Below are 72,089 nucleotides of genomic sequence, written 5' to 3'. Positions count from 1 at the left end.
CATCACAACATGCCCTGCAAAAACAAGTTAGACGTCCTCTACTTTGTTGTTGCAGGTTTTACGTGGCTGCTACAGGCATAAGCAACAACCAATCTTACCTACGCATCAAAACCACAACGATAGTTTGTCAAGTTGGTGTTGTTTTAACCTTCGCAAGGACCGGGCATAGCCACACTCGGTTCAACTAAAGTTGGAGAAACTGTCACCCGCAAGCCACCTATGTGCAAAGCACGTCGGGAGAACCGGTCTCGCGTAAGCGTACGCGTAATGTCGGTCCGTACCGCTTCGTCCAACAATACCGCCGAACCAAAGTATGACATGCTGGTAAGCAGTATGACTTATATCGCCCACAACTCACTTGTGTTCTACTCGTGCATATAACATCAACATATAAAACCTAGGCTCGGATGGCACTGTTGGGGAACGTAGTAATTTCAAAATTTTCCTACGCACACGCAAGATCATGGTGATGCATACCAACGAGAGGGGAGAGTGTGATCTACGTACCCTTGTAGATCAACAACGTAAGCGTTTGGTTGATGTAGTCGTACGTCTCCACGGCCCGACCGATCAAGCACCGAAACTACGGCACCTCCGAGTTCTAGCACACGTTCAGCTCGATGACGATCCCCGGACTCCGATCCAGCAAAGTGTCGGGGAAGAGTTCCGTCAGCACAATAGCGTGGTGACGATCTTGATGCACTACCATCGCAGGGCTTCGCCTAAGCACCGCTACAATATTATCGAGGACTATGGTGGAAGGGGGCACCGCACACGGTTAAGAATATGATCACGTGGATCAACTTGTGTTCATGGGGTGCCCCTTGCCTCAGTATATAAAGGATGGAGGAGGAGGAGGCCGGCCAAGGCAATTGGTGTGGCCAGGATGTGGAGTCCTACTAGGACTCCAAGTCCTAGTAGGAGTCCACCAAGAGGGGAGGAAGGGAGAAGGAAGTAGAGGAGAAGGAAAGGTGGTCGGCCCCCTTTTCCCTAGTCCAATTAGGACCAGAGGGGAGGGGGGCGCAGCAGCCCCTTGGCCCTTTCTTCTCTTCCCACTAAAGCGCGTCAGGGCCCATTGCTTCTCCCGTAACTACCCGGTACTCCGAAAAATACCCGCATCACTTGGAACCTTTCCTATGTCCGAATATAGTCGTCCAATATATCGATCTTTACGTCTCGACCATTTCGAGACTCCTCATCATGTCCCCGATCTCATCCGGGACTCCGAACTCCTTCGGTACATCAAAACTCATAAACTCATAATATAACTGTCATCGAAACCTTAAGCGTGCGGACCCTACGGGTTCGAGAATAATGTAGACATGACCGAGACACATCTCCGATCAATAACCAATAGCGGAACCTGGATGCTCATATTGGCTCCTACATATTCTACGAAGATCTTTATCGGTCAGACCGCATAACAACATACGTTGTTCCCTTTGTCATCGTTATGTTACTTGCCCGAGATTCGATCGACGGTATCCCATACCTAGTTCAATCTCGTTACCGGCAAGTCTCTTTACTCGTTCCGTAATACATCATCTCACAACTAACTCATTAGTTGCAATGCTTGCAAGGCTAATGTGACGTGCATTACCGAGAGGGCCCAGAGATACCTCTCCGACAATCGGAGTGACAAATCCTAATCTCGAAATACGCCAACCCAACATGTACCTCTGGAGACACCTGTAGAGCTCCTTTATAATCACCCAGTTACGTTGTGACGTTTGGTAGCACACAAAATGTTCCTCCGGCAAACGGGAGTTGCATAATCTCATAGTCATAGGAACATGTATAAGTCATGAAGAAAGCAATAGCAACATACAAAAGATTTTCATTGGACCCGATGCACTAGGTATGACACCTAGATCGGATATGAACTCCTTCATCCAGACTCCTTCGTTTGCTGCTTCCGAAGCAGCTATGTACTCCGCTTCACATGTAGATCCCGCCACGACGCTTTGTTTAGAACTGCACCAACTGACAGCTCCACCGTTTAATGTAAACACGTATCCAGTTTGCGATTTAGAATCGTCCGGATCAGTGTCAAAGCTTGCATCAACGTAACCGTTTACGATGAGCCCTTTGTCACCTCCATATACGAGAAACATATCCTTAGTCCTTTTAAGGTACTTCAGGATGTTCTTGACCGCTGTCCAGTGATCCACTCATGGATTACTTTGGTACCTCCCTGCTAGACTTATAGCAAGGCACACATCTGGTCTGGTACACAGCATTGCATACATGATAGAGCCTATGGCTGAAGCATAGGGAACATCTTTCATTTTCTCTCTATCTTCTGTAGTGGTCGGGCATTGAGTCTTACTCAATTTCACACCTTGTAACATAGGCAAGAACCCTTTCTTTGCTTGATCCATTTTGAACTTCTTCAAAACTTTGTCAAGGTATGTGCTTTGTGAAAGTCCAATTAAGCGTCTTGATCTATCTCTATAGATCTTAATGCCTAATATGTAAGCAGTTTCACCGAGGTCTTTCATTGAAAAACTCTTATTCAAGTATCCCTTTATGCTATCCGGAAATTCTATATCATTTCCAATTAGTAATATGTCATCCACATATAATATCAGAAATGCTACAAAGCTCCCACTCACTTTCATGTAAATACAGGCTTCTCTAAAAGTCTGTATAAAACCAAATGCTTTGAGCACACTATCAAAGCGTTTATTCCAACTCCGAGAGGCTTGCGCCAGTCCATAAATGGATCACTGGAGCTTGCACACTTTGTTAGCTCCCTTTGGATCGACAAAACCCTCTGGTTGCATCATATACAATTCTTCTTCCAGAAATCCATTCAGGAATGCAGTTTTGACATCCATCTGCCAAATTTCATAATCATAAAATGCGGCAATTGCTAACATGATTCGGACAGACTTAAGCATCGCTACGGGTGAGTGGGTCTCATCGTAGTCAATCCTTGAACTTGCCGAAACCCTTTTGCGACAAGTCGAGCTTTGTAGAAGGTAATATTACCGTCGGCGTCAGTCTTCTTCTTCAAGATCCAGTTATTCTCAATTGCTTGCCAATCATTGGGCAAGTCAACCAAAGTCCACACTTTGTTCTCATACATGGATCCCATCTCAGATTTCATGGCTTCAAGCCATTTTGCGGAATCTGGGCTCACCATCGCTTCTTCATAGTTCGTAGGTTCATCATGATCTAGTAGCATGACTTCCAGAACAGGATTACCGTACCACTCTCGCGCGGATCTCACTCTGGTTGATCTACGAGGTTCAGTAGTATCTTGTCCTGAAGTTTCATGATCATCATCATTAGCTTCCTCACTAATTGGTGTAGGTGTCACAGAAACAGTTTTCTGTGATTCACTACTTTCCAATAAGGGAGCAGGTACAGTTACCTCGTCAAGTTCTACTTTCCTCCCACTCACTTCTTTCAAGAGAAACTCCTCCAGAAAGTTTCCGAACTTAGCAACAAAAGTCTTGCCTTCGGATCTGTGATAGAAGGTGTATCCAATAGTCTCCTTTGGATATCCTATGAAGACACATTTCTCCGATTTGGGTTCGAGCTTATCAGGTTGAAGCTTTTTCACATAAGCATCGCAGCCCCAAACTTTCAGAAACGACAACTTTGGTTTCTTGCCAAACCATAGTTCATAAGGCTGTTGGGTTTCGTAGTAATTTCAAAAAAATTCCTACGCACACGCAAGATCATGGTGATGCATAGCAACGAGAGGGGAGAGTGTGATCTACGTACCCTTGTAGATCGACAACGGAAGCGTTTGGTTGATGTAGTCGTACGTCTCCACGGCCCGACCGATCAAGCACCGAAACTACGGCACTTCCGAGTTCTAGCACACGTTCAGCTCGATGACGATCCCCGGACTCCGATCCAGCAAAGTGTCGGGGAAGAGTTCCGTCAGCACGACGGCGTGGTGACGATCTTGATGCACTACCGTCGCAGGGCTTCGCCTAAGCACTGCTACAATATTACCGAGGACTATGGTGGAAGGGGGCACCGCACACGGCTAAGAATATGATCACGTGGATCAACTTGTGTGTCTAGGGGTGCCCCCTGCCCCCGTATATAAAGGAGCAAGGGGAGGAGGCCGGCCGGCCCTATAGGCGCGCCAAGTAGGAGTCCTCCTCCTAGTAGGAGTAGGACTCCTACTAGGAGGGGGAAGCAAGTGGGGAGGGGAGGGAAAGGGGGGGCACCGCCCCCCCTCTCCTAGTCCAATTCGGACCAGGGGGAGGAGGCGCGCGGCCCACCTTTGGCTGCCCCTCTCTCTTTCCACTAAGGCCCATATGGCCCATTACTTCTCCCGGGGGGGTTCCGGTAACCCTCCGGCTCTCCGGTTTTCTCTGAAATCACCCGGAACACTTCCGGTGTCCGAATATAGCCGTCCAATATATCAATCTTTATGTCTCGACCATTTCGAGACTCCTCGTCATGTCCGTGATCACATCTGGGACTCCGAACTAACTTCGGTACATCAAAACTCATAAACTCATAATATAACTGTCATCGAAACCTTAAGCGTGCGGACCCTACGGGTTCGAGAACAATGTAGACATGACCGAGACACGTCACCGGTCAATAACCAATAGTGGAACCTGGATGCTCATATTGGTTCCTACATATTCTATGAAGATCTTTATCGGTCAGACCGCATAACAACATACGTTGTTCCCTTTGTCATCGGTATGTTACTTGCCCGAGATTCGATCGTCGGTATCTCAATACCTAGTTCAATCCCGTTACCGGCAAGTCTCTTTACTCGTTCCGTAATACATCATCTCGCAACTAACTCATTAGTTGCAATGCTTGCAAGGCTTATGTGATGTGCATTACCGAGAGGGCCCAGAGATACCTCTCCGACAATCGGAGTGACAAATCCTAATCTCGAAATACGCCAACCCAACATGTAACTTTTGGAGACACCTGTAGAGCACCTTTATAATCACCCATTTACGTTGTGACGTTTGGTAGCACACAAAGTGTTCCTCCGGCAAACGGGAGTTGCATAATCTCATAGTCATAGGAACATGTATAAGTCATGAAGAAAGCAATAGCAACATACTAAACGATCGGGTGCTAAGCTAATGGAATGGGTCATGTCAATCAGATCATTCACCTAATGATGTGATCCCGTTAATCAAATAAAAACTCTTTGTTCATGGTTAGGAAACATAACCATCTTTGATTAACGAGCTAGTCAAGTAGAGGCATACTAGTGACACTATGTTTGTCTATGTATTCACACATGTATTATGTTTCCGGTTAATACAATTCTAGCATGAATAATAAACATTTATCATGATATATGGAAATAAATAATAACTTTATTATTGCCTCTAGGGCATATTTCCTTCAGTCTCCCACTTGCACTAGAGTCAATAATCTAGATTACACAGTAATGATTCTAACACCCATGGAGCTTTGGTGTTGATCATGTTTTGCTCATGGAAGAGGCTTAGTCAACGGGTCTGCAACATTCAGATCCGTATGTATCTTGCAAATCTCTATGTCTCCCACCTGGACTAGATCCCGGATGGAATTGAAGCGTCTCTTGATGTGCTTGGTTCTCTTGAGAAATCTGGATTCCTTTGCCAAGGCAATTGCACCAGTATTGTCACAAAAGATTTTCATTGGACCCGATGCACTAGGTATGACACCTAGATCAGATATGAACTCCTTCATCCAGACTCCTTCATTTGCTGCTTCTGAAGCAGCTATGTACTCCGCTTCACATGTAGATCCCGCTACAACGCTTTGTTTAGAACTGCACCAACTGACAGCTCCACCATTTAATGTAAACACGTATCCGGTTTGCGATTTAGAATCGTCCGGATCAGTGTCAAAGCTTGCATCAACGTAACCTTTTACGATGAGCTCTTTGTCACCTCCATATATGAGAAACATATCCTTAGTCCTTTTCAGGTATTTTAGGATGTTCTTGACCGCTGTCCAGTGATCCACTCCTGGATCACTTTGGTACCTTCCTGCTAGACTTATAGCAAGGCACACATCAGGTCTGGTACACAGCATTGCATACATGATAGAGCCTATGGCTGAAGCATAGGGAACATCTTTCATTTTCTCTCTATCTTCTGCAGTGGTCGGGCATTGAGTCTTACTCAACTTCACACCTTGTAACACAGGCAAGAACCCTTTCTTTGCTTGATCCATTTTGAACTTCTTCAAAACTTTGTCAAGGTATGTGCTTTGTGAAAGTCCAATTAAGCGTTTTGATCTATCTCTATAGATCTTAATGCCTAATATGTAAGCAGCTTCACCGAGGTCTTTCATAGAAAAACTCTTATTCAAGTATCCCTTTATGCTATCCAGAAATTCTATGTCATTTCCAATCAGCAATATGTCATCCACATATAATATCAGAAATGCTACAGAGCTCCCACTCACTTTCTTGTAAATACAGGCTTCTCCAAAAGTCTGTATAAAACCAAATGTTTTGATCACACTATCAAAGGGTTTATTCCAACTCCGACAGGCTTGCACCAGTCCATAAATGGATCGCTGGAGCTTGCACACTTTGTTAGCTCCCTTTGGATCGATAAAACCTTCTGGTTGCATCATATACAACTCTTCTTCCAGAAATCCATTCAGGAATGCAGTTTTGACATCCATCTGCCAAATTTCATAATCATAAAATGCAGCAATTGCTAACATGATTCGGACAGACTTAAGCATCGCTACGGATGATTAGGTCTCATCGTAGTCAATCCCTTGAACTTGCCGAAAACCTTTTGCGACAAGTCGAGCTTTATAGACAGTAATATTACCGTCAGCGTCAGTCTTCTTCTTGAAGATCCATTTATTCTCAATTGCTTACCGATCATCGGGAAAGTCAACCAAAGTCCATACTTTGTTCTCATACATGGATCCCATCTCAGATTTCATGGCTTCAAGCCATTTTACGGAATCTGGGCTCACCATCGCTTCTTCATAGTTCGTAGGTTCATCATGATCTAGTAGCATGACTTCCAGAACAGGATTACCGTACCACTCTGGTGCGGATCTCACTCTGGTTGATCTACGAGGTTCAGTAGTATCTTGTTCTGAAGTTTCATGATCATCATCATTAGCTTCCTCACTAACTGGTGTAGGTGTCACTGAAACAGTTTTCTGTGATGCACTACTTTCCAATAAGGGAGCAGGTACAGTTACCTCGTCAAGTTCTACTTTCCTCCCACTCACTTCTTTCGAGAGAAACTCCTTCTCCAGAAACTTTCCGAATTTAGCAACAAAAGTCTTGCCTTCGGATCTGTGATAGAAGGTGTATCCAATAGTTTCCTTTGGATATCCTATGAAGACACATTTCTCCGATTTGGGTTCAAGCTTATCAGGTTGAAGTTTTTTCACATAAGCATCGCAGCCCCAAACTTTCAGAAACGACAACTTTGGTTTGTTGCCAAACCACAGTTCATAAGGCGTCGTCTCAACGGATTTTGATGGTGCCCTATTTAACGTGAATGCAGCCGTCTCTAGAGCGTATCCCCAAAACGATAGCGGTAAATCAGTAAGAGACATCATAGATCGCACCATATCTAGTAAAGTACGATTACGACGTTCGGACACACCATTACGCTGTGGTGTTCCGGATGGCGTGAGTTGCGAAACTATTCCACAATTTTTCAAATGTACACCAAACTCGTAACTCAAATATTCTCCTCCATGATCAGATCGTAGAAACTTTATTTTCTTGTTACGATGATTTTCAACTTCACTCTGAAATTCTTTGAACTTTTCAAACGTTTCAGACTTATGTTTCATTAAGTAGATATACCCATATCTGCTTAAGTCATTTGTGAAGGTGAGAAAATAACGATATCCGCCACGAGCCTCAATATTCATCGGACCACATACATCTGTATGTATGATTTCTAACAAATCTGTTGCTCTCTCCATAGTACCGGAGAACGGTGTTTTAGTCATCTTGCCCATGAGGCACGGTTCGCAAGTACCAAGTGATTCATAATCAAGTGGTTCCAAAAGTCCATCAGTATGGAGTTTCTTCATGCACTTTACACCGATATGACCTAAACGGCAGTGCCACAAATAAGTTGCACTATCATTATCAACTCTGCATCTTTTGGCTTCAACACTATGAATATGTGTGTCACTACTATCGAGATTCAACAAAAATAGACCACTCTTTAAGGGTGCATGACCATAAAAGATATTACTCATATAAATAGAACATCCATTATTCTCAGATTTAAATGAATAACCGTCTCGCATCAAACAAGATCCGGATATAATGTTCATGCTTAACGCTGGCACCAAATAACAATTATTTAGGTCTAATATTAATCCCGAAGGTAGATGTAGAGGTAGCGCGCAGACCGCGATCACATCGACTTTGGAACCGTTTCCCACGCGCATCGTCACCTCGTCCTTAGCCAATCTTCGCTTAATCCGTAGTCCCTGTTTCGAGTTGCAAATATTAGCAACAGAACCAGTATCAAATACCCTGGTGCTACTGCGAGCATTAGTAAGGTACACATCAATAACATGTATATCACATATACCTTTGTTCACCTTGCCATCCTTCTTATCCGCCAAATACTTGGGGCAGTTCCGCTTCCAGTGACCAGTCTGCTTGTAGTAGAAGCACTCAGTTTCAGGCTTAGGTCCAGACTTGGGTTTCTTCTCTTGAGCAGCAACTTGCTTGCTGTTCTTCTTGAAGTTCCCCTTCTTCTTCCCTTTGCCCTTTTTCTTGAAACTAGTGGTCTTGTTGACCATCAACACTTGATGCTCCTTCTTGATTTCTACCTCCGCAGCTTTCAGCATTGCAAAGAGCTCGGGAATAGTCTTATTCATCCCTTGCATATTATAGTTCATCACGAAGCTCTTGTAGCTTGGTGGAAGTGATTGGAGAATTCTGTCAATGACGCTATCATCCGGAAGATTAACTCCCAGTTGAATCAAGTGATTACAATACCCAGACATCTTGAGTATATGCTCATTGACAGAACTGTTCTCCTCCATCTTGCAGCTATAGAACTTATTGGAGACTTCATATCTCTCAATCCGGGCATTTGCTTGAAATATTAAGTTCAACTCCTGGAACATCTCATATGCCCCGTGACGTTCAAAACGTCGTTGAAGTCCCGGTTCTAAGCCGTAAAGAATGGCACATTGAACTATCAAGTAGTCATCAGCTTTGCTCTGCCAGACGTTCATAACATCTGGTGTTGCTCCAGCAGCAGGCCTGGCACCCAGCGGTGCTTCCAGGACGTAATTCTTCTGTGCAGCAATGAGGATAATCCTCAAGTCCGTGTAATTGCTACCATCATCTTTCAACTTTGCTTTCTCAAGGAACGCATTAAAATTCAACGGAACAACAACACGGGCCATCTATCTACAATCAAACATACATAAGCAAGATACTATCAGGTACTAAGTTCATCATAAATTTAGGTTGAATTAATCATATTACTTAAAGAACTCCCACTTAGATAGACATCCCTCTAATCCTCTAAGTGATTACGTGATCCAAATCAACTAAACCATGTCCGATCATCACGTGAGATGGAGTAGTTTCATTGGTGAACATCACTATGTTGATCATATCTACTATATGATTCACGCTCGACCTTTCGATCTCCGTGTTCCGAGGCCATATCTGTATATGCTTGGCTCGTCAAGTATAACCTGAGTATTCCGCGTGTGCAACTGTTTTGCACCCGTTGTATTTGAACATAGAGCCTATCACACCCGATCATCACGTGGTATCTCAGCACGAAGAACTTTCGCAACGGTGCATAGTCAGGGAGAACACTTCTTGATAATTAGTGAGAGATCATCTTATAATGCTATCGTCAATCAAAGCAAGATAATATGCATAAAAGATAAACATCACATGCAATCAATATAAGTGATATGATATGGCCATCATCATCTTGTGCTTGTGATCTCCATCTCTGAAGCACCGTCATGATCACCATCGTCACCGGTGCGACACCTTGATCTCCATCGTAGCATCGTTGTCGTCTCGCCAATCTTATGCTTCCACGACTATCGCTACCGCTTAGTGATAAAGTAAAGCATTACAGTGCGATTGCATTGCATACAATAAAGCGACAACCATATGGCTCCTGCCAGTTGCCGATAACTCGGTTACAAAACATGATCATCTCATACAATAAAATTTAGCATCATGTCTTGACCATATCACATCACAACATGCCCTGCAAAAACAAGTTAGACGTCCTCTACTTTGTTGTTGCAAGTTTTACGTGGCTGCTACGAGCTTAAGCAAGAACCAATCTTACCTATGCATCAAAACCACAACGATAGTTTGTCAAGTTGGTGTTGTTTTAACCTTCGCAAGGATCGGGCGTAGCCACACTCGGTTCAACTAAAGTTGGAGAAACTGTCACCCGCTAGCCACCTTTGTGCAAAGCACGTCGGGAGAACCGGTCTCGCGTAAGCGTACGCGTAATGTCGGTCCGGGCCGCTTCGTCCAACAATACCGCCGAACCAAAGTATGACATGCTGGTAAGCAGTATGACTCATATCACCCACAACTCACTTGTGTTCTACTCGTGCATATAACATCAACACATAAAACCTAGGCTCTGATACCACTGTTGGGTTTCGTAGTAATTTCAAAAAAATTCCTACGCGCACGCAAGATCATGGTGATGCATAGCAACGAGAGGAGGAGAGTGTGATCTACGTACCCTTGTAGATCGACAATGGAAGCGTTAACTTTGGTTGATGTAGTCGTATGTCTCCACGGCCCGACCGATCAAGCACCAAAACTACGGCACCTCCGAGTTCTAGGACACGTTCAGCTCGATGACGATCCTCGGACTCCGATCCAGCAAAGTGTCGGGGAAGAGTTCCGTCAGCACGACGGCGTGGTGACAATCTTGATGTTCTACTGTCACAGGGCTTCGCCTAAGCATCGCTACAATATTATCGAGGACTACGGTGGAAGGGGGCACCGCACACGGCTAAGAATATGATCACGTGGATCAACTTGTGTCTCTAGGGGTGCCCCGTACCTCCGTATATAAAGGCTCAAAGGGGGGGGGGGCTGGCCGGCCAAGAGGTGGTGCGCCAAGAGGAGTCCTACTCCTTCCGGGAGTAGGACTCCCCCCCTTTCCTAGTTGGAATAGGATTCGCGGAGGGGGGAAAAGAGGAGAGAGAGGAGGAAGGGGGGCCGGCCCCCTCTCCTTGTCCTATTCGGGCCAAGGGGGGAGGGGCGCGCGGCCCATCTCTGGCCACCTCTCCTCTCTTCCACTAAGGCCCACTAAGGCCCATATACCTCCCGGGGGGTTCCGGTAACCTCCCCGTACTCCGGTAAAATCCCGATTTCACCCGGAACACTTCCGATATCCAAACATAGGCTTCCAATATATCAATCTTTATGTCTCGACCATTTCGAGACTCCTCGTCATGTCCGTGATCACATCCGGGACTCCGAACAACCTTCGGTACATCAAAATGCATAAACTCATAATATAACTGTCATCGTAACCTTAAGCGTGCGGACCCTACGGGTTTGAGAATAATGCAGACATGACCGAGACACGTCTCCGGTTAATAACCAATAGCGGAACCTGGATGCTCATATTGGCTCCTACGTATTCTACGAAGATCTTTTATCGGTCAGACCGCATAACAACATACGTTGTTCCCTTTGTCATCGGTATGTTACTTGCCCAAGATTCGATCGTCGGTATCCCATACCTAGTTCAATCTCGTTATCGGCAAGTCTCTTTACTCGTTCCGTAATACATCATCCCACAACTAACTCATTAGTTGCAATGCTTGCAAGGCTTCAGTGATGTGCATTACCGAGAGGGCCCAGAGATACCTCTCCGACAATCGGAGTGACAAATCCTAATCTCGAAATACGCCAACCCAACATGTACCTTTGGAGACACCTGTAGAGCTCCTTTATAATCACCCAGTTACGTTGTGACGTTTGGTAGCACACAAAGTGTTCCTCTGGAAAACGGGTTGCATAATCTCATAGTCATAGGAACATGTATAATCATGAAGAAAGCAATAGCAACATACTAAACGATCGGGTGCTAAGCTAATGGAATGGGTCATGTCAATCAGATCATTCAACTAATGATGTGATCCCGTTAATCAAATGACAACTCTTTGTTCATGGTTAGGAAACATAACCATCTTTGATTAACGAGCTGGTCAAGTAGAGGCATACTAGTGACACTCTGTTTGTTTATGTATTCACACATGTATTATGTTTCCGGTTAATACAATTCTAGCATGAATAATAAACTTTTATCATGATATAAGGAAATAAATAATAACTTTATTATTGCATCTAGGGCATATTTCCTTCAAACTCAACGGGCTCCTCGTTCACGAACTCGTCTTCCAGCTCTACCCAAACAAGAACAACAAGCAAGCGGAACACAATCAACCACATGCAATACTCAAACAACATGATGCAAACATGATATGATATGCGGGATGCGGTATGTGATGCATATGCAAGATTTGATAAGGAATGATTGAACCTGGCCTCAAATTGGAAATCCAAGAGTGCCACTGGAAAGGTGAGGTGATTTCGGTTGAAATCGATATAAAGATCACCGGAATCGGATGCACGGTTTGGAAATGGCAAGCAAAACAAATATGGCACCGGTCTGCGATAATCAGCAAGTGACCAACTAAATGCATCAAGATAAATATGCTACAGCACTCAAACATAACAACAAAATACATGGCAGGAATCCACTCATGATGCTTGACAAAAGATGAACACTGAGCTACGGCTAATTCAGCCATTAAGAGGTTCAAACAAGCATGGCAAAAATGCAATTGATAACAGGTTTCAGACTTAGTGAAATTAACACAAGGCTGGAATTTATCATCAGGAAGCACACTTTAGAGCATGAAAACTACAAGCTACAAGAACTTAACATGGCAAATCAAGGCATGGCATGAAGCTACTCAAAGCACTTAACAAAAATCCCTTAGTGACCTTGAGCCAAAAGGGATCAGAAAATACAATTGCAAGCATGTGAACATGGCAAAAACATAAACAGATTCAGACTTCGTGAAAAACTGGAGCATGCAAATCAGTTAACGAGTAGGCATGTTTACGAGCTCGATGCACTCACTACAGAGCATGGCATGACAAACTAAGCATGCACCCATCAAGAATACATGGCATGGGAGCTAGACATGGCAAGAACAATAACATAGCATGCACGGATCAATAACAACATCCTCGGCAAAATCGCTAATCACGTCAACAATCTGCCAGGATTCACGAAATAGCAAAAGTAGAACTCGATTGACTCAAGCTAGGTTGCTCCATAAATGCAAACACAGACATGGATGGATAGAGCACCACAATGTTAACAAAACATCCTTACTGATCATCCTCAAAAGAGGCAAATAGCAATTGGCATATCACGTTGTGGTTTTTGCGTAGGTAAGAAACGTTCTTGCTAGAAACCCATAGCTGCCACGTAAAACATGCAAACAACAATTAGAGGACGTCTAACTTGTTTTTGCAGGGTATGCTATGTGATGTGATATGGCCAAAGGATGTGATGAATGATATATGTGATGTATGAGATTGATCATGTTCTTGTCAAGGGAATCACGACTTGCATGTCGATGACGAGACAACTTCAAGAAGACACGATGATGGAGATCATGATGATGGAGATCATGGTGTCATGCCGGTGACAAGATGATCATGGAGCCCCAAGATGGAGATCAAAGGAGCTATATGATATTGGCCATATCATGTCACTATTATTTGATTGCATGTGATGTTTATCATGTTTATGCATCTTATTGCTTAGAACGACGGTAGTAAATAAGATGATCCCTCATTACAATTTCAAGAATGTGTTCTCCCCTAACTGTGCACCGTTGCGACAGTTCGTGTTTCGAAGCACCACGTGATGATCGGGTGTTAGATTCTAACGTTCACATACAACGGGTGTAAGACAGATTTACACACGCGAAACACTTAGGGTTAACTTGACGAGCCTAGCATGTACATACATGGCCTCGGAACACAGAAGACCGAAAGGTCGAGCATGAGTTGTATAGAAGATACGATCAACATGAAGATGTTCACCGATGTTGACTAGTCCGTCTCACGTGATGATCGGACACGGCCTAGTTGACTCGGATCATGTAATCACTTAGATGACTAGAGGGATGTCTATCTGAGTGGGAGTTCATAAGATGAACTTAATTATCCTGAACATAGTCAAAAGGTCTTTGCAAATTATGTCGTAGCTCGCGCTTCAGTTCTACTGTTTAGTTATGTTCCTAGAGAAAATTTATTTGAAAGTTGATAGTAGCAATTATGCGGACTAGGTTCGTAAACTGAGGATTGTCCTCATTGCTTCATAGAAGGCTTATGTCCTTAATGCACCGCTCAGTGTGCTGAACCTCGAACATTGTCTATGGATGTTGCGAACATCTGACATACACATTTTGATAATTACATGATAGTTCAGTTAAACGGTTTAGAGTTGAGGCACCAAAGACATTTTTGAAACGTCGCGAAACATATGAGATGTTTTGAGGGCTGAAATTGGGATTTCAGGCTCGTGCCCACGTCAAGAGGTATAAGACCTCCGACGATTTTCTTAGCCTACAAACTAAGGGAGAAAAGCTCAATTGTTGAGCTTGTGCTCAGATTGTCTGAGTACAACAATCATTTGAATCAAGTGGGAGTTGAACTTCCAGATAAGATAGTGATGTTTCTCCGAAGTCATTACCACCAAGCTGCTAGAGCTTCGTGATGAACTATAATGTATCAGGGACATATATGATGATCCTTGAGATATTCGCGATGTTTGACACCGCGAAAGTAGAAATCAAGAAGGAGCATCAATTGTTGATGGTTAGTGAAACCACTAGTTTCAAGAAGGGCAAGGGCAAGAAGGGATACTTCATGACACGGCAATTCAGCTGCTGCTCTAGTGAAGAAACCCAAGGTTGAACCCAAGCCCGAGACTAAGTGCTTCTGTAATAAGGGGAACAACCACTGGAGCAGAATTACCCTAGATACTTGGTAGATTAGAAGGCTGGCAAGGTCGATAGAAGTATATTGGATATACATTGTGTTGATGTGTACTTTACTAGTACTCCTAGTAGCACCAGGGTATTAGATACCGGTTCGGTTGCTAAGTGTTAGTAACTCGAAATAAAAGCTACGGAATAAACGGAGACTAGCTAAAGGTGAGCTAACGATATGTGTTGGAAGTGTTTCCAATGTTGATATGATCAAATATCGTACGCTCCCTCTACCATCGAGATTGGTGTTTGCGTTGAGCATAGACATGATTGGATTATGTCTATCGCAATACGGTTATTCATTTAAGGAGAATAATGGTTACTCTGTTTATTTGAATAATACCTTCAATGGTCTTGCACCTAAAATGAATGGTTTATTGAATCTTGATCGTAGTGATACACATGTTCATGCCAAAAGATAGTAATGATAGTACCACCTACTTGTGGCACTGCCACTTAAGTCATATCGGTATAAAACGCATGAATAAGCTCCATGTAGATGGATCTTTGGACTCACTCATTTTTGAAAAGTTTGAGACATGCGAACCATGTCTATTGGTGTGTATGCATGAAGAAACTCCATGCAAATGGACCATTTGGACTCACTTGATTTTGAATCACTTGAGGCATGCAAATCATACCACATGGGCAAGATGACTGAAAGCCTCGGATTCAGTAAAATGGAACTAGAAAGCAAATTGTTGGAAGTAATACATTTTGATGTGTGCAGTCCAATGAGTGCTGAGGCATGTAGTGGATATCGTTATGTTCTTACTTCACAGATGATTTGAGTAGATGTTGAGTATATTTGCTTGATGAATCACGAGTCTGAATTATTGAAAGGTTCAAGTAATTTCAGGGTGAAGTTGAAAGATCGTCGTGACAAGAGGATAAGATATCTATGATATGATCATAGAGATGAATATCTGAATTACGAGTTTGGCACAGAATTAAGACATTGTGGAAATCGTTTCACAACTAATACAGCCTGGAACACCATAGTGTGATGGTGTGTCCGAACATCATAACTGCACCCTATTGGATATGATGCACACCATGATGTCTCTTATCGAATTACCATGATAGTTTATGGGTTAGGCATTAGAGACAACCACATTCACTTTAAATAGGGCACCACGTAATTCCGATGAGATGACACCGTATGAACTATGGTTTAGAGAAACCTAAGCTGTCATTTCTTAAAAGTTTGGGGCTGCAACGCTTATGTGAAAAAGTTTCAGGCTGATAAGCTCGAACCCAAAGCGGATAAATGCATCTTCATAGGACACCCAAAACAGTTGGGTATACCTCCTATCTCAGATCCCAAAGCAATGAGGGATTGTTTCTAGAATCGGGTCCTTTCTCGAGGAAACGTTTCTCTCGAAAGAATTGAGTGGGAGGATGGTGGAGACTTGATGAGGTTATTGAACCGTCACTTCAACTAGTGTATAGCAGGACACAAAGAGTTGTTCCTGTGGCACCTACACCAATCGAAGTGGAAGCTTATGATATTGATCATGAGACTTCGGATCAAGTCACTCCCAAACCTCGTGGGATGACTAGGATGCGTACTACTTCAGAGTGGTACGTAATCCTGTCTTCGAAGTCATGTTGCTAGACAACAATGAACCTACGAGCTATGGAGAAGCGATGGTGGGCCTGGATTCCGATAAATGGCTTGAGGCCATATAATCCGAGAGAGAATCCATGTATGAAAACAAAGTGTAGACTTTGGAAGAACTACTTGATGGTCATAAGGCTGTTGAGTGTAGATGGATTTTAAAAGGAAGACGGACAATGATGGTAAATGTCACCATTAAGAAAGCTCGACTTGTCGTTAAGATGTTTTCTGACAAGTTCAAGGAGTTGACTACGGTGAGATTTTCTCACTCGTAGCAATGCTAAGAGTCTGTTGGAATTATATTAGCAGTCACTGCATTATTTATGAAATCTTGCAGATAGGATGTCAAAACATTGTTTCCTCGACGATTTTCTTGAGGAAAGGTTGTATGTGATACAACCGAAAGGTTTTGTCAATCCTGAAAAGATGCTAATAAGGATGCAAAGCTCCAGCAATCCTTCTGAGGACTGGAGTGAGCATCTCGGAGTTGGAATGTACACTTTGATGAGATGATCAAAGATTTTGGCTTTATACAAAGTTTATGAGAAACTTGTATTTCCAAAGAAGTGAGCGGAACCTGGATGCTCATATTGGCTCCTACGTATTCTACGAAGATCTTTTATCGGTCAGACCGCATAACAACATACGTTGTTCCCTTTGTCATCGGTATGTTACTTGCCCAAGATTCGATCGTTGGTATCCCATACCTAGTTCAATCTCGTTACCGGCAAGTCTCTTTACTCGTTCCGTAATACATCATCCCACAACTAACTCATTAGTTGCAATGCTTGCAAGGCTTCAGTGATGTGCATTACCGAGAGGGCCCAGAGATACCTCTCCGACAATCGGAGTGACAAATCCTAATCTCGAAATACGCCAACCCAACATGTACCTTTGGATACACCTGTAGAGCTCCTTTATAATCACCCAGTTACGTTGTGACGTTTGGTAGCACACAAAGTGTTCCTCTGGAAAACGGGAGTTGCATAATCTCATAGTCATAGGAACATGTATAATCATGAAGAAAGCAATAGCAACATACTAAACGATCGGGTGCTAAGCTAATGGAATGGGTCATGTCAATCAGATCATTCAACTAATGATGTGATCCCGTTAATCAAATGACAACTCTTTGTTCATGGTTAGGAAACATAACCATCTTTGATTAACGAGCTGGTCAAGTAGAGGCATACTAGTGACACTCTGTTTGTTTATGTATTCACACATGTATTATGTTTCCGGTTAATACAATTCTAGCATGAATAATAAACTTTTATCATGATATAAGGAAATAAATAATAACTTTATTATTGCATCTAGGGCATATTTCCTTCAAACTCAACGGGCTCCTCGTTCATGAACTCGTCTTCCGGCTCTACCCAAACAAGAACAACAAGCAAGCGGAACACAATCAACCACGTGCAATACTCAAACAACATGATGCAAACATGATATGATATGCGGGATGCGGTATGTGACGCATATGCAAGATTTGATAAGGAATGATTGAACCTGGCCTCAACTTGGAAATCCAAGAGTGCCACTGGAAAGGTGAGGTGATTTCGGTTGAAATCGATATAAAGATCACCGGAATCGGATGCACGGTTTGGAAATGGCAAGCAAAACAAATATGGCACCGGTCTGCGATAATCAGCAAGTGACCAACTAAATGCATCAAGATAAATATGCTACAGCACTCAAACATAACAACAAAATACATGGCAGGAATCCACTCATGATGCTTGACAAAAGATGAACACTGAGCTACGGCTAATTCATCCATTAAGAGGTTCAAACAAGCATGGCAAAAATGCAATTGATAACAGGTTTCAGACTTAGTGAAATTAACACAAGGCTGGAATTTATCATCAGGAAGCACACTTTAGAGCATGAAAACTACAAGCTACAGGAACTTAACATGGCAAATCAAGGCATGGCATGAAGCTACTCAAAGCACTTAACAAAAATCCCTTAGTGACCTTGAGACAAAAGGGATCAGAAAATACAATTGCAAGCATGTGAACATGGCAAAAACATAAACAGATTCAGACTTCGTGAAAAACTGGAGCATGCAAATCAGTTAACGAGTAGGCATGTTTACGAGCTCGATGCACTCACTACAGAGCATGGCATGACAAACTAAGCATACACCCATCAAGAATACATGGCATAGGAGCTAGACATGGCAAGAACAATAACATAGCATGCACGGATCAATAGCAACAACCTCGGCAAAATCGCTAATCACGTCAACAATCTGCCAGGATTCACGAAATAGCAGAAGTAGAGCTCAATTGACTCAAGCTAGGGTGCTCCATAAATGCAAACAAAGACATGGATGGATAGAGCACCACAATGTTAACAAAATATCCTTACTGATCATCCTCAAAAGAGGCACGGATCACTAGTAAACAACATGAACATATGGCAAAACGACAAAATCAGGACAAGGACTTAGTGAAATTCTAAGTCCCTGAAATCAGCATTACCGATTATGCTACTTTGCAAGCTTGTGCTAGTCACCACAAATATCACAAAAATACATGGCAAGCACCTCTGTAAAGATGGCATGGCATATAACAAAACACATGTAGAGCACAGGATCATAGCATGCACACATTAATCATGGCAAAAATGACAAAAAACTATTTGATGAAACAGATCTGACAAATTCACCACATAGCCCTCTTCCAACAGCATTTTGGGCATCAAGATGAGATCAAATGAAAATGATGCATTGAGATGAAATGATGTACTCGTCGAGACGAACATTTTGATATGCTACACACATAAATTGGAGCTACGGATGCAGAGTTATAGTATGCTAAAGTTTGCAAAAAAATCTAGGGTTTGTAGGGAAAAAGTCAACCGTGGAGATTTGGATCTGGATCTACTGTAGCGGGTACTGTAGCAGTTCGCCGGCTCAAGATCGTCGGAGACCTGTTCGCCGGAAGGAGGGAGTTCGCCGGAGGGAGATGTGGCCGGGGTGCTCGCCGGCGACGAGGAGGACGTCGGAGGTGGGCGGCGTGGCGGAGCGGTCCGGCGGGGCGGCGCTGGAGACCGGACGGTGGGGAGCGGCCGAGGCGGAGGGGGTCGGCGACGAGGTGCGCCGCGGCGGAGGCGGTCGGCTGCTTCGGCGGCGGACGCGACGAGCGGCGTCGGGGGCGACCCGAGGCGGGCGGCGCGCCCCGATGGACCTGGAGGGCCCGGTGCGGGCTCGCCCGGGCCGGACTAGAGAGACGGCGGCGGAGGGACAGGTGGCGGCCTCCTATTGGCGGCGGCGGTGCGTCCGGGCGGCGACGGACATGTCCGGCCGCGCAGAGAGGGATTTGATCTAGGTTTAGGGTAGGGAACACCCGAAAATTTCGGGGGAGGCCTAGTTTTATAGGTAGGAGGAGTTAGGAGGCTCCAAATGAGGTGCGGTTTGCGGCTACGCGATCGTGATCGAACGCTCTAGACGATAGAAGGGTTTTTGGTGGGTTTTGGGCCAAATTAGAAGGGTGTTGGGCTGCAACACAAACGAGGCCTTTTCGGTCCCTCGGTTAACCGTTGGAGTATCAAACGGAGTCCAAATGGCACGAAACTTGACAGGCGGTCTACCGGTACTAAACCAAGGCCGCTTGGCAAGTCTCGGTTCAATCCGGAAATGTTTAACCCCCACACACGAAAAGAGGTAGAAAGGGGCACCGGAGGAGATAGGAGCGCCGGAATGCAAAACGGACAACGGGGAAAATGCTCGGATGCATGAGACAAACACGTATGAAAATGCAATGCACATGATGACATGATATGAGATGCATGATAAAGACAACAATACACGGAGACAAAAACCCGTCACCGAGGAAAATAAAATAACTTAGGCCGGAAATGGCAAGAGTTGGGATACAGATAAGGTAAATTACATCTGGGGTGTTACAATGTTAGTGCTAGGCGTTGATGTGGAGAAAATCGAGGGGCCTCAAGTGGATGAAAAGTGGTCAATTCCATTATAAGTTCAACCGTTAAACATGCAATCCTATACAAAATTAATAATTAGTGCACACATGGTCTTCATACATGTATTGGAGAGGACTCAAAATAATAATAGTGTAGCTTACACTGTTGAGAGGAGACATCGACCAGCTAACCTAGTCTATACGACAATACATGTTTGATCTATATGCGAGTGTTATGTTATGAGTTCCGAAGATTGTCACAATTCTATTTTCTAATACAACATATAATTAGCTTTACAATGCAATGATTTATAACATAACCCAGTGTTAACTTACTTGCTCTTGTCTAGATTTTTCATTTTGCAAATATGTTATCAGAGCATGTGTGAACAAAAGAAAGAAAAAGACACTCATTTATGCTATTACAGAATATGTATGAGAAATACAATTATTTTTTTTGGCATTTCCTCATATTAAGAACATTCAAATTGTGTTTATATATTTATATTTTGATGTTATTTTCAATGATTTTATCCTGTCATTTTGACATAACATTTTTGCCACTAAACATATTATTTATACTAAATATCTTTACTTTTTTACAACTTGTTTTGTTGCTAAATCTTAATATTTTTCATTTATTCATCATTTATCATAATATTAAATTGTTATTATTAATAAGATGAACGACAATGCAATCCTATAGTACAGCTATGTTCTAGAATTGTATAGTATACTTAAACATTTAGACTATTTGATGAGCTAAACCACATTTAAATGGTGGAAAAAACATTAAGGTTGATAATAATCATCTTCACATAACAATGTGTGCCACTTATGTGTACCATAATTGTTTATGTATGTTTATGACTATGTGGTACTTTAAATATACTTATGTAAACAAGGTTCTACAATATAGTACTACTCTAACAATATCCTAGCAAAGATTTGATGAGTACAATTGGATGTTGACAAGTGGTTTCTTCTTAAACCAATTTATCGTCTAAGTTTACTTTTCTTACTTGGTTCAGTTTACATATAATCAACTTGCTTAGACTGCACAACAACGTTGAAAACCAAAATGACATTGCAAACCAACCCAACTTATCAAAATAGATGCATTTCAATAGAAGATTTCAAAATGAACTATTGTTTGAGAAACCATCAATGTAATGTACCATCATGCTACATTTCCTGGCATGTTGGGGCTTACCCTAAAGGCAATGGGCTAAGGTCATGCGATTATTGCCCCAGCATGTTATCATCCATGTCCATAAATAGATATTTTATAGATCAAGTAATATACTGCTAGTCGACATTTTCTAGGAAAAGTAATTATTGTTTTGAATCATAAGATAAAATAAAAGAAGCAATAGTACTTTTATATTCAACAAAATAATAACGTTACTCTTCAATTGATTTTTTTTCTCATTTTAAACAGAGATTCGACATCTTTGATTGTTATTCTTCGTCTTCAACTAGAATCTGACATCTCCATAGCACTTATCTAACCTCGACAACCACCAAATACTTGCTAGAGGGATGATGGTATCCATAAGGGGCTCCCTTGAGCCATGATGATGTTACATGCACAAGTGGCCTCACTTTTATAAGCAACAACATAACTGAGGCCCGATGAGAAGTACAAAACATTCGAGGAAGTATATGTGGTGGTGACGATCAAATGACAACGTGGTAGTCAAGCATATATCTAGTGATACTCCACAGAGCGACTAAGTAGCCGCCAACCTATTCTTCATGCAACCTTTTTTTATCGCAGGTGGTTATAATGTCAAGAGCGGTCTTCTTTTCCGATCATGAAAGGTGTGTCCTAACATTTGCAGGTCCTTCCACAATGGTTTTTCCCATTACTAGTTGGCGGTGGGGGTTGGGGGGAGTTCTGTAGTAGCAGCAACAAATGCCAGGTCGTACCGATGGGCTACTAAAGTTTTAAGTTGAGCAATTCATATGAAAAGGGAAAACTACTTGGCAAAACAGAAGGTTTATGATTTTGGACCAAAAAATTCCCAATGAAAAATGCAAACAAGCAGGCAAATCCCTCCTTGTACGAATCAGAACTCATGACTAGCCATAGAGGAGGCAAATGCGTAAAAAATTGTTGAATATTTTCTGTAGTGAGAGATAGTGATATTTGGATGGATGATTTAAAATTCTAAAATTAATCCAATTAAAATTCACTCAAAAGCATTTTGGTACCCACTAAAATTATGGATATTTGAATATTTTACGTACACATTGTTTTCATACCCACTAAAATTATGGAAACCTTCAAAAAAATTTAGAAATGATGGAATTATTTTATCAGATTTTTGTTGTTCAATTTTTTCTCATTTTCTAAATCTTTGTTCTTAAAATTTGAACAACGTCCTGTAGTTATATGAAATGAGAGAAGTGCATATTTCAACCCCGAACTCTTGCCCTAGTCTAATTTACAACCCAAACTCCAATGCCGTCTAAATTACAACCCCCAACTCTCAAAACCGGCTAGGATTCAACCCTTTCCTCTCTGTTGACCGGTTTTGACCAGTCAACAGGTCCAGTCAGCATGCCATGTCAGCAAAAAAAATTAAATATGTAAAATCGAAAAAAAATCCAGGAAAAGAAATTAGAAAAAAATCAAATTTCCAGGAAAAAATCAGGGGAAAATAAAAAAACGAATTTCTGAAAAACAAAATTATCAATATTTCCATGAAAAACCAAAAAATACTTAAAATAAAAAAACTCCAGGGAAAAATTTCAAATTCCCAAGAAAAATATTTTAAAATGTAAAATAAAAAAGTTAAAATTTCTAGAAAAAGTAATTTCCAAAAAAATTATTATTTTTATTTTTTTCCCGAAAATTACAAGAAAAAGTTCTCGAAATTTTTTCGCAAATTTTTTTCCCGGGAAATTTTATTTTGGATTTTTTCTCGATCTTACAGATTTTTAATTGTATTTTCTTGAAATTTTAAATTTTTTTCTGATGTGGCATGCTGATTGGATCCGTTGACTGGTCAAAACTGGTCGTCCCTGGTCAAAACCAGTCAACAAGGAGGGGAGGGTTGAATCCTGAACGGTTTTGAGAGTTGAGGGTTGTAATTTAGACGGTATTGAAGTTTGGGGTTGTAAATTAGACTAGGGCAAGAGTTTGGGGTTGAAAAATGCACTTCTCTCATATGAAATCAATAAAACACCAGTGGGTGGATTTTAGAGGTGATTTTTGTTGACTTGGTTGGAACATGAAGTGAAGTAGGGGATAATCTTTTACTGGTTCCAAATGAGGGCAGAAAGTGTGTGTGTGGAGGGGTGGGGGGGGGACTGATTCAAGTACATAGAGGAATATATAAAACTCCAACCACTATAGTCAATATAGGGCGATGACATGACCTCCAACTTGACGTGGCCAACCTCCTAGACATGCTTCTCCACCTTGGCCTGGACCATGCCCGGTAAAAATTTGTGTTTTGACCCTTTTCTGAAACTTATTCGAGATCTGACCCTAGTTTAAAAAAAAATCGAGATCTGACCCTTTTGCTACCGCCAAGGTCCATGGCGGTAGGGTGTAACAGCCTACCGCCAGGGACCTTGGCGGTAGGAAACATCCCTACCGCCAAACATACTGGCGGTAGCCTGTACAACCCTACCACCAAGGTGCTTGGCGGTGGGCACGAGCACGCACTGTGTTCAACACTTGGAGAATTTTGCGGTAGGGCATGCAAGCCTACCACCAGGGACCTTGGCGGTAGGCTGTTAGACCCTACCGTCATGGACCTTGGCGGTAGCAAAAGCGTCAGATCTCGAAATTTTATCAGACTAGGATTAAATCTTGAATAGATATAAAACAGGGTCAAAACACGAAATTTAGTTATCATGCGTCAACCTTCGTGGCGTTGGGCTGGCACTGTACTTCCATGCCTATCAGAAGAGGATGTGCTCTAGTAATGGGAGGTGGTGTGTGGCTCCATTCCAGCTGGCAGCAAACCGGTCAATGGCTAGAGCGGGAGTGGAATGTTCAGTCCGCCAAGGGATAAGGCGTGGAGGTGCTCACCCTTTATTTTGGTTGGCTTGTTTAGAAGTGTGTGGCTATGTCTAGTCGACTTGCTGCTATAAAGTGTAAAAAAAAAACTGAAAAGAAAAATTACATGGATCTCATTGTAAGAGCTCATGAATATAGCATCGATCGAGACATAATAAAGTCTCAGTCGACTAAGATTTATTAGGACTGTCTTTAGAATATATGATGAGTTCCTAAAAAGTATACTCTTACGGAGCAGAAAGTTGGGTTTTTGTAGACAATTTCTTAAAACCGAGAAGTAGGTTCCTAGAGATGCTCTAATGAGCATCCTATTTTTTTTATCATGTCAAGGATTTTCCATGTTTACTAGTAGCAAGATAAATATCATAACCTCTGTAAGTGTAGGGTAACTAGATAGTTCCATGCCATCATCAAGTTCTGAAACAAAATTAAGCTTAAATTCTACATAAGCGGTCTCATAAATCACCTTAAGTTGCTAGACAATGCCATCATTTTTGCTACAGTTGTATTGATATGAATAACCTCGATTCTATCGAAGTGAGATCCTCTATATTTTGATAGAAGTGATTTGTGCTCTCGGTTGAGTTCAAAAAACTTTTTCCTCGCGCCATATTGGTTGCATTTGTCTAGCGAGTAAACATCAGATCCATTGGTTGCATGTCAGAATAACAAAGCAAGTTACTGGAACACTTCCTAACAGGAAGGAAAATACAAGAGATAGCCAACAAAAACCACGCCGTGACACTCAATACCTTTGTTAGCTTCATGTAACACGGCATGGACCAGCACCGGCCTGGTCCAACTTTCTGTCTGAACACAAACTATTTTAGCAGCCACATATCAAATACTAGTAGTTTTCTGAAGTAGTGCACGACAACTGCTGGAATTCAGAGAAAGAAATCATTTCGTTGCAAGAGTAGGAAGTAGCTCAACAACAAACCCAACTAAATCCACCTTCCCCAACAATAACCACTCCTATAAGAACACACCAATTCGAATGCGAAAAGCACAAACAGCATCTAGCTCCAAAGCCTCCAGCCCAAGAAAAAGCATCTGTCTTCCACTAGCAATCCAAGGAGAGGATTCATCCAATGGCGGGGAGAACCATGTCAAGCAGCAGCAGTATCCTCCTGGCAGCGGCTGTGGCGGCCCTGCTGGTGGCGTCGGCGTCGGCGCAGTCCGGGTGCACGGCCGCGCTCGTCGGCCTCTACCCGTGCTTGAACTACATCAGCGGCAACGACACGGCGCCCACCAAGTCCTGCTGCTCGCAGCTGAGCTCCGTGGTGCAGTCCCAGCCGCAGTGCCTCTGCAGCGCGCTCGGCGGCGACTCCTCGTCGCTCGGCGGCATGACCATCAACAAGACGCGCGCGCTCGAGCTCCCCAAGGCGTGCAACGTGCAGACCCCGCCGGCGAGCAAGTGCAACGGCGGTGGCAGTGCTCCTGGCGCCGCCACGCCAACCACGCCCGAGGTGCAGGCACCGGCAGGGTCTGGATCCAAGACGACCCCGTCGGCGTACCTGCAGGAGAACGGCGGCTCGTCAGTCCAGGGCCCGGCTGGGCTGGTGTTCGCCCTCGCGGCTGCTGCGGTCTACGCCGTGTCATCTCTGTGAGCGTCTGGGGCGCTAGTTGGATGGTCGTTGAGAAATGTATTTCTTTCTCGGTATTATTTGGTTTAGCATTGGGCATTGGTGATTGGTGAGGACCGAGAGGATTATATTGTAGGGTGTTCTGTTCCACATATGTAATATTATTATTGGTTGTTTTCTTTGAGTCTCAGTATATGACCAACAACGGTAAACATTGATTTTTTTTTCTTTCAAGAAAAATTAAGAGTGATGACAAAACCTATAGGATTATATATGTGGTAGAATGCCTCTAATGATATTGTGATTGCAGCGTTTTCCTATATTTTAGCATACACACTAAATTAAACAAGACGGGGAACATTGTCCCCTTGTTTAATTCTAACACAGAAGTTGTCTGAAATATTCAGAAATAAGTTTTAGATCAATGGGAAGCGACATTTCCATATTATGTCAGTCACTTCAACTTCGGCCCATCGCAAACCACTTTCTTTTTGTCTTCTCTCAAGGAATAAAGCATGCCCGAAGACACTGACGCGCTGGAATCAAAAGGTACCTAAGCTGTATCGATGAATTGTGCCGCTGCCACTGAGCCCGAAAAGACAGACTAGCGTTTTCAACCGAAGCTCTGGTATGGGGAGGGGACCCACAACAACACCCCTCATGAGTCACCGGCGCTGGAGCACAAGTTTTCGTTCGGGTCCTCATCGGTGCCACACGAAGTACCAAGGTCGCCGACCCAACCCGATGCAAGGACCGTCGCCACCAGCTCGAGGCCTCCAGATCTAGACCATGGAGTCGTCATCGTTGAAGCCACGACAACATGAGGATCACTGCTGCCCTCACCAAAAAGCCAACCATCCCAGCACCGAAGTCACCCCCACGCAGCGGCGGCGCCAGGTCTCAGGCAGGCAAGGCCTTGGCCTTGGGAATGCTGAAGTTTTTCTTCGTTGACTGTAGCATACTCCTTGTGTTTTTATTTACTTTGCATATTAGCTTTGTCTCAAGTCAAACTTTCTAAATTTTGGCCAAGTTTACACAAAAACAATTAACCCACAATAATAAGTCAATATCATTAGAATCATCATTCAATATATTTTCATACAATATTATATATATATATATATATATTGTGAAATCTTAGAATTAATTGTTTTTATAAATTTGATCAAACTTTAGAAAAATTTGACTTAGGTCAAACTAATATGCAGAGTAAATAAAAATGGAGAGAGTATCGTTGTAGGCTTATACCGTTGACACTTAATAGTTAATACCGTTGTTGGCTTCATCCAACACGGCAACGCGGACGACAGTGGTTCAACTCATGTTCAAGAATTTATCCGATTAACCAGTTAACTTGTCGATTAATCCCTACTCATAGGGTCCCCGAGTAGCCGATTACCCGATAAATCGTTCGATTAATTGATTAAATGGCCGATTAACTTACCGATTAGCCTATTAATCCCCTACTCACCAGCCGACCGAGCAGCTACCAGTTAACGATTTCCTCAACAATGGGTTCAACTATGAACACAAACTATAAACTATTGTAGCAGCCACATGTGCAATATTTTTTTGTGAAGCATCAGCATACGACAGCTGCAGCAATTCAGAGAGAAATCATTTCGTACCACGAGTAGGAAGTAGGGACATGCAGTTCACCAACACACCCAACTAATTCCACCTTCCCCAACAAAACAGCTCCTATAAAATCACACAAATTTGAGCGCCAAAAGCACGAACACACAAGCCTGATCAGCGCAAGCAAGAAGCGTCGAGCCCAAGAAAAAGCCTCTTGCATCCACTAGCAATCCAAGGGGAAGAAGAATCCATCAATGGCGGCGAGAGCCATGTCTGGTAGTGGCATCCTCTTGGCCGCGGCGGTGGCAGCGGCGCTGCTGGTGGCGTCGGCATCGGCGCAGTCCGGGTGCACGGCAGCGCTCGTCGGCCTTTACCCGTGCTTGAACTACATCAGCGGCAACGACACGGCGCCCACCAAGTCCTGCTGCTCGCAGCTTGGCTCGGTGGTGCAGTCCCAGCCGCAGTGCCTCTGCAGCGCGCTCGGCGGCGACTCCTCGTCGCTCGGCGGAATGACCATCAACAAGACGCGCGCGCTCGAGCTCCCCAAGGCGTGCAACGTGCAGACCCCGCCCGCGAGCAAGTGCAACGGCGGTGGCACTGCTCCTGGCGCCGCCACGCCGACCACGCCCGAGGTGCAGACACCGGCAGGCTCTGGATCCAAGACGACCCCGTCGGCGTACCTGCAGGAGAACGGCGGCTCGTCGCTCCAGGGCACGGTGGGCCTGGTGTTCGCGCTCGCGGCTGCTGCGTTCTACGCCGTGTCGGCCGTGTAGTGACTGCATAGTGAGCATCTCGGCCGCTGGACTGAAGCGCTAGCTGGCTGGCGACCTAGAAATTCGTTTCCTGTGTGGCATGATTTCTTTTTCATTTTGGTTTAGCATTAAGCATTGGGGAGGAGGATTGGTCAGTGTTGTGTTCCACATATGTACTACTTTGGGTTTCCTCTTGCTGCAGTTGAAATAAAGTCGGTTTTGTTTTGTTCCCATTGATGGTTCAATTTGATCGAGATGTGCTTCACCTATCACATCATCACAGGTCGGGGTACAAACGCATAGTAGATTCTTACTTATCATCGATGTATGCCTTTGCAAAGATAGTTCAGTTCCTCTACGAAAGTACATATCTGGAAACAGAGCAGAAAACAGAATAGTGATATTCAGAAAACAGAGTAGTGATACTCAGAAAACAGAGAAGAAAACAAGAGTAGTGATACTAAGAAAACAGAGCACCAAGTAGCGGCAACCGAATTACTCGTAAATGCTTGCACTGTCGGATGTACAACCTGGATGAAATGTGAAGTATTAGTGGGGGTCCGATTTTAGATGCTTATGAAGAGCAACTTCAAGAGATTCCCTATCTCTAAATAACCGTCGTTTACGGAAAGTTAGTGGCAAGAAAGCCTCTCGAACAGATCCCGCAAACTAGCCTTAACTTTAGAGAATCCCGTAAAAGTGGCATTTTCTCCCCGCAAATTTATGAGAAGATGACCTTCCTATATCTTTTGGCGGAATTGTAACCGCCTAAAACTTCCACACATGGCCCGCCGAAACGCCACCGCCCCACGGGAACCTCGCCGCCGCCGCCGCGCAGTTGCCACACATGTTAGAACGCGGCCGAGAACCCCGCCGCCCCATGGGAACCTCACCGACGCCGCTGCACAGTTGCCACACATGTTAGAACGCGGCCGAGAACCCCGCCGCTGTGCCGCCAGCCATGCCACCGCCACCGCCAGTGTGCTGCTAGTCATCACGCATGTCACCAGGGCCGGGCCGGCAAAATCCGGGGCCCCATGCGAAACTAAAAATTGGGGTCCTATTTCACAAAAAAAAAATGAACTAACGAGAATTATAATGTATATATATATCACAGAAAAAAATTATAATGTATATAATATAATGTCTTACATAATAATTGGTCATATTAAAAAGTCATACCTGTCGAACTCACGGTTGCTATTTATTTGAACATCGTCATTCTTGTAGTATTCTTTGTAATGAAATCTTCAATGATACCCTCGTAATCAATTTTCTCCAACAGTTCACTCTCAAGTGTTATTAAGTCATTGAGTCTTTGCTGTGTCATAGTGGTACGCATATAGGACTTCAATAGCTTCAATTTAGAAAATCTTCTTTCTGCCAATGCAACTGTGAAAGGAATGATTATGTGTCCATGTTTGGAAATTAGATGAACAGTCTAACTCACCTAATATCGGTCTTGTGATCTTTAACCTAGGAGGTAAGAACTAACCTGTAACGAAGTAACGATCCCTGTCAATAATTAATTAGAAAATAAGGGATTATGAGTATATAGAAACCAAAGTTAATCAAAAAGAAGGACTCACTTAATAAGCACTTAAAGGCTAGAGTCGGTCATCACCCAATCGGACGAGACGACATTGACGAGTCTGAAATTTGAGAAAGGAAGGGAGAAAGGCAACGGCGGCACCCCGGCAGCTGCCTGACGCTTAGTCGGCCTGAATCCGAATTCCGATCGATCTAAGGACCAGGGACGCAGGGATCGAGGCAGAGCCACGAGGGACAAGGCGTCAGCGTGGAGGACTCGAGGTCTCCAGCCTCCAGGCGACGAGCGGACGAGAAGTTCTTTTCCTGTAGCCGCCACGATCCCGATCCCTGACTCCCTGTAGCAATCTAGTTTTTTTATAGATAATGCAGCGATCGACTCTGATCAAGTAGGAGGAGTCGCGCTCGATGTCTCATCGCTCTGGCTTGATGGCCGATGGGCCTAGTCCCTCGGCCCAGTAGGTAGAGCGCTGAATTATTACTAGACCTATATGAAAATATGGGGCCCTCCAGAATTTTGGGCCCTATGCGGGCCGCACTTTCTGCACCACTGTGGGCCCGGCCCTGCGTGTCACTGACTAGCGGATGCTAGGCCATTTAGCTAGTTATATGTTTAATGAGAAATAAATTAGAATATTTCTTTTGAAAGACAATTAGAAAATATTTAGGGGAAGAAGTTTACGGGAACTGACAAACTTTGCAATCAGAAAGAGTGGCGAAGCCAGCCTTAATCTATGGGGTCATTACAAATATTTTGAGTTTTCTTCATCATAATGTGCAGTAAATGTACAGTGTTTCTAGGCTGTTTTTCATCAAAAGTTGTGGGGTCAAAGCTGACTGTTAAACGTGTACATCAAGTTGTATAGTTAGGATTAGATTGAGTTTGTTGTGCGGGTCATTTTTATCTAATCCCAGCACACGTTGTAATCCTAACTACCTGTATCTATCTTGTACCATGTACGTGAATATAAATAGAGAAGAGGCCGGAGGTAATCACCACGGCAAAACAATCTTTCTAACTTGGTATACAGAGTCAAAGATCCAATCTCCCTTCTTCCACCATGACAGGCACCACCCCTGCTTCCCCCTCGGCACCGCTGGCGCCCTCACCACCCTCAACGTCGGCACCCTGTTCGTCGGCTCCTCCACTTCCGCTCCGATCTCAGTCACCTCGCTCGGTAGCCTGATCACTCTGCGCCTTACGCGCGAGAACTTCCTGCTATGGAAGACCCAAGCCGTCCCCGCCCTTGCTGCAAACAGCCTGTTCGGCTATGTTGCCGGCACCAACGCAGCCCCGCCGCACACCATCAAGGAAGGAACTGGTGATGCAGCCGTCGATGTGGCCAATCCAGAGTTTCTTCACTGGTACCAGCAGGACCAGCTTGTCATGATCGCCCTCCTCGGGTCCATGACCGAGGACATCCTCGGCCAGATGACCCAGCTGACGACCTCCGCCGCCGTTTGGACTGCACTGCACGACATGTTCGCTTCGCAGAATCGCGCCCGCATCATGCAGCTCAGGTATCAGCTTTCCAACCTGAAGAAGAAGGACCTCTCTGCCTCCGACTACTACCGCAAGATGAAGGGGTTCGCTGATGCAATGGCTTCCATCGGCAAGCCCCTCACTGACGATGAAGTGCTTGGCTACATGCTCGCCGGGCTGGGCTCCGAGTTCGAGCCCCTCATCGTGTCGATCACGGCGCGGGATGATCCAGTAAGTCTCAACAGTTTCTATGCGTACCTCCTTAGCGCTGAACTTTGCCTAGAGCAGCAGAACTCGTCAGGTGAAATCCATCCTTCCGCCAACGCTGCTGCTCGTGGCAATGACCGCGGCGGCAATGGTGCACGCGGTGGACATGGCGGACAAGGCGGCGGATAGGGGCGTGGCCGCGGCGGGCGTGGCCGCGGCAACGGCCGCTCCAACTTGAAGTGTCAGGTGTGCAGCAAGTTTGGCCATGACACCCTTCACTGCCGCAATCGCTTCAACCATGCCTTCCAGGCGAAGGACAACGGGGAGCGTTCCGGCAACTCGGCCAACACCGGCTCATACTCCGTCGATCCTCACTGGTATGCGGACACCGGTGCGACGGACCATCTGACGAGCGACCTCGACCGTCTCTCATTCCAGGAGCGTTACAGCGGCAAGGACCAGGTTCACGTCGCCAACGGTGCAGGTCTGCATATTTCTCATGTTGGTCATTCAACTATTGCTGGCTCATCTAGACCTCTATACTTACGTAATGTTTTGCACGTCCCACATGTTAGCAAACACCTTCTTTCCGTAAACAAGCTTGTTTCTGATAATGATGCCTTTGCCGAATTCCATCCTAAATTTTTTTATTTGAAGGACCGAGCAACAAAGAGGGTTCTTCTGCAAGGTAGATGCCGTGGAGGTCTCTACCCGGTGTCAAGCCTCAAGTCCACTTCCTTTGTGTCCAGTCATCGTGCTCTCTCTGGTGTCAAGCTCTCCATCGAACATTGGCATTGAAGATTAGGTCATCCGTCCAAAGACGTCGTTGAGTCTGTTCTTATATCAAATAAATTTGCTTGTGCACCTTCCGAGTCTAGTGTTTGTGACGCATGTCAACGTGCGAAAGTTCATCAATTACCTTTTCGAGATTCAACTCATGTAACTCATACTCCTCTTGAACTTATTCATTCCGATGTATGGGGGCCTGCCGTTACCTCTGTCGTCGGGTTTAAGTATTATGTGAGTTTTTTAGATGATTTCAGCCAGTTCACCTGGATTTTTTTGCTCAAGCGCAAATCTGATGTAGAACAAGCATTCTACAATTTCCAGAAACATGTCGAGCGTATGCTTAACACCAAAATTTGAGTTGTTCAATCCGGTTGGGGTGGTGAATACCACCGCTTATCTCGGTATTTTCAGCGTGAGGATATACACCATCGTGTCTCTTGCCCACACACGTCCCAACAAAATGGGATTGCCGAACGCAAGCATCGGCACATTGTCGAGACGGGCATTGCCTTGCTCGCCCACTCCTCACTTCCTGTGCGCTTTTGGGACGAAGCATTTCTCACCGCGTGTTACCTTATTAATCGCATGCCTACTCGAGTTCTCCAAAATGCTACACCCATCAGCTGTCTTTTAAATGAGCACCCAGACTATACTTTTCTTCGCGCATTTGGATGTGCCTGTTGGCCTAATTTGCGCCCTTATAACAATAGAAAACTTGAGTTCCGATCTAGGCAGTGTGTTTTCCTTGGCTATAGCTCAATGCACAAAGGCTATGAATGTTTGGATCGGTCGAGTGGGCGCATCTACATCTCACGTGATGTTGTGTTCGATGAGAACGTATATCCTTTTGCTACATCCAGTTCGGCTCCACTTTTACCTACGCCATCATCTTCACTGTTTCCTGTTTCTGAGCCGGCTGTTGTTGATGATCGCATGAGAAAATATGATCTTTCCCTGTTGGCTAACCCTGCCTCGAGCAGCTATGAGACCTGTTTAGATCGGACGCCACCCAGCAGCTCCTCAACACCGACGTCGCCATGCACGTCCGCGCCTCGCCATGCAGATGAGCCTCCCTTGCCTGGCCCCGGTAGCCCGGCATCTTCGTCACCTGCATCCCCGGCCGCGTCCATGCCTGGGCAGGGCTCCCATGACGGTCCGCTCGCCTCCTCTGTGAGGGACCCCTTCGCACGCTCGGCTGGAGCGAGCTCTCCTGCGTGCTCGTCTCCGCCGAGTCCCCACGCGAGCTTGCCTACCCGTCCGCTGGACTTCGACGCTCCGGCAGCGACGCCGTCTCCAGCCGCGTCGCCGTCTCCGACCACGCCGTCGTCTCCGGTTGCAGCTGTTCCTGCTACTACGACACATCCGATGAAGACCCGGCTCCGTGACAACATTGTCAAGACACTGGTCCCGTCCGACGGCACCGTGAGATATGATCCTCGGCGTCGCGCCTTTCATGCTGAGCCGCGCACATATCGTGATGCCCTCGCCGACTCTCATTAGCGTCAGGCAATGGATGCTGAGTTCGATGCTCTCCAGCAGAATCACACCTGGACTCTCGTTCCTCGGCTGCCGGGGCAGAACATCATCAGCTGTAAGTGGGTTTTTAAGGTCAAGCACAAGTCGGATGGCTCGCTGGATAAATTCAAGGCTCGGCTCGTCGCTCGTGGATTCACACAGCAGCATGGTATTGACTATTCTGAGACTTTCTCCCCTGTTGTTAAGCCTGCTACGGTTCGTCTTGTGCTCTCTCTTGCCATATCCAGAGGCTGGCATCTTCGTCAGGTTGACATAAGCAATGCATTCCTTCACGGGATTCTCAAAGAGGACGCCTACATGCAGCAACCTCCTGGTTTTCAGGATCCGTCTCGGCCACACCATGTCTGCAAGCTCCACAAGTCCATCTATGGTTTAAAGCAATCCCCGCGAGCATGGTATGCTCGTCTCAGTGATCGACTACAACAACTCGGCTTTGTTCCCTCTGCCGCTGATACTTCCCTCTTCATTTTTATGCATGATGGTGTGACTATTTATATGCTCGTATACGTGGATGACATTGTCATTGTCAGCTCGTCCTCCCAGGCTATGGATTCTCTTCTTCGCCAGCTCTCTGCCACTTTTCCTGTTAAGGATCTCGGTACTCTGAATTATTTTCTTGGAGTTGAAGTGGTTCGCAATCCAGGGGGAATAAATCTCACACGGCAGAAGTATGCTCTAGATTTGCTGCAGCGCACAAATATGGCGAATTGCAAACCAGTTTCTACTCCTATGTGCACACACCAGAAGTTGTCTCGTGAGTTGGGTCATAGTCTGAATGAGGAAGAGGCGTTTAGGTACCGCAGTACAGTTGGCGTACTTCAATACTTAACTCTGACTCGACCAGATCTTTCCTTTGCGGTGAACAAGGTCTGTCAGTACCTGTCGCGGCCCACAGATGTGCACTGGGAAGCTGTAAAGCGGATTCTGCGTTTTGTAAAGGGAACAGTCACCACCGGCCTGACCATTCGACGCTCCTCATCAACGCTCATTAGCGTGTTTACTGACGCCGATTGGGCAGGGTGCAGCGACGACCGGCGATCGACCGGAGGTTTTGCGCTCTTCTTCGGGCCCAACCTTGTCTCATGGAGTGCAAGGAAACAGCCAATTGTTTCACGTTCATCGACTGAAGCTGAGTACAAGGCCCTCGCAAATGGTACAGCTGAAGCTATCTGGATACAGTCCTCGTTGAAAGAACTGCACGTCTCACAACCTCGAGCACCCGTTTTATGGTGTGACAACCTCGGTGCCACGTACCTGACTGCTAATCCGTTGTTCCATGCTCGTACTAAGCACATCGAGATTGATTTTCACTTCGTAAGAGAGAAGGTGGCCATGGGAGCACTTGAAGTAGTCGCCTCGGCTGATCAAGTAGCTGATGCATTCACCAAACCTCTCACCAAGACTATGCTCCAGCCTGCGCACCAATCTCAACCTCACTACCGGGTGAGATTGCGGGGGAATGTTAAACGTGTACGTCAAGTTGTATAGTTAGGATTAGATTGAGTTTGTTGTGCGGGTCATTCTTATCTAATCCCAGCACATGTTGTAATCCTAACTACCTGTATCTATCCTATACCATGTACGTGAATATAAATAGAGAAGAGGCCGGAGGTAATCACCACGGCAAAACAATCTTTCTAACTCTGACCCCACAGCTGACACTTAGAATCGCCTCTGGGCCAGACAACTTCTCTACAAGCTACGGGCAGCAAAAAAACTGGTTTTACCGGAAGATTTTCAGGGGAACTCTTGGAGTTGCTCTAAGTCCTTTGCATTTGCACATAAGTGAATAGCCGTCGCAAGTTCAAGGATCCTCCTCCTCAAAGTATCAAGTAGGCAAGCAAGTCAACTCAATGAGAAAAAAAAAGCAAGCGTTGATCCAACAATCAAGTTACTTGATTAAAACCGGGAAACCCTTGTTACAACCAACAAAACTACACCGTGACACTCAGTACCGTTGTTGAGTTCATCCAAAACTTCCAAAAAAAAAAACACGTCATGGACGATTACACATGGTTATAGAAGCCACATATCCAATATTTGTCTGAACTATCAGTGTACGACAACTCCAGGAATTCCGAGAAAGAAACCATTGCACATCTGTACTACTTTGCGTTTCCTCCTGCTGCAGTTGAAATAAAGTCGGTTTTGTTTTGTTCCCATTGATGGTCCAATTTGATCGAGATGTGCTTCACCTATCACATCATCACAGGTCGGAGTACAAACGCATAGTAGATTCTTACTTATCATCGATGTATGCCTTTGCAAAGATAGTTCAGTTCCTCTACGAAAGTACATATCTAGAAAAAGAGAGGGGGCAGAGCGATGCAGGTATGGAAACAGAGCAGAAAACAGAGTAGTGATACTAAGAAAACAGAGCACCAAATAGCGGAACCGAATTACTCAGAAATGCTTGCACTATCGGATGTACAACCTGGATGAAATGTGAAGTATTTGTGGCAGGCAATTCCCACTATGAACGGAAGTTCAGACAACTTGATTGAATCCTTGGATGATGTACCTTTGTCTTTGCAAGGACAAGCAGCCAAATATACCGTACTTTCCTAGTTCTCTAACTGTTGGTCCTACTAGTATAACTAGCATAGGGCGTGTTTGGTTGCCGTCGTCTACGGTGCCCGCGTTGCATACACATCTCCATTCAGCCTGGTTCTATAAAAACAGCCTCATATGCGACATCTACGAGTTGTTTGGTTGCCTGCATATGGACTGCCTGCATTAGGAGATCAACTATGGCACATTGTTTGGTTGTCCGCATTGTCTCGGCGCATGCAACTACATGCTGTTTGGTTGCTCGCATGGGGTATGATTAAGAGCTAGCACTTGCACTTATCACACGGGGTTAAGAGATAGCAGAGGAAGTGGGAGAAGAAATGCAATGTGCGTCGGACCATGGCGACTGCTGTGGATAGTGGCCGTGGCGCCGTGTCCGACATGACGAGTATGGAGTCGTGGACGAGCGACCCCGTCGGCGGCACAGCGAGCGACACCGGCGAACTAGTTGTGGTGCTCGCGCAAAGACAGTGGACAGAGGAGGAGAATGCAGTGCTCGCGCCATGGTATCGTCAGTGCAGTGGACGAGAGAGGAGGCCGAGATGATCGACGCCGAAAACGACTCTAGTGTAGTAGGGCGAGAGAGAGGAGGCCAAGATGATCGACCCCGTCGGCGGCGCGACGAACTGCAGTTTGCACGAAGGCAGAGGACACAAGAAAGCAGTGTGCGCGCCATTGCAGCGTCAGTGCAGTAGGAGGACGACAGAGAATAGGCCGAGATGAGCGACGCCGGAAACGACTCTAGTGTAGTAGGACGTGGGCAAGGAGATCAAGGGGAAGGGCTTCGGCGTCGAGAGGAACAAAAAGGAGAGCTCTGAGTAGAAGAGAGGAGCTCAACATGGCGGCGTTAGTGCAGTAGACTGCTGTTGAAAGAGAGATGAAGCTACGTATCGTCAAAACCAAAAACTCACAACACGAATGTTGTGAGGGACTGCGAGATTAGGCTGCTGGTCAAAGAAAATTTCAATTGATCGATCGTGCGCGATGAATCTGACAAAATTCGTCCAGAATAGCTCCAAACGGGAACACGAGATTAAGAACTTACGGTCGACGAAACTACGAACCGATCGCCTGAATGAAACCGCAGCATCGAGGTGCATCTTTTGCGTGTAGAGCTTACCTCAAATCGAAGCACCATTGTGTAGATCAGAGAGAGGAGATTAGACAGAACCTTACTTGAGGTTGAAGAAGACCTCAGGTAATCACCTCGCATCTCTTCGTCTCCACTCGTGCAAGGGCCCGCTCGCTAGCGCTCTCCTGGGTCTGGCTCGCGAAAAACTGCCGATTCGAGCGTTTCCAGCGAGCCAAGCTCTGAGTTGGTTTAAGAAGCGTGCGGTGCAGGCCCAACAGTGAAAACGAGTAACCAAACAGGCTTCTTTCTTCTCGTGCAGGTCTGGTTGGGCCCGATGCGGGCAACCAAACACGCCCATAGTGTCCTGCTCGATATGTAAGCTAAATTTTTATAAAGTTTAGTGATAAGAACATATTATTATTTTTATCTCAAGAAAAACTAAAACCAAATATGATGACACTACAAATATAAGACTTGCAAACATAGCTTTGTATTAGGTATGTTTGTTTTGAATTTTTATTGACATAGTATAAATAAATGTGTTATCCATTTATCATTTACCTGCTAATTACGCATGTTGTACTAACTATTGTTTTATGCTCAGTTGCGTTGCACAAATTGTACTTGTGTCATTTTCTTGCATTGTATTGTGTTGATTTATTAACGTTGTCCCTGATTGACATTTTTTTAGTGATTTTTTTAAATTTAAGTGTTTTCTAATTTGGTATATAAAGTTAGAGTGTATTTAAATACTATATGTATCAATTAAAACCGCCATGGTAGTCCATAAATAAATTGTCGTGGTAGGTATTTGTTTCAGTGACGTGTAGTAAGCAAGATCAAATGTTTGCTCATATTTTCATGTAAGGGAAGTTTGCTCTCACATTGTCCACACTTCCTAGAAAGAAACATCATCCACACTACTTTCCTAAAAAAAACATTATCCACACGCTATGTACAGAATGGTGTTGGATACATAGGTCCCACTAGGCAGATCCTTACATTTTCCCTTACTTTAGACGTCTCGTCTTCTAAATAGCTCCCAGCTACGGAATTAGCCAATCCAATTTGGATCCACAATGTAAGACGGTCACACCGAAGATCCTCTGGTTTTTCTTCTTGATGGCTCTCACTTGCCCACACTACGCAGCTCGGGTCGGGTGTACGGGCGTACAACCACGGTGCGACTGAGTGTTAGCACTGCCTGAGTAGCTGTGCGAGGATGACTCAAGCTCATCAAGATCGGCGGTGCTTTCGCCGTCGGCAATCATGGAGGTGATCAGCTTGCTTATATCATGCGCGAGTCTCAGGTTCCTGGGGGCATTGTCATCTCCAGGTTCCAACCCAGACACTTTACGTGGGCAACACCTGAAATATTTATTTGTATTTTAACATATATTGTTGATCTATCTATAAATAATAGGTGTAGTTATGACTCATTGTAAATTATGTACCTACTAAGGATCTTAATATGGCCAAAATATTCTTTAGCATATTGATCCATTCATATTCTAACTTTTTTAGTGCAACGTAATGGTTAAATAAGTATCAACACATTCCGTCTCCTCAGTAAAGGTGCATGAATACACTTTGATTGAGAAGGAAATACAAACTTATATGAATATATCATAAAAGTCTTTTAGCTTAGCAAATAGTTGATGAATTTGTTTCAAGTGAAAAAAAGCTAAAACAAAACGTGTGCCTGTTTGTTTTACTGAAAAGAGTACAATGCAAGGACGGTCTTAAAAATTTAACCGAAGTGTCAAGTGAGTCCCTATTATTTTCAACATGCACATTCAAATTCTAAGTTTTTTAAGTGATACATCCGAGGTCCTAATTCTTTTTTACCCCGTTGACTCACCTGCGTGGCACTTTGACCGCATCCATGTTTGACAAGGGCCCAAGAGGTGTAACGACCAAACATGCATATTTGCAAAAAGCCCCCTAGCCCCAATTCCTTCCAAATCACAGTCTCGTTCCTCTCCCCACCACTCTATGCAACTCATAAGGCAAATGATAGCGGAGGTGTTGCTCTAGTGAGAAGCGGAAGTGATCGGCGAATGTGCTGCTCCAGAAGTGTCTGAGCCCATGTAGATCGTCATTCATTGTCCGTCGTTTGCCGTCGCCATGGCACGAACCATGATTGTGTGGTACAAGAAGCTAACGCTGGCGCGTTGCACCGAAATTGCAGCAGAGGTCTAAGTTGCAGACACCCGACACTGGGCGCATAGTAAGGCTGGCCAACCTTCGAGCTCTTCAGAGCCAAGATTGAAGAAAGAGGAGATGGAGAAGGAAGAGAAGGAGGATGGAGGCAACCCATTGGCCCTGACAGAGGTCGCTGAGAAGGAGGCGCCGCTGAGAAGGAGGACGAGGCGATGGACGTTGACGTCGCAACTCCAGTCGGCAACCTCTTTCTCCATGGTGTGGGTGGAGGAAGAAAAACCGCGTTGCCCTACTGGCAGTCGGATGTGCCTATCATGGGCTTCCATTGCTGTAGCGGCAACGTGCACCACACATGCGACGCGAATGGACCACCACGCGAACTCGGACAACCTCGAGGGAACCGCGCAAGCGTGTCGTATCAGAGGGGGCGGCTGGGTGGTGTGAGCTCCGATGGTGGGATCGGGTGGCTCGATCTTAGGTGCAAGAGAGAGGAAAGAGGGGGGAGTTGGCTGGGTGGTTGCAGGTGGGGCCTAGATGGGTTCCTTGATATTTGGGCTGGCATAGGGGACATGTCCGAGGCTTTTTCATATCCTCCCCTATATGGGCTCAGTTCGAAGGGTGTCGGATAGTCCGGATATATTTAGGGAAGAAGTGAAGGATGGACTTTCTTCTTCTTCTTCTTCTTATCTCTCTCTCTCTCCACAGGTTTGTTTGGCCAGACATATATGGGGGAGGATGGGGTCCGATTTTAGATGTTTTGAAAAGCAACTCCAATAGTTCCCTTATCTCTAAATTAACCGTTGTTTACGGAATGTTCAGGTAAAAAACCACTCCAACACATCCCATAAACCCGCCTTAACTTTAGAGGATCTCGTAAAAGTGGCCTTTTCTCCCGTACAGGAAGGACCCCGTATCTTTTTTGGCAGGTTTGTAATTGCATGAAACTTCCACGCACGGCACGGCGGAACGCCACCGCCCCACCGGAACCTCGCGAGAACGCCACCAAGCCACCACCGCACAAGCCGGAATGCCGCCGTCGTGCCACCGGTCGCGCCACCACCCGCCGCTCATGCCGCTGCCGCCATGCCGGTGGCCGTCATGCGTGTCAAGGAATGCCGGGTGCTAGGCCATTTAGATAGTTATGTGTAATGACAAATGAAATAGAAATAGATTTAAAGGAAAAAGTTTACGGGAACTGACAAAATTTTCACACAGACAACTTCCTCTAAAGGTTCTGGAAAACCAAAAAAACTGATTTTAGGGGAAGTTTTTAAGGGGGAGTTGCTCTAAGTCCTTTGCATTTGCACATAAGTGAATAGCCCTCGCAAGTTCAAGGATCCTCCTCAAAGTATCAAGCAGGCAAGCAAGTCAACTCAATGAGAAAAAAAAAAGCAAGCAAGTTTTTTTACGGTTGATCCAACAATCAAGTTACTTGATTAAAACCGGGAAACCCTTGTTACAACCAACAAAACTACACCGTGACACTCAGTACCGTTGTTTCATCCAACACATAGTTATAGCTACCCTAAAAAAAACACACACATGGTTATAGCAGCCACATATCCAATAGTATTTTTCTGGACTACCAGTGTACGACAACTCCAAGAATTCCGAGAAAGAAACCATTTGTTGACAAGATTAGGAAGTAGGGACATGCAGCTCACCAACATACCCAACTAATTCCACCTTCCCCAACAAAACACCACTCCTATAAAATCACGCTAACCTGAATTTCAAAAGCACAAACAGCTAGTCGGCCTGATCAGCGCAAGCAAGCAGCATCGATCCCAAGAAAAAGCTTACACTATCAAATATCAATCCAAGGGGAAGAGAAATCCATCAATGGCGGCGAGAGCCATGTCCGGCAGCAGCATCCTCCTGGCCGCGGCGGTGGCAGCAGCCCTGCTGGTGGCGTCGGCATCGGCGCAGTCCGGGTGCACGTCTGTGCTGATCGGCCTGTACCCGTGCATGAACTACATCAGCGGCAGCGGCACGGCCCCGACCAAGTCCTGCTGCTCGCAGCTCGCCTCCGTCGTGCAGTCCCAGCCGCAGTGCCTCTGCAGCGCGCTCGGCGGCGACTCGTCGTCGCTCGGCGGCATGACCATCAACAAGACGCGCGCGCTCGAGCTGCCCAAGGCATGCAGCGTGCAGACCCCGCCGGCGAGCAAGTGCAACGGCGGTGGCAGTGCTCCTGGCGCCGCCACGGCGGAGGTGCAGACACCGGCCGGTTCGGGGTCGAAGGCGACGCCGTCGGCGTACCTGCAGGAGAACGGTGGCTCGTCGCTCCAGGGCACGGTGGGCCTCGTGTTCGCGCTCGCGGCCGCTGCGGTCTACGCCGTGTAGTGAACGAGCATCTCGGCCGATCGACTGAAGCGGTAGCTCGCTGGGTCTGGCGACTCAGAAATTCGTTTCCTGTGTGACACGATTTGGTTTTCATATTGGTTTAGCATTGAGCATTGGCGAGGAGGATTGGTCAGTGTTGTGTTCCACACCCGTACTATAGAGATTTTTTTTCAAAACTATGTTATTTTTTGTAGCAATTTCGGAAACTATAGGACGTAATGTAAAAAAATCAAAACTAATAGCCCGTCGGCCATTCTTTGGCCGAAGTACTACTTTTCGGCCATCCCCTGGCCGAAAAGGTACTTTTTGGTCAACTCTAGGCCGAAATAGACTTTTTGGTCTAGTCTAGGCCGAAAAGTTACTTTTTGGTCAACCCTAGGCCGAAGTTGCATGGCTCATGCTGAAATGTATTTTAAAATAGATTGTTAGCGGTTATGAAAAGTATGTCAAACATAGTAAGTCACTATATGGTCTCCATTATATGCACACATACCTATTAACCCATGAATCGTGTATCAGCCAGTTAGTCTTTGGGGTACGAGTGACCAACACGTCTAAGTTGTTGCCCGCTTTCGTAAGGGCGCCCCGGTGCTTTCTATCGATGTTACCATTAAGCAACGGATACGAAGACATATCTGTAATTCAAACAACAAATCTCAGGTGCAAATAAAACATAGTATGACATATTACAAATTGTAACATAGTCCTGACATATTACGAATTAAAACATAGTCCTGACATATTACATATTAAAATATAGTCCTGACATATTACAAATTAAAACATAGTCCTCACATATTACAAATTAAAACATAGTCCTGACATATTACATATTAAAACCCACTACGGCACATTATATAGCTTGTGAGTTATTTCTTCCTCGTCCGCCCCTTCGGCCTCGACTGCCACGACCACGTCCGCCTCTTGCTCCTGTTGTCGCAGCCGTCGATGTGGAAGCACTCGTCGATGCGGAAGCACCATCTTTGTTCAGGTCGGGACAATATTTCATCCTATGCCCATAAGCTGCGCATAACAAACATTGTCTGGTTGCTCCACCAGCTTCAGACTGGTCCATATCGTTCCGGATGCGACGGGCCTTTCGTCTGCCCCTACTTGTTCGCCGAAGGTCTGGATGTGGGATGTATACTCTCTCACCGTCGTTTACCTTGTTGAAATTGCCGACGACTCTAAACCCTGTCATCTCGCCTGTCCAGGTGTTGAGCACTGCCTCTTTTAAATACTATGGGGACACGAAGGATATAGCATCCAACTTAATTTGGCCACAGGCAGCCAACACATGAGAGCAAGGTAGGTGCAGCAACTTCGGTTTGTTGCATGTACACTCACACGTTGGATAAAATTCCGTTCCAATTTTTACCTCGTGTGTCTTCACCTCATTTCCAGAACCAAAACCATCGGTAGGAAGCTGAACCTCATACCTCCTTTCTTGATTCCCTATGAGTCTGACACTGTGCTTCTTTGCTTTCTCTATCTTCTTTGCCATGTATTCCATGACACGGCTACAATAAGGTGTGTTTTGATTATCTTCAATATGCTTCTTTGCTAACTTGTGCCTTTCTCTGAAATATCTCAAAGTGCCATGGAATACAGCCTCCACAATAGCTGTGAGTGGCAATGCTCTATTCCCTCTCAGCACAAAGTTATACACCTCTGCAAGATTGGTTGTCATGTGGCCATACCTAGCTCCATGTGTGTCATGCAGCAAAGACCAATTCATTGGAGGCTCTTTCTCTATCCACTCAGAAAAATTCTTTATTGCCCTTCCCTTCTTTCTCTTAGTATTAGGAGGGTCAATTGCTGGCAAGTCACAAAGACCAACTGGCTCCTCTAGCTCCGCGACGAGTGCTGCTAATTTAACCTGATCTTCTTCCATTTTCTTCCTTGCACGGATCTGCTTCTTAGTAAACTCATCTAGTTTTGACCAAATAAATTCGTATTTCCGCTGCTGGCTCTGCTTGCATAATTTTTTGAACAAGTTCATCAACCGCTTGTTCTTGAACTGTGAGAAAAAATTAGCCTCAAGATGGCGCATGCACCACCGGCTCTGCAAGTCCCTCCAAGGTGTTGGTTCGTCATCTGCTAGATTACGAAGTGTCTTCACGGCCTTCAATATACCAGCATGTCTGTCATGAATGACACACACGTTTGGTCGGTCCTTCACGATGGCAATTTTCACTTGGCGGAAGAACCATACCCAGCTGAGAAAGTTCTCACCCTCCACAAATGCCATGGCAAGTGGGATGATTTGATTGTTCCCGTCCACACCAATAGCAGTCAGGATTTGCCCTATATACTGACCGGTCAGGAATGTACCATCCACAAATATAACAGGAGGACAATGCCGGAAAGCTTCGATGCACATAGCAAAAGAGAAGAACACTCGTTTCAACACCTTGAAATCTGGTATACTCAGCAACCTCATGTGTTGTACGTTCACATAAGTGTCGGGATTCCTCTCCTTCAGTATGCCCAGGAGACGGACAACATTATCATATGAGTCGAAGAACGTCCCAAACCTTTCCTCCATAGCCTTCTGCTTAGCCCTCCAAGCCTTCCCATAAGGAATGACATAATTCCATCTGACCTTCACTGCTGTCTGGATGTGTTTTGCTTCCATATCTTTCTTCTCTACTATCTCAGTATACATGAGTTGCGCAATGAGATTTGAAGTCAGGTTCGGATGCTTCACCAGCAGGTTCTTCCTCACACAATTATGTGGGACGACAATGGTGACAACCCAGTGGATGTCATACTTCGGCACGTGCCCGTGCACCTTCCCAGGACAACTTGTTTCAACACATTTCACGGTATAGTTTGTTGGACTTGATATGTGTGTCCGGAAAACCCTCTGCGTAGACATAGCCCACTTTATCACCGCATACTTCAATTTTTTCTTTGTATCAAACATAGCCCCTATCTGTACTTGGTTCAGATTATACTGCCATGGAGTCTCATGGCCATCGTTCACCGTAAGGCCGGTGGATATGTCCTGCTCCCATGCAGAAGGAATCGGTACCTCCACTTCATCCTCAGAATTTTCAGAATCCAGTTCCTCCACCAATCCATCCTCGTCCTCTTCCTCCATCACCCTCTGCATTTCATCCCCTTCCTCATCCACATCAGCAAAACCAGAACCAGCTAATATTATCGACTGGCTACTCTGCCCAGTATCAGGACCACAAACATTGTGTGGCACGTAGTCTGACTCTTTCTCGGGTTGGCTAGCATCCACATCTTGTGGCTGTGACCCGGATAAAACAATCTTATTAGCCACTTCACTGCCTTGGCCGGGTTCATACCCCCTGTGGAGTTGTACGGCATTCTCCTCCTTCGGTACAGGTTGCATAAGTGCATATGGGTGGATTCTTCGGTCTCGGCAGCGTCTTAACAGGGACAACCAATGTTGGCTCCTATCTACTGGCATCAACTCCCACTTGACATTTTTACAAGATTTGGTCCACAATGCGTGAATACTGACGGAACATACTTCAGGATCCAGCCCGAAACTAGTTGTCAACCAGTACTTCAATTGTCTAATGTCCAGTCTGTCCGGGTCTGCTAGTGTCATGACGCCATTTTTAAACTCGCTAAGATCAACTCCCAACTCATTATATCGAACGTTACCAGCGCCGTAGTAAACATTCAAATTTACTGATTCAGACATTTTCACCTGTCAGACATTGTCATCTTCTCATTAATCACAACGAACACTAATATTACCCGCTACACTAACTACGCGCTAAAATGCCACCACAAACATATTAACTCTAACTAATAAACTATACAATTTAGAGAAAATTTGTGACGCCATGGTTATACCTTCGAAGCGTGCGTCTCTTCCGGTCACCGGCACCGGCCACCGGACAACGGCAGCGCCGCCCACTCGACGGCCGGAGGTTTAACTCCGGTCACCCCACAAGCTGCTGCTCCTCCTCACCACCTCCTCCTCCACAGCTGCTGCTCCTCCTCACCACCACCTCCTTCCCAACCGGACCTCCTCCACCCCACCATGGCTCCTCCCCCAAGCGCACAAAAAACTAACCCATAACGAAAAAAAAACCATAGGCCGGTGGAGAATGCTATGATCTATCTATTATGTGCCTTGGTTGTGTAAATGAGTGCAAATTGGAGGAGATCAGGGAGGAGACGCGAGCTCTACAGAGAAGAACGAGAGGAACGAGAAAGAACAGAGGCGAGCAAGAGGAGGAAGGCGACGACGGGATCGACCTTATCCAGACCTTTTCGGTCTAGGCCTGGCCGAAAAGGTTTTCGGCTGCGGGCTGGCCGAAAACGGCCCATTTTGGTGTAGGCCTGGCCGAAGCTACTATTTTCGGCCCACCCCACCCCGACGACACCTCTTCGGCCCAACTGAGGCTCATTTCGGCCTAATGCTGGACGAAAAGTCCTTTTCGGCCTAGTTCCGGCCGAAAACTACCACTTCGGCCACCACAAGGCCGACAGGGTCATATTTTTGATATTTTGGCAATGGGTACTATAGTTTCAGAATTAGCTATAAAAAAGGTCATAGTTTTGAAAAAAAATCTACTATAGAATTATTTGGTTTCTTGCTGCAGTCGAAATAAAGAGATACTGGTTGTTTTCGTGTTGTTCCCCTTGATTGATGGTACAAACACATAGTAGATTCTTGCCTCTTATCGATGTGTCATGTGTGCCTGTGCAAAGAACGCTCAGTTGGTCGGCAGAGGGCGCAGACCGCAGAGCAATGCAATGCACGTATGAAAACAGAACATAAAACAGAGTAGTGATACTCAGAAAACAGAGCACGCTATCAAGTGCTCAGAAAACAGAGCAGTGATACTCAGAAAACAGAGAATTGATAAGCAAGTATGTGGTGAGATGTAAAGACAATACATGCAGTCAACCTTGGTCTTATCGCATACGGTCTCCCACATAATGTAACCTGACAGGCGCGACCTTTACTCAGAAGCATAACTAATTGAAGTCCTTGGCCATGAGCGCGATGACCTTCTTCACGGCGGGCCTATCGAACAGCTCCTCCAGCCACGCCCTAACACGAGGGTAGGCATCGAACACCGCCGCATACGGCATCCCCATGAAATAGTGCGTCTCGGGGAAGTGACTAAGATCCACGAGGCTCGGGAAATCCCCGGCCAGGTACCTGTGCTTGCTCAGCCGGGCCTCGTACACGTCCAGCACCTTCCTCAGCTTCTCGACGCTCTCGCCGATGATCTTCTCGTCGGGCGTCCCGCCCAGCGCCGGCGCCACGCGGTGCTGGTAGAACACCGAGTGCATGGCGGGGTCGAAGCTGAGGGCCTCCACGTCCAGCCAGACGTCGACGAGGGCCGACTCCTCGGGGTCGCCTTCCCTCAGCAGGTTGACCTCCTCGGTCCTGTGCTTCCGGAGCACGTAGCGTGAGATCGCGCGGGACTCTGAGGAGATGAAGAAGGTGCATATATAATTCGGTGATCTCGAAAAGAGAATAAGTATTTGAGAATCAACAAGAAATTGGAAACTGACGGAAGAGCGTGAGATCCCCGTCCTGGAACGCCGGGACCTGGCCGAACGGCTGGTCGGAGAAAATCGGAGTTATGAATCAGCATCCAGATCCGGTGGTAGTACCGAAGTACTGTGATCCAAAACTTACTACTCTGCTACAAGAAGGTCGGGTGTTTGTTCTTACGTTTCGGGCGAGGTGGTCGGGGGCCTTGTGCTCCCTGGCATGGAAGTCGACGTCGACGATCTCGTACTCGGCGCCGACCTCCTCCAGGCACACCAGCACCCGCGCCACGTTCGTGAACGCCGCCGACCCGAACACCTTCACCGGCGCCATGCTTATGCTCTGCTCATGGATGATGATGCTCCCCTCCCCTGGTTTATGCGGAAATCTCACGGCCCCTTGATTTATACGGCATACCAAAGAGAGAAAAGAAACAAGGAAAGGTCCAAGACGTCGTACATCATGAAACTTAGTGCTTTGACAAGTTGAAGTGAGGTGACACGTACGTGTCGTGTGGACAACTAGTCGTCGTCTGAATTGTCTACCAGCACTAGCCCTGATTAATAAGCAGCTTCTACGAAGGACATGCCTCTACTCGCTCGGCAGGGATGATGCGTGGATGAGTGCGTCACGTGCCAAAAGATAAATAATGGACCAAAAGAGGCCCGGGATTGAGCATCATAAAAGCAAGCATCAAATTTCTTTTGCCTTGATGGATGGTAAATTTGAAATGATGAACAACACTATTGCCGCACAAAAAAAAAGAGACACTATTAGTTTCAGAAAAACACAAAAAACTAAGGGGACAAGTAGCACACAAATTGCCATGATATATAACAAGAAACTGCATCATGCCGATATAAAAAAAATATCATACAATATATATATATATATATATATATATATATATATATATATATATATATATATATATATATCTGATGGTCATGATTGCACGAAGAATCAAATTTACAAATTTGGCATTGATGTAAGTACAAATTTCTATGCTCCACTTGAAAATTTAATAAATAAACATCCGAAACCTGCGGAAATTTTGTTTTCCGCTAATCACTTTTCCTACATGCAAGGCCAACTTTTCCTACATGCAAGGCCAACATAGAAATATTTTAATTTGGCTGCATAAATGTGGTGGAAAAAACATTGCAAATTTGTCAAAAGTGTTGGTGCTAATCACGTGAAAAATGTACATTTTTTTGTTTTCTGAAAGCATGGCAGATATAGAAATTTTGTATTCATAGCATGTAAAATTTAGGGATTTTTGTTATCTAAAAAACATGTTAAATACTGAAAATGTTTCACATGGCAAATTTATATATTTTTCTTTTGTAAAAAGAATAGAAAAAAGTAGAAATTTTGTAACGATAGTGGAAATTATTTCATGAGCCAACGAGGCAAGATAAAATGGTGAATCCTTTTTTTCTTGCCAATGATAAAATGGTGAATCGTAATGCTCACTGCAAAGAAAGTAGGCCTCGTGCGCCATGGCCAGGTCTGTTCTGGTTTTTCGCTGTCATTTTGTTTCAGTTTATAGGTGGTTCTCATTGGGGTTCCCATTATTTTTTCTTTCTGGTTTCACTGCTCTTTTTATTTTATTTTCTTTCCTATTTTTCTTTCGGTAATTTCTGACCTAGCTTTCTTGTGGTTTTTGTGTTTTTCTCTCTTTTATTTTTCCTTTTTCTCATTTTACGTTTTTATTTTACTCTTTCTTTTAAGTTTTATTTTAAAAACTCATAACCATTTTAAAATTATACATAATTTGTTTATAGTTTCTGCATTTTTATTTTAACATGGAAATTTGAGATTTTTTAAAATTTTAAATTTTATACTTTTTGTATTTGTTTTTATAAAGTCAAAATCATTTTAAAATTTGAGAAAAATTTCAAAATTCCTGAAGATTTGTAGAATTTTCCAACATTATAATTTTAAATCAAGAAAAATTTAGTAACACATATTTTCGAAGGAGTCCCAAGAACCAGAAAGTGAAGGAAATAAAACGATCAAGGGGAGTAATCCAGACAGCACCAAAGTGGTCTAGCCCGCGAGGGAGCGCTCTGCGTGATTGATCAGTGTTTGACGCACAGAGCGTTAAATAGGTCCTTTCAAATAAAACACTGGGGATCGATGGAACAACTCATGAGTCATGTCAAACTAGTAGAATGTCCGTGCGTTGCTACGGGCCTTTTAATTTATTTTTTCTGATTGCATACATTTAATACTTAGTGGATTTTCAGCACATTCCCACCATAACGCCTTGGGACACTTGTCGACGAATTCTGTTTAAACGTCGACATAGTCCCCTTAGTTAAATTGCTTCTGTTTTATTGTGCTACGCACATTGACCTATGATGATGTATCTAGAGCACATCTAGATGTGCTCTAATTATTGCACATCTAAGTAAGTGAATCAAGTATAAAGAGAAAAAGGAAAAAGAAAAGAAAAATATTCACACAAATCTCAACGTAAGATCAAATGACATAGGACTTAGATGTGTGATACTTATGACACATCTAGATGTGCTTTATCAAAACTGATAAACTAACTACAACATATGGACAAAAATTGTACCAGACATCTCTTAATTATCATAGGAGTCCTAATTATCAACGGTTCCAATAAGGTACATGGGCGGATGCCATACATGAGTCAGCGCGTCCAATGCTGATTTGGCACTTGAACAAGATATGGTGTTACTACTTTTCTAGTTCTATAGACAATTTTTCTAAGGATGGCTCCGTCCTACATCATCATATAATTCTATAACCTGAACCAAAAGATGATTAGAATTTAGAAACTAATCAATTGTTGTGAGAGTACAGTGTATGGTATGCATAAAGTATCATGTATGCTAATGACATTACCACATGGATTAAGAATCAAGTAAAGTTGTATATCAAAAATGTATCTCCGTGAAAAGTTTCATCTCGAGCATACTGTTAACCTAAAGGAATCAACAATTAAAGCTTCAAAATAATAAGAAAATAGTAGGAATTCAACAACGTTCATTATTCCATAGAGGTTCTAGGATGGACACCGTGCAAAACCAAAAGGACAAGAAACCATGGTAGTTTGTATGAAAATGATTAGCATCAGGACAGAACAATTTTCTTGAAAATTTTCCTTTTGGAGGTACTGAAATGCACTTTATTATTAATTTTTAAAAACATGCACTACTGAGATATGAAAAATTATGATACTGCAATAAAACTCTACAATTGAGTAGAAAATGACCAAAGTGGAGAGCTCCATGTGCCTACATGACCTTACTTTTTAAAAAGTTAAAAACAACTTGCCCGCTAAGAGTAGAAAATTGCATCTACTATCTTCTCGGTGTTTGGATTACAAATCTCACCACTATATGCATTCGACTTTACGGCTAGCACACATAATAGAAAGTTGGGGGCATCAGCTATGGCTTATGAGATTGCTTCGACTCACCTTGCGGCGACCCCATCGGCAAGTACGAACCGGGCGGCGACGTCCTCAGGCATCAGGTATTGCGACGTGCCGATGTCGATGGCCAGCTCAGAGCCCATGTCATGGTACAACAACGCGGAGTGCCAGGGAACGATGTCTCAGGCGTTGCGACTGCGGAGGCCATGGCGACGTCAAATCGCTTCTTGAAGTCGGCGATGCAGAACACACTTAGGGTGGCCAACGCCACCCAGAGGTTGTGCCCCATCACTGTGATGCTCACATCCTCGTCCTTGTAAGTGTCCACCAACTTCCGCACCTTAGTCAGCAATGACTCCTAGCTTTTCCCCCTCCTTCAAGAGGTACCACACTTAGTAGAAAACACGAAGTACAGCAATAAGTATAAAGAATATGTAGTCCAAATATAAATATATGTTTTGTACATAACATTGACAACTGGATAAAGCATATATGCAAATTCTAAGACACTAATATACTTATGTTCCAACTCAAATACTCAGTTGATGATACACAGAAGAAACGGATCGACCGAAATAAGAAAAAGAGCATTGTTTCTCGACATGACCGACAATATTCCTCTATCTCCCCTTCAATTTTTAGAATATGCATTAAGTTCTTGGTCGATGGAATTAGAAGCCATATGTCCAAAAATCCTGAAGCTGAATAATATGCACCTTTAACTTCGACGTCCGTTCCTCCATCATTACGCATGTTCCTCAGTAAGAGTTTATGACCTCCATTAAGGTGAATGCAGCGAACCACTGGCACAAAGATCTTGACATTAGAGTGCTGGAATAAATCCATGCATGAAAGTATTGTCCTACGACATTGGCACCGAATAAACACCAGAACTAAATAAAGGTGCACAAGAGGCCTCTAGTGGGATGGAACAAAAGATAAAGAAGCTTAACTGTACTACCACAGAAATAAAAGATAATTATGAGGTGAAAAGAATTGAAAATCCAAAGTAAACTGAATCGACAGAACCGATGGGCATGCATCTTCATGTTTGTACCACTCATGACCCCATGCTGGCCAACTCCTCCCTCTCTCCTGCGAACCAGAAAAAATCAGCACGGACAAAAGTTTGACTTTCCTTACTTAAATACTAATTTGATTTTAACGGTAAATCTAAGCAAGAAAAGGAACTAACCTGGTTGATCTTTTCTTGTTTTGTTCCGTTATCGCTTTCGATAGTAGAACCCAATCCGTTTTTTGATAGAATGGAAAAAAAGCACTAACCACACTCTTGTTGAACTTGAGAAATTGTACATTGGAGAAAAGAAAATTATAGATTAATACATAAGACAAAAAGAATACTCCTTGCGCACAACTGATGTGGAGACAAACTACAAGAACCTGATAATCCGCACATACTAAGGTGTCCATTTTGAACTTTAAAGTCTGTAGAAAATGTTGCCTGCACCACTATCACCAGTAGGAGACTTCATCCATTTTCCCTACACTGAACTTAAAGTTGTCAACGGTAGTGGTTAAATAGGAAGTTTATCACTTTGGTGTGTAGCATGGTAGTCATAGATGTAGCCGCAAAGAAGCTGCATGATTACATGTTTTAGCGATTGAGTTTTAGTTTCAGTACTATTAAAAAGTGCTTTATCAACAATACTCAGAGGTCAAACGCATAGCATTGCTCTGTAGTATGCATATGTGTCCTCAAGTAATCAAACACGAGCATATAAAATAAAGCACGACAGTTACCAAACACGCCTTGCCCATTTTATTGTGTAATAGGAACGAAATCTGACACTGATGGTAAATCAGACGGGAGAAAAAGCATATGCTCAAGTAAAATCATTTCCATCAACCTTCACCGTCGAATTAGTATGTATCGACATGAAAAACAGTAACTTCCTATGGACTGAGACAACTCTCAATGTGTCCATAAAAAAGATAGCAACAAGCAGGAACCCAAAAGACGATTATCTTACCAAAATTTTGCACTTCCGATGGGCTTGAACCTGAGATCTCTGCTGGAAACACCATGGCAAATGCCTGCCGGTGCAACCACCTACCGACCTTCACATTCTCCAAACTATCAATCGACGGTGTGGCTGTACGGTTGGCGGAGTCGAAGAAGAAGGGGCTCTGGCGCCATTGACATGGAGGAGGTCATCCGCCGTCGATGAGGGGCCTTCCGGGCATCCTCACCACTTGAAAAAGGGGCTCCGGCGCCATTGACATGGAGGAGGTCATCCGCCGTCGATGAGGGGCCTTCCGGGCATCCTCACCACTTGAAAAAAATTGTGCCGAACTGTTCCACTTCACTCCATGCCATGGCCTAACACATACAAAACAACATGGTGATATCCTCCAATGCCCGCCACGAACTTCCCGCCGTCCTCCTGGCCGCTGTCCTCGCCCTGCTATAACCGTGCCCGTGCATGACGTCGGACCCATCAACTATGGTGGTCACGCGCATGAGGCTGAGCGGGGCACACACACCTTGGATTCACAGGCCACAGGCATGCCTTGCATGAGTACGACACTATTGTCTTCGACCATGAAGAAGATGGAAGGGTGCGGTGCCGGACGGGGATCGTGAACTTCGCCTGACTCGGCAAGGATGATGCCGTCTCTATCATGCCGGACACGGCCAAGACATCGGGCGCGGGCACGATCGTCCCAACATGGTCGATGACAGCTACCTCAATTTCATGGTGGCCGGAGAACCAGGGACGATGGGGATCAGGAAGTGAAGAGTAAGGAGAGAAATTGACAAATAGGAAGGCTAGCGTTGAATGCGGTGCGGTAGATCAGGAGCATACAGTTGGAAAAGATATGCGGGCGGATCGCAGACTATATGAGAAAAAGGAAACAGAGGGAGTACCTTCCTATCCAGGTGCACGAGCGCATGCGCCTCCTTTTCTTTTTTGCTTCTTCTTACCGTGGAAAAACCAGAGAAGGTGAGCAAACGGGAGGTGGGGTTTTTTTGATAAAAATCAGAGGGCTGATTTCCCAATCGATAAGGGTGGGATTTCCTTGGATGGGATGCGTGGAATGAACGAAACCACGTAAGTACTCTAGTAGAGATGAAACAACCCGCGGACGAGGGTGTCGGTGTGACGAAAAAAACGACAAAAAGAAATCACGAAGCAGATAACAAATTAAATAGGTACATAAATGCTTTCATGGTAAGGTTTATTTGTTTCTAGAAAACTCGTTATTTTTTTTCTAAAATAAATTGCATTAATAAGAGAGATCGATTGATTTGGATAAATTAGAAAAGTTTAGTCTGTGATTTTGTGTACGTTAGGAAAGTGCTGCTTTGCTAAAAAAATGAAGAAAAAATAAACCAACTTGAAGAGTGGTGGTGGAAGGGGAGACGAAATAAAACCAGTGAAAAAAAAACGGTTGAAAGTGGTGGGAGGAAAATAAACCGTACTATTCAACCAACTCAGATATTAGGAATAGAGATAAAACACTAGGATCGGTGGTCGTCAGTACTGTATTGTCGATGGACATGACACCTGTCAATGGAGTCATGGGTTTAAGGGCCAATTAGTGGTTAGTTAACCTGTAATACTAATTAGTGGATGAGCTCTTGGCCCAGTGGTTGGAGAGCTGTATCTTAGCCGACGGACGTTCGAACCATGTGGATGTGGGCATGATTTAACCATCTCGCTCCGTTTCGTGGGTTTGAATGTTGCTTTTCTTACCTTCCAAATAATGGCTGCCTTATAAGGGAAAATTCGTACAAAATGGATCTATACTCATCATGATTTCGACCCCCCCCCCCCCCCCCCCCCCCCCCCCCTATTTTCAGCAATAATACTACACTTGCGAAAATACTGCTATGGGCTGATTCTACAGGAGGAATGTCCCCCTCTCCACCATAAATATTTTCCTCCTTGATTTTAATTGACCCCACTCCGTGATTTTAGTTGGGCCATGGCAGCCCGTAACATCCTTTGATCCTTTCCGTAAGGACGGTTCTATAGATGTGGCAAATCTCTATTTTCACCTTTTCCCTTCCTCTTAGCTCATAAGTTACCTCCGTAAAAATAACACGTAGACGTAGTTGGTCTTTTCTTTTCTTCTCTACTCCTAATGGACTAGTTGGTTGAATAGTCCTTCCACTTTCGTCTGGTTTTTTTTTCATCCGGTTTATTTTCGTCTCATCTTCCACCACCACTCCCATGTTAATTTTTTCTTCTTCACACTTAAAACCGAATCGTGTCTGATACTCCTTCCATTTATTCATGCTTGCTTTGGCAGGTGTCGATTTAATTCAATCATGTAAATATTTGGTAATTAAGAATTCAAAAATAATACCATATACAGGAGATCACCTTCCAAACAAATCACCTCCCTCTCCGATTTATTTCTCCCACCGATCTTCTTCCATACTTAGCTCCGCTCGGAAAAAAATACAGCCGTCGAAGCCACCGATCTCTTTCCATACTTAGCTCCACCTTCGCTCCCTCCCACACACTTTTACGTAGCCCAAGAAATCCTCTCGCACGATCCTCGCAATAACTACAGAATATATCCTTCCCCAATTATCGCTTTCCTTGCCCGAGCGAGATCGTGGTCCCTTCTCCCCTCCTCCCTCCCACAGCTCGCTCAGGTTTTATTCCGCTACACCTATCCTCTTCCGGCCTCTTCCTAGAGCCCTCGGCTTCGTGCTCGTAGGAATCGGAGGCGGTGACGCTCGACGTTGTCACGTCGAGGCTGGATCTAGGGGACAGGCAGGCGGCGCTCGTCACGGGAAGAGGAGCATGTAACTCATGGAGTCAAAACTTGTGTGGGGCCATTTGGCGACGCTCGACCGCGGCAGGGAGGCGAGGACGCGTGAACGCATATGTGCCTGCTCGCCGAGCGTCGCGACGTTGACGGGCTGGGGCTTGATGTCGAGGCCCTCCGCTTCCTGCACCTCTTCGTGTCGATGGCCAGAGGCACACACCGGTACTAGAAACACGATGGCCAGAGGTATACCGTTACTGGAAACACAATCCTGAATCTCTTCCGTGTATGTTCCCAAGGGTGTGTGTTTAGTTGTTTACCTCGTATCTTATCTTTGTCTATAGTCACCAATAGGATTAGAAGTCTGACTGCGCAGAATCTGTATTAAACAGTACATGCCCTTATTATTTCTAACATAAAATCTTGTTTTGTTGACAGTAAGCAACCACCTAATTTTAGGAAGTACCGTGTGGTGGCAAAAAAAACTGATATTCAAGACTTCGTTTTCTACAGATGATGATCCAAAATGCATAGAAACATGGGTAGAGATGGGAAACTGTGATGGGAACTATCTGGTACGAACAGTGTCATCATCTTATAATGCTTCATCTATGTCCACCATAATGATGCATCTTACGTATCTATCTATTGTATCTGAAACCTTAATGCAATTAACTGTTGATTTTGCCCTACAACAGGAATACAGGATTGAGCGATCTAGCAGATACTTATGAACTTCTGAAGCTCGGTTGTTCAGATTATCATGGATGAGATGATAAGGAAGCGCCTGATATAGTAACTGTCGATCTTCCGGTCTTGGCATTTTTAGATTCCTTGAGGTAGCTCAACAAATTTGCTGCAATGCTTTGTAGGATCATTTTGCAGATTTTACTGAAATGGTACCTGGTTTGAATTTGGTTATTTGCTCTATTTGTTTATTTATTTTCCTAGGAACAATCTGCTGTTACAAGCTTTGCTCTTAATTTTGATGTAAATCTCATGTTACCAGGTCCGCCATGACATGAATGCACCGTTGTCCCACTATTTCGTTACACCGCAGTACTCATATTTTACTAGCAATTAGCTAATCAGTGACTGCAGTGACGTTCCCATCATCATGGCTCTGCAAATAGGTGTCCGTGTAATTAAACTAGACATGGTGCTAAATTCTTCTAAAGATGACACTGATATTCTCCATCGAAGTACTGAATATGACTTTCATGGATAGTACTCATATTTATGCCTACCAATCTTTGTAAGTGTGGAACCTATATAATTCTCTTTGTATAAAATACTACTCCATCCATCTCAAAATACTAAAGTTGAACTCAACCAGCGATACTTATTTTGGGATGAATTGAGTACTATTTTGGGAAAGGCATGTAGCTGAGTTTTAATAAAACTCTTCAGATTTGTATGTTGAGATTGTCTTCAGCAAATAATATTTCTATGAGATGTAGATTAACGACAACTAACAAGGACTGCCATGATTAGAGCTACGATTTTGCCCCATGTTTTAGTATGCATTCTTGCAAGCAACAAAGGTAAGGACATTGGCATCATGTAGTTTCGGGTAGTGCATGGTTCTATTTAAATGTGTATGTGCATTGAACAAATTGGTCAGAACTGACAACATCATTAAATTCAGAAATCCTGATACAAATAAAGAAGGAGAATAAATGAGCTTCGTATGAATGAGAAAAGTGAGAATGAGCTTCGTATGAATGATGCATGACAAAGTTATCATATTTACATGCCTGAGTACAGTATATCCTATACACAATATTGTATAGTTCAATGTTAAGTGAGTAAATATACATTTGACACCAACATGTTTGGAAATCCCAAGTCAATCTATTTTATAACTAAAAAAATTGGTGATTACATGAAAGCATATATAATAAATTCAATTCATTTATCGAACATTTTCTGAACGGGATGTGGCTGCACCGAGATGGCCTGAGCAGGGGAGCACGACGACAATGCTGACACTCTCTCATTTGATTTCAGATTACTGTGCTCACTCCTATCTCTCGCTTGCTTGCAGGCTTTCAAAATTGAAGTTGGGTCGCCGAAATGAGGCCAAGGCCCATGTTGTTCTGCATTTTTACAGATGGTCTTCTGTGATCAAATTGGCGTCTCAATGTAAGGACTGAAGTGATATAGTTATCTTGTTTCAGTTGTTTGCTTTTGCTTATTGATAGAGATAATTATTCCCTATTCAGTAGAGATGCTGTCCAATGAGAGAGTGTCCATGGCGATTTTATCCCGTCCACCCAGCAGTATGAAACGAGCACACACATATGTGTTCTATTCCATCCACCTAAGTTTATGAATCGATCTTTCTTCAAGATATTTATGGAATTTCACCGGTTTCTATGATTTAGTGTTGTGTTGTCAATATCATCAGGCTCTGGATGATTAGCATTCCACCAACTATATTCCATATATATATGTATTCTTCAGTTCAATAAGGATGCTGATATGATGATTGAGGAAATGAAGCTTAGAGTTGTCTACACATTGCCCAGTGGAAGCTTAGACAACAACGGAGTTACATCTTTGGCATACAGGAGCTTCAGGAACTTCAGGCAGGGCACTATGATTTCTCGGTGAGATTGGCTAGCTTTATGTTCTATGTAGGAAACATATGTTTTGCTAATAAATTTGTAATGCAAAGGCTAACTGTATCTGCACAAGAGCCGAACCTGAAGAAGTTGAGGGCCCATGCAGCGATTTCAGAACCTAGGGAAAACTAGACTGACTGGTCTTCAAGAAATAAAGGGCAATAGTAAAAAATTATCCATTTATATTGAATTAGGAACAATCTTCTAGCACACACATCTGGTTTGACATTTTGACATTTATATGGATAGAAACATGAGCAGACGCCTACGACCAGACGCCATCGCTTCACACGGTTGCCTTTCGGCCATAAGATTCACCGGCGGGGTACTTGGAGCAGGGAGCTGTAACACCCCAGATGTAACTTTCCCTATTTGTACTCCAACTCTTGCCGTTTCCGGCGTTAAGTTATATTTATTTCCTCGGGTTCGGGTTTTGTCTCCGAGTTTTGTTGTCGTTGTCATGCATCTCATATCATGTCATCATGTGCTATGCATTTGCATACATGTTCGTCTCATGCATTCAAGCATTTTCCCCGTTGTCCGTTTTGCATTCCGGCGCTTCGTTCTCCTCCGGTGGTCATTTCTACCTTTCTTTCGTGTGTGGGGACTAAACATTTTCGGATTGGACCGAGACTTGCCAAGTGGCCTTGGGTTACTACCGGTAGACCGCGTGTCAAGTTTCGTAGCATCTGGACTTCGTTTGATACTCCAACGGTTAACCGAGGGACCGAAAAGGCCTCGTGTGTGTTGCAGCCCAACACCCCTCCAATTTGGCCCAAAACCCACCAAACTCTGCTCCATGTCCTAGAGCGTTCGATCATGATCGCGTGGCCGAAAACCGCACCTCATTTGGACTCTCCTAGCTCCACTTATGCCTATAAATACACCCCCTCCGTTTTCGGATCTCCTCCCCCATGAAACCCTAAAAAAAACAGATCCCGCCGCCGCCGGACGTGTCCGCGCCAGGCCAGACAACGTCTGCCGCGCGCCTCCGCCTATCCGCCGCCGCCACGTGGCGCTCGCCTGACCCCGCCGCCGCCGCGGCCCGGGAGCCCGAGGCCGGCCCCCGCGGCCCGCATTGCCACCCGCCGCCGCCTCGCACCAGCCCCGCCTCCTGCCCCGTCGCCGGCGCCACCGCGCCACCGCGGCCAACGTCACCGCCCGGCGCCGCCTCGCCGCTCCGGCGCCACCGCGCCACCGCGGCCGCCCGAGCCGGCGCCGCCCCCGTCCAAGGCCAGCTCCGCCGCCCTCTCCACCGACCCCCTCGCCGCCCCGGTCCTCTTCTCCCCCTCCGGCGTCGTCCTCCTTCCCGGTGAACAGGAACTCCGGCGAGACTCCGGCAAGTGCATCGGGAACCGCGCTGGATCTGGATCTGAAAGATCCCCTCGGTTGACTTTTCCCTACAAACCCTAATTTTTATGCCTACTTTGACCGGCCGTATCTCCTCATCCGTAGCTCTGATTTGGGCATATAGTATATCAAAATGTTCACCTCGACGAGTACATCATTTCATTCCATTGCATCATTTTCATTTGAGCTCATCTTGATGCCTGAAATGCTGTTAGAAGAGGCCTTCGTGAGTTAATTGTCAGATCTGCTAGTTCATCTTAGACTTTTGTCATTTTTGCCATGATTAATGTGTGCATGATATGCCTGTGAGTCCTTCATATGTTTTGTTAAGCATTTTGTTATCTTTCCAGAGGTGCAACCCATGCATTTTTAGGATGTGTTTGGTGACTTGTGCAAGCTTGCAAAGTGAGGCACCCGGTAAATCTGTTTTCAGGGACTTAGTAGTTTTCACTAAGTCTGGGATTATTTAGTTCATGATGCCACATATTCAGCTTGTTTCCTAGTGATCCGTGCCTCTTTTGAGGATGCTCAGTAAAGGAGTTTTGTTAATCATGTTATGCTCTATCCATCCGTGTCTTTATTTGCAATTATGGAGCACCCTAGCTTGAGTCAATCGAGCTCTACTTTTGCTTCGTTGTGAATCTGGGCAGATCGTCAACTTGTTTGCGATTTTGCCGATGTTGTTGTAGTTGATCCGTGCATGCTATGCCATTGTTCTTGCCATGTCTAGCTTGAATTTTGTGCCTTGTTAATGGATGTATGCTTGCCTTTCCATGACTTGCACCGTGGTGAGTGCATCGAGCTCGTTTACGTGCCTTCGTGAGTTATATTTCAGCATGTCTCAGTTTTCACTAAGTCTGAAAACTAATTGTGTTTTAGCTATGTTCGTGTGCCCGTTAGTATATTTTGTGAACCCTTTTGGCCCCAGGTCACTTTGGGTCTTTTGTTAAGCTTGTTGAGTAGCTCCATTCCATGTTCCTACTTGTCTTAATAAGGTCATGTATCATGTTGTTTTTCTGCTCCGAAGAGGGCTTCATGATCTGAAATTCCAGACAAGTGTTAATTTCACTAAGTCTGAGATCTGTTTTGCATTTGCATTTTTGCCATGCTTGTTTGAACCTGTTAATGGATGATTTGGCCGTAGCTCAGTGCTAGACTTTTGTTAAGCATCTTGTGTGCATCCCTGCCATGTATTTTGTTGTCATGTTTGGTGGCTGTAGCATGTTCATCTCATTGCATTTAGATGCCTACTTGCTGTAAATTGCAGACCGGTGTCATTTTTAAAATGCTTGCCATTTCCAAACCATAACTCCGATTCCGGCGTTCTTTATATTGTTTTCATGCGATTTCATATCATCTTTCTAGTGGCACCCTTGGAATTCCAAGTTGAGGCCAGCTTCATGCATTTCCTCTCATATCTTGCGTTGCTTGTTTGTCTTGTTTGGATAGAGCTGGGAGACGAGTTCGCTAACGAGGAGCCCGTTGAGTTTGCTTTTGAGGATCCAGTCAACTCTGACAACTATGCAGGCAAGATGATCATACCCTCGAAATCACTACTATCTTTGCTATGCTAGTTTGCTCGCTCTTTTGCTATGCCATTGCTATGATGCCTACCACTTGCTTAAAAGCCTCCCAAATTGCCATGTCAAACCTCTAACCCATCATGTCCTAGCAAACCGTTGATTGGCTATGTTACCGCTTTGCTCAGCCCCTCTTATAGCGTTGCTAGTTGCAGGTGAAGATTGGAGCCATTCCTTGTTGGAACCTTTATTTACTTGTTGGGATATCATTATATTGCTATGTTATCTTAATGCATCTATATACTTGGTAAAGGGTGGAAGGCTTGGCCTCTCGCCTAGTGTTTTGTTCCACCCTTGCCGCCCTAGTTTCCGTCATATCGGTGTTATGTTCCCGGATTTTGCGTTCCTTACGCGGTTGGGTTATAATGGGAACCCCTTGACTGTCCGCCTTGAATAAAACTCCTCCAGCAGTGTCCAACCTTGGTTTTACCATTTGCCACCTAGCCTTTCCCTTGGGTTTCGCGGACTCAAGGGTCATCTTATTTTAACCCCCCGGGCCAGTGCTCCTCTGAGTGTTGGTCCAACCTAGAGCACCGTGCGGGGCCGTCCCTCGGCAACTTGGGTTACGTTGGCTCCCGTACGCTTAGCTTATCCGGTGTGCCCTAAGAACGAGATATGTGCAGCTCCTATCGGGATTTGTCGGCACAGCGGGTGGTGTTGCTGGACTTGTTTTACCATTGTCGGAGTTGTCTTGAATTACCGAGATACTAAGTCTGATCGGAACGTCTTGGGAGGAGGTCTATTCCTTCGTTGACCGTGAGAGCTTGTCATGGGCTAAGTTGGGACTCCCCTGCAGGGATTGAACTTTTGAAAGCCGTGCCCGCGGTTATCGGCAGATGGGAATTTGTTAATGTCCGGTTGTAGATAACTTGAACCTTAATTAATAAAACGAATCAACTGAATGTGTTACTGTGATGGCCTCTTCTCGGCGGAGTCCGGAAAGTGGACACGGTGTTGGAGTAATGTTTGCGCAGGTTGTTCTCTAGATTCTCGCTTGTGCTTTGCCTCCTCTTCTCGCTCTCTTTTGTGTATAAGTTAGCCACCATATATGCTAGTCGCTTGCTGCAGCTCCACATATATTTGCCTATCCTTCCTATTAGCTTAAATAGTTTTGATCACGAGGGTGCGAGATTGCTGAGTCCCTGTGGCTCACAGATTACTATTACACCAGATGCAGGGCCTGATGATTCCGCTCCCGGAGACGCGTATGAGCTCAAGTGGGAGTTCGACGAAGACTCTCAACGATACTACGTTTCCTTTCCCGATGATCAGTAGTGGTGCCCAGTTGGGGGTGATTGGGACCATTGTCGCATGTTGGGTTTTTCTTCTATTTTGGCGCCGTAGTCGGGCCATGAGTGTTTTGGATGATGTAATGTTATTTATGTACTTTGATGTGACGTAGCGAGTGTAAGCCAACTATGTTCTTCCCTTTATTATTCATATTACATGGGATGTTGTGAAGATTGCCTAACTTGCGACATATGCCTTCAATGCGATTATGTCTCTAAGTCGTGCCTCGACACGTGGGAGCTATAGTCGCATCGAGGGTGTTACAAGTTGGTAATCAGAGCCTTCCCCGACCTTAGGAGCCCCATTGCTTGATCGTTCTTAGCGGCCGAGTTGTGTCTAGAAAAATGTTTTGAGTCTTTAGGAATTATATATCGGAGAGTTTAGGAATTCTTTTTTACTTCCCAGTCTCCTCATCGCTCTGGTAAGGCATCCTGACGTAGAGTTTTGACTATTCTCTTCTCAAATTTCACAAAAAAAAATTTAGGATCATGCGAGTATCTTGGAATCGTTTCGATGGCTTATGATGAGAACATTGTCTTGGTGCCTCCTGTCAGGGGTTTAGTGGAAGTGTCCCGGGGAGTTGAGCTCTGAGGTGTTGTCATCATAATTTTATCGTTGCAATTCTGGAATACTTGAGATATTTTCGCCGACATCGAAAATCTCTTTTATGCAGTTCGTTGGTGAGATAACCTCGACGCCACCCAGTACTGGGGCGGGAGTTCGGGAGTATCGCCATAACTTGTATAACGGATGCTTTTCGAAGGTTGAGGTAGATGGTTTCCGAAGGTTTCTTGGTTATGTGTTGAAGGATGGATACAGCTGGATGTAGGATTTGCTAGTTTGGGTGAGATATTATGCTTCCCCTGTATCCCCAACACCTGATTGCATAACCGGAAAGGTTCGGGAGTTTCATAGGTGGGAATTCTAGTAGCTCTAGTTCTTCTTCCACGAATATTGGTTTGAGATTGGGATTTCTTACCGATTATTCGTTCTTGATCCGTACCTTGTTGATTTATTTTCTCTACCTTAATTCTACGTGGCTTCGCAATTTAGGGATATGTGACCACTTCAAGAGGAATGCATTCGTTCATTTTGTTCGGATGTGAAGACTTTATGTTGCAATTTTCATTCCGTTGGTTTCAGCTTCATTTATCTGTCTATGTGCTAACGGTGGTCAACCTCTTCAGGATGGCTCCCGCTAAGAGCACCAGTCAGAACCAGAATCAAGATCCGCCACCACCTCCACTTCCTCCAGAGGCATGGCAAGCTGTGATGGCCGCAACCAATGCAAATACACAGTTGATCATGCAAATTCTTCAAGAGCGCAATCAAAGCAGTCAAGGGAATCAAGGCAGCAATCAGAGTCACTTTGCTACACTCAACCAGTTCCTTGCTAACGGGCCAAAGACTTTCAGCAATTGTGTTGAGGCAACCGATGCTGACGATTGGCTTGTGGATCTGTGTAAGCATTTCGAGTGCAGCAATGTCAGGCCTGAGGACTTTGTGAAGTTCGCTTCCTTCCAACTCAAAGATCAAGCTGCAGAATGGTTCCAGCAGTACAAGGACTCCAGAGGTGGACGTGTTATCACTTGGGATGATTTCCGTCGAGATTTCCGAGCTCATCATATTCCGCAGAGTGTGGTTGAAAGCAAGCGTGAGGAATTCCGCAATCTGAAGCAAGGCTCTTTGTCTGTCTATGACTACACCAAGTTGTTCCAGAAGCTCGCCCGCTTTGCCAAGCAGGACGTGCCTGATGAGAAGAGCATGATATACCAGTTCAGGGGTGGTCTCAGAGAAGATATTCAGCTCGCTCTTGTTCTCTTTGATCCCTTGAGGTACGATGAGTTCTACAACATGGCACTGAAGCAAGAGGCTGCTCAGTTGAGGTGTGATGCTTCCAGGAAGAGAGTCAGATATGTTACTCCTTCTTCCTCTACTCAAGTGGCCAAGCAACAGAAGTTTTGGCTTCCTCCTCCTCCGTTCCGTCAGCCGTATCAGCAGAAGAGCAAAGGTGGCAGTGGTTCTTCCCACCCACCCAACCCTGGCTTTCAGAACAAGACTTCGTCTCAAGCTCCAAGATCGAGTGCTCCGTATCACCGTCCGCTTTCAGAGGTCACGTGCAACAAGTGCCAACAGAAGGGTCACTATGCCAACAAGTGTTTCAACCAGAGGCGTCTTCCTCCTCCTCCTCCTGTCAGATCGACAAGTACAGCTGTGGTCAAGCATAACCCCAAGCATGCCAAGGTGAATTTGATGAATGCAGCTCAGGCAGAGGACTCGTCAGATGTGATCATGGGTAACTTTCCAGTTAACTCTTTTCCAGCAAAAGTTCTTTTTGACACTGGTGCATCGCATTGTTTCATGTCAAGATCATTTGTTTCTAAGCATGACTTCGTTTCACAAATGTTGGGTAAACCTATGGGAGTGGTTTCTCCGGCTAAGTCTATGAGGGCTACTTCAATAGTTCCGGATGTTTCTATCATGATGGGTGATTTCAAGTTTCTGGCTTCTCCAATGGTTCTTGGTAACTCGGATATTGATCTTATTCTCGGGATGGATTGGCTTTCTAAGCACAAGGCTCAGCTTGATTGTGCAGCCAAGCAGATTCAATTGACTCATTCGTCTGAGGATGTAATTGTCTTTGCCGCTCGTGATGATACCATTTGTCTGTTTTCTCTCAATGAGAAGGGTGAATTGGACGCCATCTCACAAATTCCAGTTGTTTGCGAATATCAAGACGTCTTTCCAGAAGAGCTCCCAGGAATGCCTCCGCACCGGCCAGTTGAATTCGTTATTGAACTTGAGTCTGGCACGGAACCTGTGTGCAAACGTCCTTACAAGCTCGGACCTGAAGAGTTGAAGGAGCTGAAGAAGCAACTCGATGAGCAAGAAAGAATGGGTCTCATCCGGCCTAGTTCTTCTCCATGGGGTTGTGGTGTTCTTTTTGTGAAGAAGAAGGATGGAACGGACCGACTTTGTGTTGATTACCGTCCAGTGAACAAGAAGACCATCAAGAACAAATACCCTCTTCCCAACATCAATGAGCTGTTCGAACAACTCAAAGGTGCCCAAGTATTCTCCAAGCTTGATCTTCGTATGGGTTATCACCAGATTCGCATTCGTGAAGAAGATATTCCCAAGACAGCATTCAGAACAAGCTTTGGTTCATATGAATACACTGTCATGTCTTTTGGCCTCGCCAACGCTCCTCCGACGTTCTCTCGTATGATGAACTTCATCTTCAACGCCTACACCAATGACTTCGTTTTGGTCTATCTCGACGACATTCTGGTTTTCTCGAAGAACAAGGAAGATCATGCCAAGCACTTGCGTTTGGTTCTCGATAAGCTCAGGGAACATCAGTTCTACGCCAAGTTCTCCAAGTGTGAATTTTGGCTCGATGAGGTTCTTTATCTTGGTCATATCATCTCTGCCAAGGGCATTGCCGTGAATCCTGAGAAGGTGTCTGCAATTGTGAATTGGGAACCTCCTCAGAACGTGAAGCAACTCCGCAGTTTTCTCGGTCTCGCAAGTTATTGTCGAAGATTCGTTGAAAACTTTTCTAAGATCGCAAACCCTCTCTCTAATCTTATTCAGAAGCACGTCAAGTACGTTTGGTCTCCAGAGTGTGATATTTCTTTCAACACTTTGAAAGAGAAGTTGATCACTGCTCCAGTTTTGACTCCGCCTGATGAATCCAAACCGTACGAGGTCTTTTGTGATGCCTCTCTCCAAGGTCTTGGCGCAGTTTTGATGCAAGAAAAGAAAGTTGTTGCTTATACATCTCGCCAGTTGAAGCCTAATGAGAAGAACTACCCCACTCATGATCTCGAGTTGGCGGCAGTTGTGCATGCTCTGTTGACTTGGAGACATCTTCTATTGGGAAGAAAAATGGACATTTTCACTGATCACAAGAGTCTCAAGTACATCTTCACTCAGCCTAATCTCAACCTCAGGCAAACTCGATGGGTCGAAATGATTCAAGAGTATAATTCGAGTATCGAGTATACTCCAGGCAAGGCCAATGTGATTGCTGACGCTTTGAGCAGAAAGGCTTACTGCAACAGTCTGATTCTTAAGCCTTATCAACCCGAGCTTTGTGAAGCTTTCCGCAAACTTAATCTGCAAGTTGTTCCTCAAGGTTTCCTCGCCAACCTTCAAGTCTCTCCTACCTTAGAAGACCAGATTCGCCAAGCCCAGCTTCTTGATGCTATGGTGAAAAAGGTGAAGATTGGGATTACCAAGAGTCAGTCCAAGTACAAGTGCTACCGCCTTGATGACAAGGACACTCTCTTCTTCGAGGATCGTATTGTTGTACCCAAAGGTGACCTCCGTCAAGTGATCATGAACGAGGCTCACAATTCTCTCCTCTCCATCCACCCTGGGAGCACGAAGATGTATCAGGACCTTAAGCAAGCTTATTGGTGGACTTGAATGAAGCGCGAGATCGCTCAATTCGTGAATGAATGTGATGTCTGCAGAAGAGTGAAGGCAGAACACCAAAGGCCAGCTGGTCTCCTCCAACCTCTTGCCATTCCAGAATGGAAATTTGACCACATTGAGATGGACTTTGTGACTGGGTTTCCAAAGTCCAAGCGTGGCAATGATGCTATATTTGTTGTCATCGACAAACTCACCAAAGTGGCTCACTTTCTGCCTATCAAAGAGTCGATCACTGCATCTCAATTGGCGGAACTCTATACCTCTCGAATTGTCTCTCTGCACGGTATTCCTCAAGTGATCTCTTCAGACCGTGGCAGCATCTTTACCTCGAAGTTTTGGGATTCTTTTCAGAAGGCCATGGGCACTAACATCCGCTTCAGCACAGCTTTCCATCCTCAAACAAGCGGTCAAGTCGAGCGTGTCAACTAGATTCTTGAAGATATGCTCCGGGCTTGTGTGATCTCCTTCGGCATGAAGTGGGAGGATTGTCTTCCTTATGCCGAATTCTCCTACAACAATAGTTTTCAAGCAAGTTCGGGCAAGGCCCCTTTTGAAATTCTGTATGGCAGGAAGTGCCGTACCCCTCTCAACTGGTCTGAAACCGGTGAACGTCAGCTTTTGGGTAATGACTTAATCACAGAAGCAGAAGAAATGTGCAAAGTCATTCGTGATAACCTCAAAGCAGCCCAATCCTGCCAGAAGAGCTACTATGAAAGTAAGCACCGTGATTTGGCTTTTGAGATCGGAGATCATGTTTACCTCCGTGTCTCTCCTATGAAATGTACTCGTCGCTTTGGTATCAAAGGGAAGCTTGCCCCTAGATACGTGGGACCTTTCAAGATTGTCAGTAAGAGAGGCGACCTCGCCTATCAACTCGAGCTTCCTTCAAACTTTGCAAATGTTCATGACGTGTTCCATGTCTCTCAGCTTCGAAAGTGCTTCAAGACTCCTGACCGCACCGTCAACTTCGAGGACATTGAGCTCCAAGATGATCTCTCTTATCGTGAGCACCCAGTTGCTATTCTTGAAGAGACTGAACGCAAGACTCGCAACAAGTCAATCAAATTTCTCAAAGTCAAGTGGTCACACCATTCCGACCGTGAAGCTACCTGGGAACGCGAGGATCACCTCCGTTCTGGGTACCCGGCGTTCTTTCAGTCCTAGATCTCGGGACGAGATCTTTTTGTAGTGGTGGAGTGTTGTAACACCCCGGATGTAACTTTCCCTATTTGTACTCCAACTCTTGCCGTTTCCGGCGTTAAGTTATATTTATTTCCTCGGGTTCGGGTTTTGTCTCCGTGTTTTGTTGTTGTTGTCATGCATCTCATATCATGCCATCATGTGCATTGCATTTGCATACATGTTCGTCTCATGCATTCGAGCATTTTCCCCGTTGTCCGTTTTGCATTCCGGCGCTTCGTTCTCCTCCGGTGGTCATTTCTACCTTTCTTTCGTGTGTGGGGATTAAACATTTCCGGATTGGACCGAGACTTGCCAAGCGGCCTTGGGTTACTACCGGTAGACCGCGTGTCAAGTTTCGTAGCATTTGGACTTCGTTTGATACTCCAACGGTTAACCGAGGGACCGAAAAGGCCTCGTGTGTGTTGCAGCCCAACACCCCTCCAATTTGGCCCAAAACCCACCAAACTCAACTCCAAGTCCTAGAGCGTTCGATCACGATCGCGTGGCCGAAAACCGCACCTCATTTGGACTCTCCTAGCTCCACTTATGCCTATAAATACACCCCCTCCGTTTTCGGATCTCCTCCCCCACGAAACCCTAAAAAAACAGACCCCGCCGCCGCCGGACGTGTCCGCGCCCGGCCGGACAACGTCCGCCGCGCGCCTCCGCCTATCCGCCGCCGCCACGTGGCGCTCGCCTGACCCCGCAGCCGCCGCGGCCCGGGAGCCCGAGGCCGGCCCCCGCGGCCCGCATCGCCACCCGCCGCCGCCTCGCACCAGCCCCGCCTCCTTCCCCGTCGCCGGCGCCACCACGCCACCGCGGCCAACATCGCCGCCCGGCGCCGCCTCGCCGCTCCGGCGCCACCGCGCCACCGCGGCCGCCCGAGCCGGCGCCGCCCCCGTCCAAGGCCGGCTCCGCCGCCCTCTCCACCGACCCCCTCGCCGCCCCGGTCCTCTTCTCCCCCTCCGGCGTCGTCCTCCTTCCCGGTGAACAGGAACTCCGGCGAGACTCCGGCGAGTGCATCAGGAACCGCACTGGATCTGGATCTGAAAGATCCCCTCAGTTGACTTTTCCCTACAAACCCTAATTTTTATGCCTACTTTGACCGGCCGTATCTCCGCATCCGTAGCTCCGATTTGAGCATATAGTATATCAAAATGTTTTTCTCGACGAGTACATCATTTCATTCCATTGCATCATTTTCATTTGAGCTCATATTGATGCCTGAAATGCTGTTAGAAGAGGCCTTCGTGAGTTAATTGTCAGATCTGCTAGTTCATCTTAGACTTTTGTCATTTTTGCCATGATTAATGTGTGCATGATATGCCTGTGAGTCCTTCATATGTTTTGTTAAGCATTTTGTTATCTTTCTAGAGGTGCAACCCATGCATTTTTAGGATGTGTGTGGTGACTTGTGCAAGCTTGCAAAGTGAGGCACCCGGTAAATCTGTTTTCAGGGACTTAGTAGTTTTCACTAAGTCTGGGATTATTTAGTTCATGATGCCACATATTCAACTTGTTTTCTAGTGATCCGTGACTCTTTTGAGGATGATCAGTAAAGGAGTTTTGTTAATCATGTTACGCTGTATCCATCCATGTCTTTGTTTGAAATTATGGAGTAACCTAGCTTGAGTCAATCGAGCTCTACTTTTGCTTCATTGTGAATCTGGGCAGATCGTCAACTTGTTTGCGATTTTGCCGATGTTGTTGTAGTTGATCCGTGCATGCTATGCCATTGTTCTTGCCATGTCTAGCTTGAATTTTGTGCCTTATTAATGGATGTATGCTTGCCTTTCCATGACTTGCACCGTGGTGAGTGCATCGAGCTCGTTTACGTGCCTTCGTGAGTTATATTTCAACATGTCTCAGTTTTCACTAAGTCTGAAAACTGATTGTGTTTTAGCTATGTTCGTGTGCCCGTTAGTATATTTTGTGAACCCTTTTGGCCCCAGGTCACTTTGGGTCTTTTGTTAAGCTTGTTGAGTAGCTCCATGCCATGTTCCTACTTGTATTAATCAGGTCATGTATCATGTTGTTTTTCTGCTCCGAAGAGGGCTTCGTGATCTGAAATTCCAGACAAGTGTTAATTTCACTAAGTTTGAGATCTGTTTTGCATTTGCGTTTTTGCCATGCTTGTTTGAACCTGTTAATGGATGATTTGGCCGTAGCTCAGTGCTAGACTTCTGTTAAGAATCTTGTGTGCATCCCTGCCATGTATTTTGTTGTCATGTTTGGTTGCTGTAGCATGTTCATCTTATTGCATTTAGATGCCTACTTGCTGTAAATTGCAGACCGGTGTCATTTTTAAAACGCTTGCCATTTCCAAACCGTAACTCCGATTCCGGCGTTCTTTATATCGTTTTCACGCGATTTCATCTCATCTTTCCAGTGGCACCCTTGGAATTCCAAGTTGAGGCCAGCTTCATGCATTTCCTCTCATATCTTGCATTTTGCATCCCGCATCGCGTCCCGCATAGCATACCATCTTTGCATCTTATTGTTTGAGTTTGCACGTGGTTGATTGTACCCTTGTTGCTTGTCTGTCTTGTTTGGGTAGAGCCGGGAGACGAGTTCGCTAACGAGGAGCCCGTTGAGTTTGCTTTTGAGGATCCAGTCAACTCTGACAACTATGCATGCAAGATGATCATACCCTCGAAATCACTACTATCTTTGCTATGCAAGTTTGCTCGCTCTTTTTCTATGCCATTGCTATGATGCCTACCACTTGCTTGAAAGCCTCCCAAATTGCCATGTCAAACCTCTAACCCACCATGTCCTAGCAAACCGTTGATTGGCTATGTTACCGCTTTGCTCAGCCCCTCTTATAGCGTTGCTAGTTGCTGGTGAAGATTGGAGCCGTTCCTTGTTGGAACCTTTATTTACTTGTTGGGATATCATTATATTGCTATGTTATCTTAATGCATCTATATACTTGGTAAAGGGTGGAAGGCTCGGCCTCTCGCCTAGTGTTTTGTTCCACCCTTGCCGCCCTAGTTTCCGTCATATCGGTGTTATGTTCCCGGATTTTGCGTTCCTTACGCGGTTGGGTTATAATGGGAACCCCTTGACTGTCCGCCTTGAATAAAACTCCTCCAGCAGTGCCCAACCTTGGTTTTACCATTTGCCACCTAGCCTTTCCCTTGGGTTTCGCGGACTCAAGGGTCATCTTATTTTAACCCCCCGGGCCAGTGCTCCTCTGAGTGTTGGTCCAACCTAGAGCACCGTGCGGGGCCGTCCCTCGGCAACTTGGGTTACGTTGGCTCCCGTACACTTAGCTTATCCGGTGTGCCCTGAGAACGAGATATGTGCAGCTCCTATCGGGATTTGTCGGCACAGCGGGTGGTGTTGCTGGACTTGTTTTACCATTGTCGGAGTTGTCTTGAATTACCGAGATACCGAGTCTGATCGGAACGTCTTGGGAGGAGGTCTATTCCTTCGTTGACCGTGAGAGCTTGTCATAGGCTAAGTTGGGACTCCCCTGCAGGGATTGAACTTTCGAAAGCCGTGCCCGCGGTTATGGGCAGATAGGAATTTGTTAATGTCTGGTTGTAGATAACTTGAACCTTAATTAATTAAAACGAATCAACTGAGTGTGTTACCGTGATGGCCTCTTCTCGGCGGAGTCCGGGAAGTGGACGCGGTGTTGGAGTAATGTTTGCGCAGGTTGTTCTCTAGCTTCTCGCTCGTGCTTTGCCTCCTC

General features: G+C 45.1%; 2 protein-coding genes and 2 pseudogenes across 2 annotated transcripts; 3 read left to right on the top strand and 1 right to left on the bottom strand.

The window, feature by feature from the left end:
* The first annotated feature begins 25,621 nt into the window (after positions 1-25,621).
* Positions 25,622-26,407, top strand: LOC125528650 (non-specific lipid transfer protein GPI-anchored 5-like). The gene has a single exon (XM_048693091.2). The coding sequence runs from the start codon at positions 25,723-25,725 to the stop codon at positions 26,239-26,241; it is 519 nt and encodes a 172-aa protein (XP_048549048.2). The 5' UTR covers positions 25,622-25,722; the 3' UTR covers positions 26,242-26,407.
* A 1,534-nt stretch (positions 26,408-27,941) lies between these two features.
* LOC147973192 (non-specific lipid transfer protein GPI-anchored 5 pseudogene) lies at positions 27,942-28,778 on the top strand (annotated as a pseudogene).
* A 12,862-nt stretch (positions 28,779-41,640) lies between these two features.
* On the top strand, positions 41,641-42,706 carry LOC147973191 (non-specific lipid transfer protein GPI-anchored 5 pseudogene; annotated as a pseudogene).
* Positions 42,707-47,096: 4,390 nt separating this feature from the next.
* Positions 47,097-48,206, bottom strand: LOC147973190 (putative glutathione S-transferase GSTF1). The gene is made up of 3 exons (XM_087521954.1): positions 47,943-48,206; positions 47,780-47,828; positions 47,097-47,691 (listed from the first exon to the last, which is right to left on the bottom strand). Exons 1-3 carry the CDS (start codon positions 48,090-48,092, stop codon positions 47,234-47,236), a joined length of 657 nt encoding a protein of 218 aa, XP_087378080.1. The 5' UTR covers positions 48,093-48,206; the 3' UTR covers positions 47,097-47,233.
* Between the last annotated feature and the right edge of the window lie 23,883 nt (positions 48,207-72,089).

The sequence above is a fragment of the Triticum urartu genome, chromosome 5A (genome assembly GCF_056163025.1).
Source record: "Triticum urartu cultivar PI428250 chromosome 5A, HENAU_Tu73, whole genome shotgun sequence".
Taxonomy (NCBI): Eukaryota; Viridiplantae; Streptophyta; class Magnoliopsida; order Poales; family Poaceae; genus Triticum; species Triticum urartu.
The sequence above is the reverse complement of the archived record's forward strand: the minus strand, read 5'-3'. Positions and strand labels throughout refer to the sequence as shown.

Coding starts and splice junctions, on each gene's coding strand:
- LOC125528650 (XM_048693091.2), top strand. CDS start 25,723: ATGGCGGGGAGAACCATGTCAAGCAGCAGCAGTATCCTCCTGGCAGCG.
- LOC147973190 (XM_087521954.1), bottom strand. CDS start 48,092: ATGGCGCCGGTGAAGGTGTTCGGGTCGGCGGCGTTCACGAACGTGGCG. Junction 47,829..47,942: donor CCGACCACCTCGCCCGAAAC/GTAAGAACAAAC, acceptor TTCTCCGACCAG/CCGTTCGGCCAGGTCCCGGC. Junction 47,692..47,779: donor CGGGGATCTCACGCTCTTCC/GTCAGTTTCCAA, acceptor TCATCTCCTCAG/AGTCCCGCGCGATCTCACGC.